Genomic DNA, 72,089 nt, shown 5'->3' on the forward strand with positions numbered 1-72,089 from the left:
AAATAATTTTGAAATCATGGTTTGTGATTACGGAAACTGACAGGCAACCAATGTAAGGACTATAAAATACATGTTCTCTCCTTCTGGTCCTAGTCAGCACTGCAGAGTTCTGAATCAGTTGTAACTGATTTATACTTTTTTGGGTAGACCAGATAGGAGAGCATTACAATAGTCTAGCCTGCTGGATATAAAAGAGCATATTAGTCTCTCTGTGTTGCTCAGAGACAGAAATGGCCACACTCTAGCTTTATTTTTGAGATGATACAAAGCAAATTTGGTGACATTATCCCACATGAGTCTTAAAGTTTAGTTCTAAGTTTAGTCAAAGTCGACACCAAGATTTCTTGCCTACTGGCTGAGAATTTATTTTTGTGGCCAGTTTCTTTCTCTGAACCTTACAACCTATAACTAATATTTAAGTTTTATCCTGATTTAGCTGTAAAATGTTTTGTGACATCCAGGCACTGATATCTAAAATACATTTAAAAAGGTCATCAATTGGTCCTATATCGTCAGGAAACACAGCCACATGAAGTTGTGTGTCAGCAGCATAGCTATGGAAAGAGATACCGTGTCTCCTGATGACACCTCCAAGGGGTAACATATATAGATTAAAAAGTAGTTGCTCTAAAATCAATCCTCGATTAACCCCACAAGTTAGAAAAAGGTAAGCCTGGGCTTACTTCAGGCACACTCGCACTGAGCCAAGGATGTAATTAAAATGCCTTTAATTAGTTTAGGGTATATCAAAGTAAAAATCACAAAAAGTAGAATGCCCACCGGTTTCGACACACACTGGGTCTTCCTCGGGCATGGCTTGAAAGAGGAGTCAACCTGAGTGGAAAGTCGTGAGAGAGATTATATGCAACACTAACAAAAAATGATGGATGGTGACCTTTGGGGACCATTGACCCCCCCACTTCCTGCCCCTCCAAGTCCCAGCCAATGAGAGAATAGGGGGTAGAGTTAGTCCTGGCCAATGAGAGAATAGAAGGTGGAGTTAGCATGAGCCAATGAGAGAAGAGAAGGTGGAGTTAGCATGAGCCAATAAATTTTGATGATGATCATGATCATCATCATGATTTGATGAATGGATTCGATGAATCCCTGTGTCACAGTTGTTCAGGGTCTGGTCTTGTTAATGAATCCAGCACTGCAATGTAATGTTAATGTAATGTTAATGGTAGACTTGGTAGAAGGGGGTGAGGGGGTCGGGGAGAAGAAAGCACAATGCAAAGTCCACCTGGAATAATAAAAATATAATAACGTAATGGTAGGGGTAATATTAATAAAGTAATAATAATAATAATAATAATAGGAATGATAGTCAAAGGAATAATAATTACAATAATAGTAACAAGGCCAATAACAACAACTGTAGTAGCAGTTGTCGATGGAACACCGGGGCAGCAGGTGGCTCACAATCACAGATTGTAGTAACCCTGCATTCTGGGAGTGCAGTATTATAATGAGCTAATAAGGTAGCTCTTTAAGATATGATGGTGCCTGACCATTAAGAGCTTTGTAGGTGAGAAGAAGGATTTTAAATTCTATTCTGGATTTGGCAGGGAACCAGTGGAGAGAAGCTGATATTGGAGAAATGTGATCTCTTTTCCTAGTTCTTGTCAGTACACATGCCGCAGCATTCTGGATCAACTGGAGAGTCTTAAGGGATTCATTTGGACAGCCTGATAATAAGGAATTGCAATAGTCCAGCCTAGAAGTAACAAATGCATGGGCTAGTTTTTCGGCATAATTTTAGACAGGATGTGCCTGATTTTTGCAATGTTATGTAGGTGAAAGAAGGCAGTCCTTGAAGTTTGTTTCATGTGGGAGTTAAAGGATAAATCCTCAAATTTAACTCAGAGGTTCCTTACGGTGCTGCGGGAGGTGTTTCCTAATAATATTGCCTAAAGGAAGCATATATATGTTACGGACAGAGCAGGCCGGAGACACCAAGATGAGACAAGAGGTATTTATTGTACACGATATTACAGGCAAAGTGGGAATGTTACTGATACCGTCCTTTAGCTAGCCGAACTGGCGATCTGGGGCTGCGGAGACACACATGGGAGACTGTAGATCTGGGACAGTGGAGACACACACGGGAGACTGGAGATCTGAGGCAGTGGAGACACACGGGAGACTGGAGATCCACGGAACCGGGATTGGGAGCTCGGGAACTGAGAAGACGTTTGATGAAGCGAGGTAGGAGTCCGTAACGTTGCTTTGGCTGGATACTGAGATCTGTCCTATCGCAAACGAGACCGTACCCTGACTAAGGTGTTGGATGTGGCTTTATACTGAGTGTGATTGGGGCTGATTGAGGGCAGGAGTGTAATTTGGAGCAGGTGTGAGTGATTACAGGTTGGTGAGGACATGACAGGCTGTGACAATATAAGGTGAATAGAATCGGTCCAAGCACAGAACTTTGTGGAACTCCATGACTAACTTTGGCGTGCACGGAGGACTCACTGTTAACATGTACAAACTGAGATCTATGTGATAGATAGGATTTAAACCAGCCTGGTACAGTTCCTTTTCCTGTCCCTTTCGTTACAGCTGCTCACTATCACATTAATGAACACAGGAATAGAAGTACTAATAGAATAGAAATAATAATAAAATAAGTCCACAATGAGACAATTATTCTAGTAAGAAATAAGAGATGTGCAAATCAAAATATAATACACTATAATACAGCTAAGATAAATTAAGTACAAAAGTGATATAAAGTATAAAAGCTAAAATAAGTGTAAAGTACAAAAGTGGATTTACAGGTTGGAAGGTTAGAAATATAGTGGTGATCTAAACTTAAAAAAATAATAGTTAATAGTATAACAAATAACATTTTGCATAGATATTAGAAGAAAGTTAAAAAATCAAAAGATAATGTCGTGCTGGTTTTGTTTGGACATTTCTTTAAGACAAATGTGGAACACTGAGAAACTATACTCTTGTGAAAACAATTATCTGCACACTGAATAGTTTTAAAGGCCCCCTAGGATATGTCATTCATTTGCGATCTCTAGGTCTAGTGGGTATTGCACAGGTATTGTGAGACCAATACTGTATAGTGAGGTAAAAGAAAAAAAAACATGGCTGATCAAATGCACCTATTTGCCACAGATCAGCTGATTATGTTTCTTTTTGCCTCACTTGCCTGAGTCAGGCAAGTGTCACAAATAAATGATACCTCCTAGGGGGATTCATAACTTCTCAGTGTGCAGGTAAGTCAGATTAAAATGTGAAATCTAACTTTCAGTCAGTAATAAAGACAAAAGGAATATAAATAGAATTTATTCAAATGTGAACCATTTTTTTATATAAAAGGACAAAACACAAAAAGGTGAAAAATATTTAAAACTATAAATGTAAAAGTAAAGACATTTATTAAAATAAAATCAACAGACTGGGCCTGTGCAAGAGGTAACAGCTATGCCCAAAGAGCTGCAGAGTCCATGGGGTGGTAGGGGGAAAAGGGGATAAAGTGTGGGATAGTAGGGATGAGGAAGAGCAGAGGTGGTAACAGTGTTATGGCTACAGATGTTGTAAACAACCATAATGAATATAAAAAATAAACTCAACATTAGCAATGACGGTCAGGGCTATGTATAGGTGTAAGAAAACAGGTCCTAAAGGTCAAATTCAAAAGCAGTGACACTGCCAATTGTACGTAAGCAATTCACTGCATTTGGAGGTGGTCTATTGTACTTCAAAACATATCATTTCCATCTTTCAAAAATAGCCCAGGACTGTCATGTCTAATATGAGGGTGCTCAATCATAACACCATTTCAGCTATGAACAAATGTAGCTATAACACTGTTGACAAATTTCCTGGCCTTGTCGAGCTTCACCAGATTGGCACAAGCCTTCCACCGGCACCTTTTGGGTCACAGACAAAAACATGATGTTCATGCCAGGGTGCTGGAGTTGAAGCTGGTGCAGGTCCTCCTTCATCATGTTGACCAGCTTGATGCTGCTGACCTCCCCCATGTCGTTGCCACCACAGGGGATGATGAGAACATCCGATTCTGCTCTTCCTCGCAGAGACTGGGAAAAGAAGGGGAGAAGGCCTTTCCACCGCAGTCCACCCCAGCCAAACCAACAGACATGGATGTCCAGCATGCTGAGGTTGCATCCCAAGCTCTCTGCTGCTCTCTCACCAATGATCCACACTGTGATTATGGGAAGAAAATAAATGAGTGTAATAAATGCTTCAAGTAATGAAAAATATAAAGTTAACTATAAAGGGTGGCTCAGTTTTTCATGTTTACAACACAATTCTTCACATCTGTAGGAGAAAAGGTAGCAACACTTCAAAATATAGATACAGTCTAACATTTTTTGTTGTTGTCGTCCTTTGAAGACAGACAATGTAAAATCAGCTGTCTAAAGTCAAGTAGCCAAGACTGGTACTTAGTGTTTATGCTGTGTGTAGCAGGCGGTGTGGAGGCATCACAGGTGGCCATGACATCAACAAGGACTGAAAGAAAGAAATATCTTGTAACAAATATAAAAATGCCTTTATTTCTCAACAGTCATGTCTCGCAGAGCACTGTTGGTAGCAGTACACAAATCAAAATCAAAATAGCGGTGTGGGGAATTACAATCTATCTGTAAGCCGTTATGCACCAACGCTTCCGCACTGAGGATTGAACTGCAGATTTTCACATTTCTTGTTTGGTATAATTCCTTAATAGGCTAAAAAAACAGCAGCGATAATAATTATGACTATGCAATCACATGTAGCTTATTAACGTTAACTTGTTAAAAGTAACAATCAAGTGACATCCAAATAAATGACTTGCAACTAAAGTTATTTGAAAATCTAAATTCAGGTTAATTTATTTGCTTCAAATTGTTAGACATGTTACACATGTAATTCACAGTAATACTGGCCAAATTTCTGCAAGTTTCGACAAATCTTGTGTTATAAAATTACCATAATTATATATTTAAGTACTAAAAAATCGTATAATCTCAATAACAGATAAATCATTATTTCAAGTATTGTTGTATAGTGTTAATTTACTTCAAGACTAAGCTGGGACGTCGAGTAGGTATCATCCATAGGCCGCCAGCCACATACCACAGTGTTTTAGCCAGCTAGCGATGCAGAGCTATATTGAGATATAGCCTAGCTTCTTAGCCTTAGCTAGCTTGTGAACTTTGAGCTAGGTGGGCGTGTTTCAGCAACCAGGCACCTCAACTCCACTCATGCGCCACCTCTTTGCCCATTTTTGGTTATCTGGGAGTTGGGCCGAGTGACGCGCTGCCAAGATGAAAACGGCTGGCGCCGCCCACTTTGAGCTTCAAAACGGCTCTTCAGAAACCTATGGGTGACGTCATGGACACAATGAGGCAGATTCATCGCACCGACAAAGTTCCACAATGACTGAATAACCCGAGTCTGAGAGCGGTGAGTACATTTTTTAATCAGTTTGTATTCAGGTTGTAAACCCCATCAAATCTTTTCTCCATGATTTTACAGAATTTTTTAAAGCTTTGGAACAGTACATCCAGTCTGAAAGAACACTTCAGAATCAAAGAGCTCCAGTACCACTGGCTCCAGGAAACTCCAGGAAACTGACGGACCTCAGACGGGAATTCCCTTAACTTAGAGAGGACCGGTTTTAAGAAATCCCCCAGGTTGCAGGACAAAAACGACTCCGGAGAAGTCAAGGTGAACCCCAGTTGTGACAGAGACCGTCCAGCAGCAGCAGCAGTTCAGAGTCTTCTTCAGAGAGTTCACACCTGCGCCATACTTCAGCTACATGCAGTCTTTAAAAATGTTTAACCCAGCCATGCACTAAGAAGAGCAAAAATAGTGCATCAACACTTGTTTTTTTACCCGTTGTTCAATACACACTCTTTTTAAAAAAAGAACTCTTTAAGTAAAAACTTGTGTTTACACTCATTCAGGCAGTAGATTTTCTATTCATATGGTTTTTATGCAAGTGGAGAGATATTTGTACGTCATTGATTGTATGGGTGAATCATTCAGATGATTGTGATTTTTTTTTAACATTTGAGATAGAAGATGCTATTTAAGTTGTCTTTTTGACTTGAGTTTTTATGGGATTTTTTTTTATTGGGATTGAAATCAACAAACTAAACAGTTTGTCACATATCGAGTGTGTACGCAGAATGATTCAGACACCCTTAGCACTATAGGCAGGTTTGGTTATTAGCAGAAATATCAAAGATATTTATGAGTATTAATACAATTATTAATATTAATAATAATAATATTTACAGGGCACCACCCTGGGATCAGGGACCAATAACCAAATGTGAAAAACTGTTTCAAGGGTGGCTGTCCACCTGAAAATGTTGATATTTAAGGCACTATCTTACATTAAAAGGGGTATTATCACAACATGTACACCCAATAACTACAGGCTGATGCCGAGCGGCATGACGCCCAGGACAACCAATGTCCCCACTGAGATCTGGAGGAGGACACACCGAGGATGCAGAGGTGGAACAAAGCGGCGAGGGAAGAGAGAGGGGTCCAGACAAAAGAGACTTAAGAACAGGAGATTTAAGCCGTGTCTGCCTTCTCTCGTCATGGGCAACGTGAGATCACTGGTGAATAAAATGGATGAGGTAACAGTGTTAGCCTGGAGTCAGACGGAGTTCTGTGAGTGTAGTTTGATGTGCTTCTCAGAGACATGGCTACACCAGGATATCCCGGACCATAACGTTTCCATCGACGGCTTTCACACTGTTCAGGCCAACAGGGATCACACCAGGAGCGGTAAGCGGAAAGGCGGCGGGCTTGGTCTTCTGGTCAACAACAGATGGTGTAACCCTGGTCACGTTACTATCAAGCAGAGTATCTGTAGCCCGGACATTGAACTGTTAGCTGTGGGACTCTGGCCACATTATTTACCGTCCCAGTGGCTCCAAGGACTACAGACCGGTGGCACTGACCTCCCACATAACGAAGACCCTGGAGAGACTGGTGCTGGAACAGCTGCGGCCCATGGTCAGACCCCTCCTGGACCCCCTCCAGTTCGCCTACTAGCCCCGGCTGGGAGTTGAGGACGCCATCATCTTCCTGCTGAACTGCATCTACACCCACCTGGACAAGCCGGCAAGCATGGTAAGGATCATGTTTTTTGACATCTCCAGTGCTTTCAACACCATCCGGCCAGCACTGCTGGGTGAGAAGCTGGCAGTGATGCAGGTGGATGCCCCCCTTGTGTTCTGGATTGTTGACTACCTGACTGGCAGACCACAGCATGTGCGTCTGCAGCACTGTGTGTCGGACAGCGTGGTCAGCAACGCTGGGGCCCCTCAGGGGACTGTCCTCTCTCCCTTCCTCTTCACCATCTACACCACAGACTTCAGCTACCACACAGAGTCCTGCCACCTTCAGAAGTTTTCTGATGACTGCTGTGGTGGGATGTATCAGCGGTGGTGATGAGACTGAGTACAAGGCTGTGGTGGGTAACTTTGTCTCATGGTGTGAGCGGAACCATCTGCAGCTCAATGCGACAAAGTCTAAGGAGCTGGTGGTAGATCTACAAAGGGCCAAGGCACCAGTGACCCCGGTTTCCATCCAGGGGGTCAGTGTGGATATTGTACAGGATATGGGTTCTAACAATAGCAAAACTTCTGAGAATGAAAAATCAAATCTGCTATCACTGCTGGACATCTTGGTAAGAGAATTTGGGTTTCCATCAACCGGCAGCTTTTCTTTCAGACAGATAGAAATATTAAGAGACAAATTAGAAGAGAAAGAACAAGGCACTCAAAAGAAAAGAAATAAGCAATTTAAAGCAGACTGGAAGGCTTATGCTTGTTGGCAACAAGAAGCACATATCAGGGATAAAAAAAAAAAATAAGGCAGGGACAGATCCACCAAACACCTCTGTGTCTCAGTATGTCCCACAGTGTGCCAAGCTGGATCTGGACCTGGACTGCCCCCGTCAAAGGAAGTCAGCCTCAACAACGAGCAGAAGCAGCTACAGCAGCAGCACCAGCAGAGGCACAGCCTCAGCCAAAAAGTGTGGCCTCAAACCCGGATGAGGCAAGGGGAGGATCATTCATTCCTGCATTTCCAACACACAAAAAGGCCTACAAATTACATTGGGGTGGCCCAATCACCCACGATCGTCTGTCCAGCCCTCATCGCACTCAAAGCAACAAAGAATTCCAGCCCAGATCAAACTCCTGCACCTCCTTGAAAGTGATTGCACTGATGATGGAGATGGCAGCAGGAGATGGGACCTCACAACTGATTTTCAGACCATGGACATGCTGACCTGAAAGAAGCTGCACAATTTCTCCCCTCTGTTCGGGATGGGGGGGAGGCATTCGCCACACAGTTACTGGCCTTCTGTCAGAAGTTCAGACCCACAACCATCGAGCTACAGAGACTGTTAGGAACTCAGATGGGCAAAAACCTGGCTGAGCGTGGCGGGGAGTTTTCCTACAGCGGATATAAGGCTGAAACAGACAGAGTGGGACCATGGTGATAACACACCGTATAAGCAGGCCATCACTGACCTCTTGATTTGGGAAAGATAACAGCCTGCAAACAAAAAGATGTTGAGACTGTAGTAGAGTATTTGGCCAGGCTCACAGAGATCCATAATACACACAGTGGACTGAAAAAGCCTGAAGCTATGGGGGGTAATAATACAATCACCTCCTGGGAAGTACATCTACGTGACCGTTTCATCAATGGCATCTACCCTGAGATCGCGGACATTGTGTGATCTGGGAGTATGGTAACCTGGAGACCATAGAGAGACACTATCCATGCAGAAAAATTCCTCAAAGATGAGCAAAAGAGGAAATGTACGCAGCTGGCAGACAGATTACACATGGCACAGCTGATGGCGTACGAGGATCAGAACAGAGGTTGAGGCCAAGGCCGACGAGGACATGGAGGAAGGGGGAGAAGACGAGGAAAGAGTGATGCTTGTTTCAAATGTGGCAAAATGGTACATTGGGCAAAAGATTGCCCTGAGAATCATGGTCAGGCTGACTGACTAGACGGGGTGTCGATGCCAGGTTGGGAAGGGGCCGGCTTGAACACTGAACTGAAGACAGAGTATTCTTTACATCAGCTACGTAAGAGCACCCACACTGACACGAAAGAGCATGTGAACACACGACACACAGACAGCTTGCATGAGACACACACGGATATACACACTCCTGCACAAGCATGTGAGACACAGCCACACACACACACACACACACAGACATTGATAAGTGAGGCTATCTCTCACCTTGAGCACACACAAGCCACTGATGACAAAGCCCCAGCAGAGATATACACCGAATAGACACATGATGCATACAAACACACCTGAACACACAATCAATGTTGCTGGAAAAGATATTGTTTTTCTTGTGGTTTCTGGTGCGACTGATTCTGTCATCAGAGAGTCAGAGTTTGCAGTCCTTCCAAAAGTAAGCGGCAGATTTGTGAGGACAGTAGAACAGGCCCTGGTGGAAAGGTACACCACGCCATTGCCATGCAGTGAAGAAATTGAGAAACACTTTAAACATTGATTTTTGTTATCTAAACGATGCTTGATCAATATTATCGGAAGAAATATGATGATAAGATTAGGAATTATCCTGATTTCCACTCCCGAAGGCATCGTTGTAGCCAGAATTTCTGACACTGCATCACAGTTTGTGAAACACAGTAGCAGGGAGCTAATGTACTCTTATCAATGGAAGCTACCTCACACAGCTGCTGGCTCTGTAAATAACACTCTGATCACTGAGGTCAAAGCTCTCTTTCCAGACAACTATACACGAATAGACATCAAGTCACCACAAGAGTTACACTGCACATCACATGTAGATCTTGGGGTTGATAAAAATTTCGAGGACACATGATTCAGGCAAGACAAAGAGAAAAATATATTAAATCTTACCTGGTTGTACTGGAATGATAAAAGATGCACAGTCTCAGTAGCTTTCATTGATCCACTTTGTAAAGCTTTGTTTCAAGTCCCTAACACATATCCTCATGTCCCCCTGGTCAAAGCAAAGCAGAATACATCTAAATGCTTGGGCCCTTGGACCAGACGTTGTGAGGAAGCTGCTGGTTGGGCAAGACATCAGACTCAGGTATGGATTTTCACAACCGACTGCAGGTATTCTGGAAAAGATTTTCAGCTATAGCAACAGGGGTAAGAAGCATTGAGCTCATTCCAGATTCAGAGTTTTTGATGGCCAGTTTGATAACATCAGATGATGAAATAAGTCATGACAAAAACATTTTTGTGAAAGACGTCTCAGAAATTCCTGAGTTAAATCAGGTACCATCCTGCTTGTGGGCACAACACAAGTATGATGGAGGATTAATCAAAGATGCTGAGCCTGTAGTAATCACACCCAAATCCTCATTCAGGCCGTGTCAGAACCAATAGCCTTTGAAGAAGGAAGCTTTTGAAGGTATTACACTAGTGTTTGATTCTCGTTTGAAAGCAGGAGTTATTCCATGTGCAAAATTTCCAGTCTGGACACCTATTTTCCCTGTATGAAAACTCCGGGACGCCGGAGAGCCACAACATTGGAGGTTTGTGCATGTCTGGCTCTGTAAGAGGGAGGAGAGAAGCTCAGGGTTTGTTGAAGAAAACCTGCCAGCAAGCAGGCTAGATTCACAGATCCAGAGTTTCCCTCAGAGTTTTCACAAAACCTGCTTTTTGAAACAAGGCCCCATCTAAATGATCTAACATGAGCTAGCTTGTACACCACTGCCACAGATAGCTAACACTAATATTAGCAAACTGTAGGTAACGCCAGTAAGTAAGCAAGCGCAGCACACTCACCTGGAGATGACATTGATGAACCCGATCCTGAATCACATGCCTTTGGGTTAAATAAATATGCTCCACCCTGTCTTTCACCTCCTGGTAGAAGCCAGCATGTTTGTTCCTGTTGTACAATGTCTCTTGTTTAGCCTTCTTCCAGTAGCTTACACACTGTAGTACTGTCAGGTCATGCAAGGGAATCTCATCACCTGCTGGTGTAGCTAATAACTGCACCTCAATTTACAGATTCTGTAAAAAATTAAATAAAATAAATTAATTAAAAAAATAATTTTTTACACTTTTTTTTTTTTTTTTTTTTACAAATCTGCTGCGCTATGAATTGGACAAAATTCCACAAATAAATAGGAGGGAAGTCACAAATGTCATGTGGCCCACAAGCTGACAGGAAGCAATCTACAAATGTGCAAAACCCATTTTACATGTAAAAATGGCTCCAGAAATGCTTAATTATCACAATACATGTATTTATGTGGTGAAACTATTTACATTTGTAAACGTAAAATGTAAATTTTTTTACAGAGTAAGCTATGCATATTTGCAAATTTGCAAATATGCCTTGCTTACTCTGTAAAAAAAATTTACATTTTAAAACAGAAGATGCTGGGAGAGTGTCATTTGGAAATGAACATATTCATCCACTAAAAAAAAATAAAACTTTCAATATTCTCAATTCACAAACACTCTTAATGTAACAATGGGGGGGGGGGGGGGGGTTGTCTTTCACAGTATATCAGATTTGTTCTATATATGTATTTAAAACCTTTTTAAAAAGTAATTAATATGTCGGTAACAGGGTTGACCAAACACACACATTTATGTTGGTTATATGAAAAAAATTATAAAAAATAAGATAGCCTGAGATGGCACGGCACATTTCCCAGAGAGGTAAGGATCTACTTCATCCAAAAAGGGGCTTAAAGATTTTCAAAACAGTACTTTGAAAATCAAACATTAAAAGTGGGAAATGGCACGTTTTCGTATAATGACCCAAATATCTCTGTATTTTTGTGGCTATGACTTTACACAACACAAATTTAAAAAATACATGTTTGTGGATAATGAGCTATTTGTGTATTATGGTACACCTTTGTGGATCTTTTTCTACAGATTGGACAAAAATCCACAAATGTGCAAAACCCATTTTGTGTGTAAATATGGATCCACAAATGTATGTACATGTATTTGTTGTGGTGAAACGATTTACATTTGTAAAATCTATAACATTTTTATGTAAAATTAAAATACATTTTTACAGAGTAAGTTATGCGGCTTTCCAGAAAGATCTCACCACGGATCCTCCGCTGCTCCAGCTCAGCCCGCTGTCTTCGCCCAGTCCACCGGCTCACAGCGATTACTTCCACACACCTGGTTACTCCTTGTGTTTTACAAATAAACCGAAACTAACTACTTCAACTCCCTCTATGCTAGTCGTGCTTTTTGGTCCAGCCTCTGTGTACAATAACAGTATTTTTTGGATATGACTTTACACGCACTTAATTTTACGGTACATTAATAAGATGTAATAAGCCGTACTTTGTATCAAATTAGACCAAAACTAGAAATAATATGTTCTTTATTAGACAGTAAACGAACACAGTTATACCCTAATTCGACACCATACACCTAAATTATACTGTAATTAGAAACCGCATATAATGCCGTATTAGACCCAAAATAGACTAAACTTAGACACTATTATAACAAATTATACTCTAATTAGAAACCAGATAAGAGATCAGAATTTGACACCATTTTACAAGCTCATAGTCTAATTAAATCAAATACAATACCATGTCAGATTCAAAATATGCAACAGTTAGACGCTATTCTACCCTCACTACCAAATTATGCTATATTTGACACCACATTTAATGCTGTCATCATGAGCCTATAGCTTAATTAGACACCACAGGCTGTTTAGACAAATTTAATGCCATATTATATCGGACATAGCCTTTATAATAGTGGCAGTGGGGAGTTCGGTTGTACTGTATATATGAATGTATTTATTTATTATATATGATACTTACTGATATTTATTAGGTTTATATTTTAACTCCCCTCTACTTCCTGCTCTGTTGTTATCCTCCCTGAAGTCGGTGTGTGTGAGCCCCCAGGCAATTATTTTGCCCGAACACCCTGGGAAAAGGAGAACAGGCAGCAGTAAGTTTGTGCGTGACTCAGACAGATTTCAATTTACTATTACAATTAGCTTAGCATAAGTCTTACATTATACTCCTCAATTAACAATTTTTTTTTATAGAGTCATAAATCAATGCACATTATTTGCTAGTTCACAGGCAAACAAGGAGTTGATTGATTGACTTAAATGATCAATAATCTTTTTCTCATGTAAGATGCTTCATGGTTCCAGCCTCATAGATAAAGGGATTTGTTGTTTTCCCTTTGAATCATTTCATCAGCTTTATGAATTTGTCAGCGCGTTTGTTTATTTGCAAAAAAAAAGTCTGGAGAGAAGCTATTCCTTAATTTGGCATTTATTAAAGCATTGGAAGATCAAAAGCATCTTGTACAAGGATCTTTTCTATTCAGAAAACCACAGTCAGCAAGCTGTTAATCTGTAGCCATCATCCTAAAAATGAATGCTATTGTTAACATTATACAGAGTTTTAAATGAGAATGTACAACTATCTGATAGGTTTCTACAGAGGTGGGGAGGAGCTGTGGTTTAGACTTAGCTCTCCCTTCGGTGGTGCACAGGCTGGTCCCAGCCTCTTGGCACACGATTTCACCCTTCGTGTGGAGACAGCGCCCTAGTGGAGGAATCCTACACTTCCTCTGTTTGTAAGTTGCTAAAGTCTCTGCTTCGTTCCCTAAAACTGATACTTTTCCTCTCATGGTCATGGACAATACATACTGTCCTCAGTACATGATGTTCTTTCTGATATCCCTGTTTCTTTGTATAAATGTAAGCCTGTTTGCAACAGCTAATCAACTTTTCCCTGCAGTCAGCAAGTCTGCAGGACAACACTTTGAATTGTTAAGCCTCATGCCCTGCGTGTGTGTATGTGTGTACAAAAGTTTCAACATGGTATTAATATAATAGGCAAGCAACCTTCATTTAAATTATTAATTCTTACATAGTGTTAATAGCTTCAAGGTTTGGACTGTTTGGGAAAAATAAGCATTGTGAAGGAGTCACTTTGAGCTCTGGGTGATCGTGGCGGCATTTCTAACTATTTTCATATTTCATACAAATTAAATAATCAATTGATGAATAGAGAAGATAATCAGTAGATCGATCCGTAGTGAAGGCAATCATTAGCTGCAGTTAGATACAAAAGTTCAGAATAAGCCAACTACAACAGTAAAATCCTGCTTTTATATTAATGGAGAATAATGGTAATCAACTTATATAAAATGTAACATATGTATAGCAGGTACTGGGGGATATCCTTTTGCTTTGAATGCTTTCTTTTTTAAATTTTTGTGCATTATGATTTTATTGTGTGCATTCTGATTTTACTGTGTACTGTTGCATAGGTGGCATCTTCATAACAGTGTGTTTTGCTCGTATTGGTGTGTTTTTGCTGTGTGGTATCGATGCCTTTGTTGAGCAGAACATTTGAGTACTTTGTTTATCGTTGTATATAGCACCAGAGATTTAGTGGAGCGCATTGCTTCAGTGTGTAGTAACCACGAAAAGAGATTGATTATGGTTTGGAAATTTAAAGTGAAGCTGAGAGGAAAACAAAGAGCTGTGTGCAGTCATCTAAATACCTCAGGAGTTGAAAGTTACAGGATTATAAATAAATCCATTTACATCATTTAAATAAAACTATTTTGTATTTATGAAATTTGACTGTTGCAATTATAGCATTTAAATAAAACTATTTGGAATTTTACAGCATTTCAATAAAACTACTTCGCATTTATGAAATGCATTTACAGGATTATCATAGATCAAGATTACAAGTAAGAATATTTAAGAAGAATTAAACCTGCATATAGATAAAAATTGGAAGAGCGTTAAAATAATTGATAAAAGAAACCAGAATCTGATAATAATAATATTAAGTAAAAAAGTTAAAGTGCAAGAGGTCATCGTTTTTAATCTAAAGTTTTTTTTAATTCAAGGAATAATGTCAACTTCAAGAACAATGCTGTGTGGCGGATATCTGCTCCCTGAAGCAAAAATAAAGGGGAAAAAAAACAAGTGGTAACAGCAGGTGAGAGCGGGTGGGCAGATGGAGAGCAGGTGGGTAACAGCAGGTGAGTAGCAGGTGTGTCAGTTCTGGATTGGAGGTTCCTCGGAGGCCACACACACACACACACACAGACATATACACACAGACAAACACAAGAGGAGATCCAACAGGGGACAAACAAACAGAGAATTAGGAATGGTACAGCTGTACCATGACAGACATCAATAACAACCATTGCTAACCCATAGGTAATAATATTACCTGAGACTCAGCAACAAGTGGTGATCACCAAAGAAAACAATAAGCTAATGGATAAAATGCTAAAGTCCCTCCACAGTTATGACATAACATTGATGTAAATTTGATTATCACAACTCAATCTATTGAAATGATATTACATGCATTATGATAAATCCTAAATGGACTTTACATGTATAGCCTTTTGAGTCTCCCGACTACTTAAAGCGCTTCACACCACATATCACATTCACCCAATTCACAGGGTGGCAGGTACCAACTACTCATCAGTTGAAAGAAACTAACCAAGCATTCACACACACTCACACACTGAAGGCACAGCCCTCAGGAACAATTTGGGGTTCAATGTTTTGCCCAAGATGATAAGCCGTTTAGTCTGTTTGTCTCTTACAGACAGAATTACGCCATTGGTGTTTTGACGCAAACCACAGGAGTGGGAATGAAAAAGGAAAAAAAATTGATTGCCTATTACTGCTTTGTTAACTGCAGGGGTTGCCTCCCTGTTATCGGGGCTTGGTTGCAGCTCATGTGACGTATGAAAAGTAATACTGTAAACTTTTGCACATTCCCATGTAAATATTTTGCACATTGCACAAACTGTAAAATAAATAACATATTGCACATGTTCTTTATTTTCTTACATTTTTTTATATTCTTTGATAGCTTATTGTCAGTTTTATATTTTATATTTGTGATTCTTGACCTGCAGTACTTACTTTATCTTTCTTTATATTTCTACTTTGTTTATTATTTTGTACTAAAATACCAAAGCACATTTCTTGCATGTGTAAATCTACTTGGCAATAAAGCTGAGTCTGATTCTGAAAAGGCACCTGCCATAACGATGGGTTATGATGGTTGGCCTGCGTTCCAAATTGCATACTTTTTTCTTTCCACTTGTAGTACATACTGCATCAGCCCTTAAAAGTGCATACTTTTGCATGCAGTATGCATACAACTGGGACATACTACTTCGTCATAACATTGCGCCTTGAACTTTGACCCTCTTGCTCATACATCCGTCGCAGGCTTCATTACTTAATGTTAGCTTAACTTCATTTTATTTGTAGTGTAACGTAGGCCTGCTTGCCAATTCTGTTGTGTAACCATATACATTTCTGCAAAAATGTATATGTGTATATAATCAGACCATTGCAGTCCTAATATGTAGTGTCTTTGTATCTTAAATTGTAAATAAACGATGTATAAAATGAAGTGTGGCTGCTCTAACACCACCCTAACAGCACCCTAACAGTGTTGGCAGGATTGAGAATAGTTATGAAATATAAAACAGTTGTACAAATACTAAGACTAATATTTTAGGAACAAAGGGGTTAAGTCATTAATACAATCCTTTAAAACCAGATAATTTGGCTTCGTCACATGTAATGGAAGACTATCTGATGTTAGTCATTGTGCTGTTAATGTCCAAACAACAAACAAAACAATCTATGCAAATTAAAAGGTATGTCAGAAATGAGTCCATCGTCAATTGGGTTACTACGTATGTACATTATGGGAAAGATCGGTTTACAGGGCTAGAATTGATTTTAGGAAGATAGAGGAAGCCCTAGTAAAAATAATAGTAGCAGCTCTAACATGCATCATTATAATGGGAGTTATCTTTTGCTGTTGTATTCCAATATTCCTATCTTTTGTTAACTCCAAAATCAACTCCCAGATGATGAAGTCACTCCATCAGAGACCTGAGGGAGATGGAGACTTTTCTGATCTTTTTCAAATGCCAGAATGGGCCCTCGATAAGCCTCACGGTGATGACTCAGATTCTAGTAGCACGGACAAGGGCTGTGACGATAAGGATAATGAACACAATTATTCCCAAAAACTGTGGACACTTTGAGATATTTTGCGCACCAGGATCAGATCCCACAAGAGACTAACAATTACAACCAAAAGATTACCACTGAAAACAAGGACTCACTGTTGGAAAAACCCTTGTTGTTTCATACTTTCCAGAAGGAGCCCAACTTCAAAGTGAAGGTAATACCTAAAATAATGATGATAATGTTTTTGAAGGATCTTAAGGAAGAGACTGATGGACATTTTTTTCATGTTACTCATATTTTTGTATCTTGTTTCATTTTATTCATAATGATCCATTTGATTGCAATAGCTTCATTTGCAAAGTTATTACATGATATTGCTTTAGCTTACACCATGAAGGATATTGTGGTATACTGTGATAGTACTTTGTAACGGGATCAAATGTTTCATTACTCATATTACTCATATCATGAAGTTTGAGTAATGAGTGAGACTCAAATGGGAGGACATGTGGAGGTTTCATGTATAGCCTATAGTCATATTTTCATAATCATATCATAATCTCACTTTCTAATACCTTTGTTTTAAATGCTATGCTCTACTTTTACTGTGCTTATAATGAACTGTGTTTCATTTAGGGAAAACAAGTTACATAAGCTAATGATGACTTGTGTAACACAGAATGGTTGGATTGGATAGACCTTCCTGCCACAAGAGATTCACACTGAGAATACCTGAACCTCATCACATAAATGACAGAGATGTTTACAAAGATGAATGTTTAATGTGAAAGCATCAAGGATTCTCCTACACAAATGATCAGTAACCTCGATAATGCTAGTCATACAGGGATATTAAAAACCAGGTAATGTTCTGTATGATTAATACCAGGATAAGACATAATAGGGACTAGTGTGTATGTAAATATACTAATTTACAGATGTTGATGACATGATACAGAAAAGAAGTTGAGTGAAGCTGTATGTAGCACATTTAAAATAATAAAGTATTATAAAATTACTATAAATTATATAGTATATAATATATATAATTACTATAACTGCTGTCATACCCTCCTCCTGGCTGCATCTCACTGCCTCACTGATCTCTCTCCGAGAACTCTGTGTCTTTTGCTTCTTTGATTTCTTGATGCAATGAATCATACAAATGGAGATAACTGCACAATTTCAGAAAGTCTCTCATGGTGTTGCACTCGGTTGTACACACAGAAAGTGCCCCCACTTACCTTCACACCTCCACACACTTGACCAAACACTACGTAAAGCGCGTGTGATTGTGGGAGTGCTTGTTGGAAAAGTAAAAAAAATATTTTTTAAAAATCCCAATGCCTCAGTGCAGTGATGTTGACGCTGTGCTGTAGGAGATGCCGTCCTTCAGATGAGACATTAAACCGAGGTCCTGACTCACTGTAGTCATTAAAGATCCCATGGTACTTATTGCAAATAGGAGGGGGTTCCCCATTGTCCTGGCAAAATTCCCATCCTGGCTCTCTCCATCTGGCCACCTAATCATCCCCTATTGTAATTGGCTCTATGTTGCCCTCCCTCTCCACCTCAAGCTGATGTGTGGTGAGTGTTCTGGCGCAAAATGGCTGCCATGGATCATCCAGGTGGGTGCTACACATTGGTAGTGGTTAAGGTGAGTTTACTCTGTAGTGCTTTGAGTATCACGATAAAGCGCTATATGAATCCATTTTTAAAATATAAATCCATTATTATTATTATTATTTCCACTCGTTCCCCTACAGCTGAAGCCTAAACTTTTGCTGTCATTACCTGCAGATTAACATTTGGATTATTATTTTAGAATGGCAAACAACCGCCTCTATTAGAGGTATCCATATATACTGATGCAAGAAATTAATTGATCAAGAATTCTCAGAGGTCATGAGTGTAATGGTTAGGTTCTGTGAATTGGTATTTACAAGGACATTTATATATAAGTACAATTATTGCTTTTTAAGTCTACTACAAGAAAAATTATTAATCAAATTTCAAAAGTAATTTTGGGGCGTCTTGTAGCCTGGTGATTCCCATACTTGAACGTTTTTGGATGTGGGGGCTGGACTGTGGAGCAGACATTGTTTCTTTATATATGTGGGGAGTAATACTGACAAGTTGGCTTCGATAAAGATGTGCTTGACGCTGGCACAGCCCCATCCGGCTCAGCAACATCAGGATGTCTCTGTGAAATGCTTTTGTCAGGATAGCATAAAAAAATGGGTGTGCACAAGAGTTGAGAGGATAGAAAAGCACCAGCAGCACCTGTGGAGAAAAACATAGATAAGCCTTTATTCTAAACAGAAAAAAATGTGGATTAAAGATCAAGAGAAAGTCACACCTTGGAATCTGTGACAGTCATCAATGGTTGGTGGAGAGCTGCAGACAAGCCAAAGAAGCAAATGGGAGCCAGACACAGAAAGTTGGTGAATATGAGAATAGCCATGCGTTTGGCCATGCTGGTATCACATCTGCTGGACTGGTGCCGGGGATTGTGCACCATACAGTAGATGTGGAGGTAACATAAACATACCACCATAAAAGCAATGACATTAGCCATCAGGACAGAGACCACATAGACCTGAGCAGCAGTTGTCTCAGTGTCCATGGGTAAGCAGATGCTCACTTTCTGGTAACTGCTCACACCAACCACTGGCAGCAGTGCTAGGATCATACACAGCAACCAGCCGACAAGCATCAGCACAGCTGCATGGCGTAACCTAATTTTTCTGTCTGGCCTCATTGCGTAGAAGATGGCATGCCAGCGCTGAAAACTGATTAAAGTTAATGTGTACACAGATAGCTTGCTGGCAAACACTGATAATGTCCCTGCTAGATTGCAGCCACTTCCTGTTTGCCAGGCAATAGCATAATGGTAATAATGGGCACGTGTGTAGAGGTCGACAGATGCAATGAGCAGTAAGTACATCCCCATACAAAAGTCTGCAAATGCCAGGTGACCAATGAGGAAACGGGTAACTGACAACCTCTGTCGGCTGGTCAGCAGGATGAACATAACCAGGAGGTTGGCTGAAATGGCTAACAGACTGACCACCCAGACCAACACCCTCAGGAAGCCTTGACTCATCACATCTTCACAGGGGTTCAGTGCATCAGGCAGGGGGGTGCACAAGAGTCCATGATTATCTGTGTGAAGTTCATTACATAGTGCAAAGTCAAAACCTTCATTGAGATGCTCTGTAGGTAACTCCACATAAAACAAACCCTCATTTTGAGACTGTTCAGTTGGGCAAATGGGGCTGTTGTAGTAATGATTGTGATTTGTGCTGCCAGCAGTTGGTAGACCAAAGCTGTCTTTTAGATGTTGGTAGATTTTATGTCCTAGATACCTCTGAGAGAGAGCTGCAGAGGATTCCTGCAGCTTTCCCAAAGCAGTCCGGGTCAGGTTGCAAATAACTGCCTCAGAGTGTCTTGAACACAGATAATAAGAATCATTAATCAGAGAATGAAATACAACATTATAGATGCATGCAAATGTTGAACAAAGTGCACACACATAAAAAAGCATACTGTCGATTACTTGTAGTCACTTTGTTAATGATATGTCAGTCCTCAGACCTTCATCAGACAAAAATATAGACAGCAACCACACCATATACTCATAAAAAAATCTAAAGTAGTATATAGAAATAACACCTGCAGCAATTCTTTGGCAAACAAATTAAGGTCAATGAGCTCTTCTAATTGTTAACAAGCATAGTACATTTGCAAATCTCAAAAGATTCAATTCAATTTTATTTATATGGCACTACAAGAGATCAACACTGCACATGATTTTTTTTCCCCACAGTAACATGTTTAAATCTAAAATCATTAAAATGCTGAAAAAACTAACTTTGTTTTCAATTATTTGAAATCATTCACACACAGAGACTGGCCCAGCTTTTGTGAGTACCCCAATACACACACTATACTGTGGGCCTGAGGGTAATTTGGTATGTAAATGACAAATACATGAGGAAAAGAAACCACAGTGGGAAAAATGTTCACAACACTTTCAATTCTCTTACTTACCCTCTCCATCTTTTCAACATTTTGAGACCACAGCAATGGCTTGGGAAGGTCAATTCAGCACTCTGTAAATGAAAAAAGGCTCGAAAGGGGGGCAGTGCTTTGAGGGCCCAAGTGTTTTTAGCTTGGAGCTTTTCAATGGTCTCCATACCTATTGAAGGCAAAGAGCTAACTTTGGTTTCTGAAAGGTCTCTGGAAAGACAGACAAAGAGTTAATATTAATTCATTTCGACACAAAGCTGAAGCTGTTCTTGTATCCAACCTCAGCATGTGCTGCAGTTGCAAAATAAAGATTTGATGTGAGAATATTATTTGATGTAAGAAAAATTTGATGTAATGTTATTTTCTCAAGAAGAACACTAATTTCTTGTCTAGCAAATTCTATACATTTCAGTCACTCACAAGTGAGTTGGGCCGCGAATCACACCATAAAATGCTAATTCATCTATACGCTCCAAATCCACATTCCTGTGAAGATACCTGAAGAATGGAAAACAAATGAGGAGCAAAGTAATGTGGACAAAGTTAATCTGTTTTTTTATTGGTCATAATCTGCCTCTACTTAATATACACAAAATCCCATATAACTTTATTACTTTATCAAAACATTTGAATAATGCAATAGTAATTCAACCTGCCAGCCAACCAGGCTGTTAAAGCTCACACATTAATACATTAATAAACACATTAATAAAGAGACCAAATAAAAACACAGAAGTTGTATGTAATTAAAATATTTGTGAGTTCCATCCTGTTTTATCATGTTGAGCTTTTTTGTTTCACTGCAATAAATCAAAATGACATACACTTCCTCCAGGCTGCTCCCATTGAAGGCATAGCGCTGGATTTCTTTCACACCATTGCTATTCAGCATGCTAAAAAAGGAAAAATCCTGTGAACGTTCAATTCACTACATTTTTACATTTTTCAATTAGTTCCATATATATACTTGTGAAATTGTGGAACACGTGCTTTGTGTAGTTAAAACAAACAATTACCATAATGTCTCCTAATGTTCTAACTTTACAGTACTAAAGAGACATACTTCAGAGTATTGTGTCCTGTTGTAAATATTTTCCTCATAATTAAAAAAGTGAATGCTAGAGTTTAGTCACATGACAAAACAACCAGATGTTGTTTTTACTGTAGCTGGTGATTTTAATCAAACAGATCTCAGAACTATTATACCTAAATTCAACCAGCATGTCCACATCCCCACCAGGGGAACAAATACCCTGAACCATGTGTGCACAAACATTTCTGGCAGCTACAAAGCCGTCCCTCGCCCCCACTTTGGTCAATCAGACCATATTTCCCTGCTTCTCCTGCTACTTACTTACACACCGCTCATAAAAAGGGTCAAACCATCGGTAAAAACAGTTAAAGTGTGGAAAGATGAAGCTACAGCAGCTCTACAGGACTGTTTTGAGTGCACAGACTGTCTCATGTTCAGAGATGCCGCCACCCAGAAGAACCACATCAACCTTGAAGAATACAGCATCAGTGACATCATACTGTCAGCAAATGTGCTGATGATGCAGCGATCACAAAGACACTAAAATCATTCCCCAACCAGAAAGCCTGGATGAATGTGCAATGATGAGGGCTCTACTCAGAGCCAAAAATGCTGCTTTTCGGTCAGGAGACAAGGAAGCTTACAACACTGCCAGAGCAAGACTGAAAGCTGATTGTTGATTTTAGGAAAAAGGAGGCAAAGACACACTCCCGTATTTACATCAGTGGAGCTGTGGAGCAGGTGAATAGTTTTAGGTTCCTGGGAATCACCTGACATAGTCCTTTCACATCTCCACCCTCGTCAAGAAAGCTCAGAAACGGCTGTATTTCTTAAGGAAACTTATGAAGGTTAAATTCCTGTGCCAAGTTCTTATTAACGTTTACAGAGGAGCAATAGAAAGCATCCTGACTGAAAACATCACAAACTGGCATGGGACCAAAGGGCTCTGCAGCAGGTGATTAAAACCACTCAGAAAGGTACCAACCTACCGAGCATCAGTGATATCGGTGAGGTGAGGTGCCTGCGCAGAGCCCAGAGGACAATACCCACCCCAGCCTACCCTGTTCACCCCTGTCTGGCAAGAGATATAGAGGTATATCAGCTAGTATATCAGATTTATGAGTAACAATAACTCCCAGCAACTCCAGCCAAACTTGTGTTCGACAATGTTACGTTTGACAAACTCACTTTGAAATGAATTAGATCGGCTGGAGACGAAGTTTCAACCAACTCATGGAGTTTTAGTGTTAGCATTAGCTTACGCTAAGCTAAGCTACAGCAGATAAGATCTGCTATTTCAGCCAACAAAATACATGCTTGCCAGCTAGAAATGAGAAGCTGCTTTTACTGCATTTACTTCTGTGTGATAATCAAAGGATCCATTATTTCACAAATTAAATTGGATAAATTTTTCATCTGAATATGTGCAATGCTGACACCTTGACAGATGTAGCAACAGTCCTTTCCTATCAGCCTTAAACTGGGCCAGCGTGGCTTCTATCCCGGCTCTTTCCTCTCTTCCTGATGATCACATCACCCGATGAATGTGGGTTTTCTGTGCACTGCATCCAAACCCTGGCTAATTTTCCGATGATTCATGTATTTCAATAAATTTGTGATTCAGCAATAAAGCCGTAGAAAAGAAAATAAAGTAAAAATAACAGATAAAAAAACAAGAATGTAGCTAGTGGAGCATCAGCCATTCACAACCGTTGCCATAATCAAAATCTCCTATTTCAGTCGATTTGAACAATTTTAGTTTAGCTTTACAAAAAAATCCAATCAGACATCATTCAATGATGTTTCAGCAACAAAGAAGAAAAAAATAACAGGTTAAACCAAAAAATGTAGCGAACTTCAAAGGAGCCGGTAGGCTGCTGCATCTACATGCGCAGCCGTTGCCATAGCACACAACAAAAACAATGTTTAGAAAGAGATACGATTTGTGGTACATCAGATGTTCAACAGGGTTTAACAGGGATTGTTTTGTGCCCCCCAGGGGGGCTGGGGGGCTCTTGCTGAAGTCCACTGTCATCTCCACAGTTTTGACAGTGTTCAGCCCATGTTGTTGTGACTGCACCAGCTGTTCAATCACCTGTCTGTATGCAGACTCATCACCGTCCTCACATGAGGTCGATGACTCTTGTGTCACCTGCAAACTTAAGGAGTTTGGAAGGACAAGAGCAGGAGGGAGAGCATACATCCCTGGGGTGCGCCAATGTTGACTGTCTGGGTGATGGATGTGATTTTACCCACCTCACATGCAGTCACACATGCCTTTAATTCCAGCTTTGCCTCATTGGGCCATCTGCTCATAGTCTTGACCACATGCTTTCATTTCTGCCTGTAAGTTGCAAAATATGCTGTTTATATTTTGGCAGTTCATGGCTAAGGTATGGTTTATTAAAATCCCAAGTATAACGAGAAGGGAGTGTGGATGTTTATGCTCCATGGAACACCGACCAGAATAAAGGAGGAAAAGTCTCACTGTGAGTAAAACAATTTTGTTGAAGTTGATGAAAAGAGTCTAAGTGAGGAGTGCATATTTTTGATGTGTCATACACCAACCTTCATTTATCTAGAAGCAGATGCCGCCTTCCCTTGTTTTCCCTGATAACCCACTGCACTGTGAATTTGGAAGCCCGGCAGACGAAGCGTACAGTCCGGATGGATTAACCAAGCCAGGTATCAGTGAAGCCGAGGGCAACATATCTTATGTTTGCTCTGGTGAGGAGCAGCAGTTTCCCAATTTTGTTGGGACACAAATTTGCCTGATGTATTGATGGAAGCGGTGATCAAAATCCCCACTGTCGCAATTTAACCACTGCTCTAGTGCCCTTCGTCTCCTGCAAGTCCCATAGAGAACCGCTTCTTCTCCAGCTAAAATCTTTTAAAAAGTTTCAATCAGCTTTGCTCCCAACCCAAAGTTGGCAGTCCACCTATTTTGGGCAGAGTACAATGACCTCCGACGTGGAGTTGCTGAACCCCAGAAAAGAAAAAAAAACATCACCTTCTTCACTCCTTGAGATCAGAGATCAGAACAGAATAGGTGACAAGGCACAGTCTTGGCAGAGTCCAACACCAACCAAGAAGGCTCTTGACTTAGGACAAGGAATACAGACACAGTGCTCAGTCTGATTTTACAACTGCCACATGACTCATAGTAACAGCCTTATATTAACGCAACATCATCATCAATCATAAGCCTTCTCAAAGTCCACAGAGCCTTAATGGGCAAACTTGACCCTCCAGTATTCTTGCAAGATTAAGGAGCACTTTTTCATGACCAAGAGTGAGTCTGTATTGCTCCTCTGATATTTTGTTAATAAGAGCACATCTTCTGGTTCACTTTTTAGCCATGCTGGTGGCATGGCTCCAGGGATGGCAATGTCAGTCTGTGTCGGTCTGTTGGCCAGTCAGTCCAGCACTTTGGTCCAGGCTGAAATCTCTGTACTATCCAAACAATAGGATGGATTGCCATGAGATTTTGTACACACATTCAGGCCCCCAAATGATGAATCCTACTAACTGTGATGATCTCCCTGACTTTTCCTGTAGCACCACCAGAAGGTCAAAGTTCTCACCTGTAAAGTATCTCAACATCTACTTGATGGATATGTACAGACATTCATGGTTCCTAGGCAATGTATCTTAATTTTGGTGATACCCTGAATTTTCCTCTAGTGCCACCATGAGGTTGATATTTGTGGTTATGGGTGAAATGTCTTAAAAACTATTTGATGGATTGCCATGAAATTTGGTGCAAACATTCATCTCACCCACAGAATAAACTGTAATAAATTTGGTGATCCCTTCACTTTTCATTTAATGCCATCATCAGGTCAAAATTTTAATTTGTTCAATACTTTGGTTTATAATCAAATACCTGCAAAAATAATGACATTTTAGAATATCTTTGTGTTTAGTACTAATTAACAAATGTTAGCATGCTAACATGCTAAACTAAGATGATGAACATGGTAAACATTATACCTGTTAAACATCAGCATGTTGGCGCTGTCATTGTTAGCATATTGCCATGCTAGCATTAGCATTTAGCTTTAAAGTACTGCTGTAAAAAACAGCCTCACAGAGCGCATGGCTGTAGATTCATAATCTTGTTTAAAAATAGGAACCACAAACGATGTGTTTGACAAAATAATCTTAATTCAAGGTCCACTTAACTAGTTTTCGACCACATCTCATGGTCTTAATCAGCAATCAGTGTTTGCTCAGATGCCATGGAGAGGCCTCAGTTGTTATCACGTGACTTAAGTATGATAGGTGATTCGGGGAGATGGTAATCCCTGTCTTTGTTCAAAGAAACAACCCGGACCCTGGACAAGAGACTGAATGAACACTGGAAACAGACATCAGCTGTCTGCGAACACCAGACCAAAACCATTCACAGCATTGATTGAGAAGGGGTCACAGATCATCAACCAGGAGACAGTGGAAAGATTCCTGCGCCACAGACCATCTTTGAACAGAGACAGGGTTTACCATCTCCTCCTCATGTACAACTACCTATTAGTATGTGACCGAATTTTTATACTAAGGTCACATGATGAAAACTGAACCTGAAGGTTGCAAGATGCTGTAACTAATGGCCCTTGTCTTGAGATTCTTTGGTCACATTTTTGGTCACTTAGCTTCTGCAGAAATATAATTGTACAGGCATGAGATTGGGGCCAATGCCCACATAATTTTCTTTCTTTCTTTTGTTTTTGCAAATTTGAACTTTAGTCTACATCGTTTTCATTCTTTATTATTTCATACTTTATTATTTGTCACAGCAAACTTTTAAATAGCTAATTCTGGTCTGACAGTGCCTTGACTAAAAGTATGTGCTGTTATCCTATCTGACATGGCTAAAGCTAAAATGCAAAACAAGGGGAAAAAATGAAAATCAGAACTAGATTTTACCCAGGTATGATTTGAAATTGACATAACTTAACATTGGTTTCAAATTTTACAAAGTAATAGTAAATGCAATCATTTTACTAGAGATCAAATCATTCTGGTGTAAAGCTGTAAGAGAAATTGAGCAAAAAACCTAAAACCACCAATTGTCATTTCAGTGTCTGTGACATTTGAGCCATTGTTCAACTAAAGCCTACTTACATGGTCAGAGCATTCACAGATATTCCAGTGAAAGAATTAGCAGGTATAACTTGTATGAAGACATTCTCCACTATCTCCCTGTCAAAAAGGTATGAACATGAAATATTTTAGACCACTTAAAAAGTCATACATTTTAGCAAAAATAAAGGCATTGCAATTAGGTATATTTGAATTCTACATACAAAATAAAATCCTCTTGGCTGGACTGAATATATTGTAGACCAGGAAAGGAGATGAGGCCTGTGTTGGTGATCCCACTGTATTGAAACAAAACTCAATCAGCAACCAGTTAATGCTTGACAGGGAACAGCATTGCATCAGATATGTCAGCTACTATTTATAGAACTTTTACATTGTTTTCTTGTGAAATGTGATATGCTATGATACACTAAGACTATAAATAAGCAAATGAAAATTTACTTACAGGTACTTTAAATTAGGCAGATCCTTAAATGCCTCTTGGTCAATGTATGACAGTGTTTTGATACCAGTTAGTTGTCTATTGGACACACACACACACACACACATACTTTAATATCTCATAATACTGACTCAGTAATTCACAATTTTGACTTAATGTGAGTATTTCTGTTTTTATCATGCATTTTTGTCTTTACCTTGCAGAAAATGTTTACAATTGTTTAACTGACTGTAGTTTGGCCACTACATATAATGTTCCAACCAGTTATCTGTACTGTAAAATGTCCAACTTTTTGTACATGTGTTGAGCAGTATATGGGAGCTACAAGGGCTTTTCACTGATATGAGACTTCTACATTTCTCAATACTGAGTTCACTTTTTCAAAGCTCTTCACACAGTCAGCACAACAGAAGTCAATGTGGACTAAACCATGGATCACTTTTCATTGCTTTGATACAAAATGCAAAATTCATGAACTGTTTTCTCACTGAAACTCAATCACCACCAAAACTCTGTGTATTTACAGTCCATTTTGCATGTTTACATACTATTGTAAAAACTGTTAAAGATGACCTCTATGAAAATCTTGTTCCAGGTGAGGAAAGGAAGTTAAAATGTTTTCTAATTGTATGTCACCTTTCCTTCCACCTTACTCTACATTACTCAACCCCATAGAGGAAATATTTTCCTCATGGAGGTAGAAAGTTTATGACCACCAGCCACATGATCAGATTTCCCTCTTGGATGCACTGAATCCTGGATGTCTGGACATATCTGCAGAAGATTGCCAGGGATGAATCAGGCATGTAAAAAGATTTTTTTCCAGGTGTATTGCAAGAGAGGATGACGATGAGAAATTGACATCACACCTAAAATGCAGAAGACAGGGTATCCTATACAAGTATGTATAGTGAACATGTATAGTTTTGCATTACTGGAATTACTCTATGCAAAAATGACAAAAGAAATTATTATTATTAATTATTATTATTATTAAGTGTTTTACTACTGGAGTAATATGTCAGTAAACTGGATATGTTCTACAGTAATTTACCCAGCAAAGCTTTTGCAATAAAAATTAACATATGGGTTTTTCTTCTTAAACACAGTGAAGTCCCTTGACACACAATAGACTACATCCAGTTTTTTCAAAAGACACAAAGATGCATGCATATAAATTACATCACCATAGTGTAATACTAACAAAAAAGTACTTTGGACTAATCTTTTTCTAGTAGTAAAAGGAAAACATTTTTGAAATGAAAATAAAAACCTAACTTTGGTCTGACATTTTTTTGGAGGTTATCAACATGGACACCAAAGGTCAACTTGTCATCAAGCCAGATGCCAAGGCTTTATTGTTGTTAAACGTCAGAAGGATGATCAGTGATTACAGTTTTTCATGAGTGGTTACACACTAATAATAAATAATCAGGCCAGCCAGTATAATTATACACACACATTTATTAAAGATAATAAAGAAAAAACACACAATATGAAGACTAACTCTAAATACACTAAACTACAGAACAAAGGCATGTGTATACGTGTGTTTTTGCATTTTTGCTTCAACATGGCTGCTTGGATGTAAAATGGTATCAAGCAAAAGAATGGGTGGATATTTCTTAGTTCTGCCTCTGTATGTCTCGTGTGCATGAGCACATGTTACATTACCATCTGTCGGGAGGGAAAGAGAGGTTGCTTTGGGCGTTGCTGCTCCGTTAGCTGGCGGTCCATTGTCATCGCCAGGCAGGGAGAATGGTGGTTCCGTTGAAGAAGAGTCTTTTGCTGTGCAGTGTCCTTCTGTAGAGATTGGATGAAGCCGGTCGCTCGTCTTTGTTGTCTTCACAGAGTTAACAGCTTGGTGTTAACTTGCTTCGTGCTACTTAATGTTAGCTGGCAGGCTTTGCGCAGCCGTTGGTGCTAAACTTTATTGCAGAGATCTAACAGGCCTTCGCAGCGCTGCTGTAGATCCGGAGAGTTCGGGTCTGATGTGTGTTTCTGCTCTGAGCAGATTCCATGGCAGTGGGAGGAAAGAGACAGAACAAATCATCGCTGACCTTTTTATTGACCTGGTGACATCCGGGTCACAGGTCACACTGGCCAATGCTGCGTTCAATGGCTCTCAGGATTGTGGGACAAAAGATAATGCAGTCTCTTAACAAAAGTTCAGTTAACAATCACCCAAATGAATGAATTCATCTGTGGAGTCCCAACAACAATGAGCAGAGAGTATTTCAGACAAAATCCCTGCATAACATTGTTGGACTACGGCAATGCCCTGCCTGTCATGTACAGTGTACTAATACTGTAAACTTTTCCCATGTAAATATTTTGCACATTGCACATCCCTGTACAAACTATCATTTAAATTACAGTCATATTGTACATATTGTTGGCTGTGACAGGTATTTGTGTGTTCAGACGCCAAACCATGACGTCTTAAGGCGTAGAAAATCTACCCGACGTGTTAACGTGTCAATTTTTATTGCGTTAACACGTAGATATATAGCATGTTAACATGTAGAATTTGGTCGTGTTAACATGCTATATTTCATTTTAATGTAGTCCTAACAAGAAATATCTAAGACCTTACTTGTGCAAATGGTCTTCCATATATCAAGTGTAGCCCACACAACTTAAATTTCATGCAGATCAGATGATGTTTGTTACATGTGGCTTGCTTCCTGTAAGACTCTTTGAGGCTGATCAGTTGAAACGTTGCTGAGTTATTCCCACTTCCTGTTTGGCATGGCATCACTCACTGCCATGGCAACCATGTTTGACATATCAACAGATGTTGCTATCGAGTGTAGACCACACAGTGTAAATTTCATGTAGATCAGATGATGTTTGTCACACATGGCTTGCTTCCTGTTGCCAGTAGTGCTTCCTTTAGGTGGCGCTATGACTATGACTCAATGCTGACATGTAGATGTTCTCAGGCTGGGACTCTTATCAAACATGTGAAATTTTGGCCAGATCGGACAATGTACACTCAAGTTACAACAACTTCCTGTTTCATGGCAAATAATGAGCCACCATGGCTACGGCTTTTGATGAAAACTCACAAGCTTGTGACTATTAAGTATCATCAAGGTTAACCATTCCAGGTTTCATTAAAAACTGATTTTTTTTTCTCTATATATTAAAATGTGTTCTGTAAGTAGGTTGACCCAGTGAGTGATATGAGAAAGTGCTTTAGACTTCCAGTATTAGCGATAGTTAGAGAAATGAGCCCCTACTCTGAATAAATTCTACCTATCTGCACAGGTTTGAAAAAGTGAACTCAGTATAGTGTGTCACCAACTGTATAAAACTGTAATCACAATCAAGTTGGCTCAAAGGTTACATACATGTGGGTTATCCTGGACAGGTTGTGGAAAGAATGCCTCTCAAGATATCTTAAAGTATCATCATCAGAGATGGATCTGAAAAAACACACAAACAAAATACAACAAAAATACAATCTAGAGAATAACACTATACTTGGATTTGAGGTGGTTTGCACTCACTGGGCGACATGCAAGAACAATGAACAGATTTGTGGATTTAAGAGCTTTTTTCTCATATTCTCCTAGACATGAATGGAATTCATGAATGATCCAGGCCTGCCGTATGAGTCCAAAACAGAGTCTGTCTTACTCCACAGTTTGACAAAATTCATTCAGATTAAGGCATTATCATTCTTATGAGTTCAAAATAGTTTGCCAATTTACTGAGCGGTATGACACCAGACTTTCCTTTTTAGATTTTAGTGGCATGAGAATTTGGGCATTTTGGGTGTGGATTACGCTAATAATCAAATCTTATGATGCACAGTTATTCACGAACAGGTGGTATTCATAAAGTTGAAAGGAGCAATTTTTGACAAGTTTGTGTGCAGTTGTGTAGCTGAATCAGACTCAAACAATTGTATGAGTGTCACTGAAAAAAGTAAGAGAGGTTTAGATAAGAATACAAAAATGTTCTTGCATGAGGCCCATTGTGGTTTTCAGTAAATAGTGAATAAAGAAAACCACTCCTGTACATTGTTACACTGGAATAATGAATAGTTTGATATTATTTGTGAATAGTTACCAAGAAATCCAGTTTATATACAAATATATCAGGTTTAGTAACTAACTAACAGATGGAACTACTGTATAATAAAAATGTTCTTAATTGATGTTCTACTGCAAACAGTCCCTAACTGTACAGTGGAAGCGGCTCTTTGACACAAATGCAGCCGTGCATGCTGGGAGTTTGTTTACAACCTGTCTGATCATCTGACTGCTTGTGTTTGTTGGACTTATTTTAGATATACCGCAAAATAGCACAATCCATGCAATAAAGAAATTACCTTATTTTTGTTGTAATGGAATCATGGTTTATGCTAAATAAATAAATAAAATATACTCTTACAAAGACAATAGTGACACTAACTGTAATGCTACCTGCTCTTTGTGATTTTTATGGTCAATATATAATGAGTGACACTGTTACTATTGCCAGACAAATGATGTCAGTGTTCGGGTACACAAATTGATCCTCAGATGTGTATGAAGTGTTTTGGTTGCATTAGTGCATTTTGGATGTGAGATGAACCATTGTGCTGAGCTGCATGTTGGTAAAGAGAACTGTGTGAAGAGTTTTGAAAAAGTGAACTCGTATGGTTCAGTAACAATTGCCTCTCCCAACCGAGGGCCCCTCGGCTGCCAGCTGACAGGGAACCAGTTTCCAGCCAACTCCCAGCCATTGAGAGTCCCCCCCCCCCTCATGTTTCCTGACAGGGTATGTCTAGATTCCACTGTAAACATGGGTGTTTACATTGTTTTCTGACAGGGTGTCACCATGAGATGGCTCTTCCTTCACAAAAACTCATTCACACATATACAAATGTTTGATGACCCACAGTACACTGCAGAGTCATGTTTCTGTGTTTAGGCCATAGTTTGTAGTATGTTTCCCAGATATACAGTAGTTTCTGGAACTTCAACGATGTTTACTGCCCCCATCCTGTTCTTAATAGTTATAATATTCACATATTTTAACAGCATAAGCCTTGATTTTTACCCTCACATTTCCATTTCCTTAATGACTTTGAAGTTCAGTGCATCATTTTAGACACCCAAAATTAACAATATTATTATAATCATCACTGTTATATCCAACTACCAGTATTTATTTATTGAGTGAAGATCAAAATTTTTGTTGTATTCATTTTTATTGTATTAACAACAGTTGTGAATATTATTATGTTTGGGGATTTAGATTTTAGAAGGTAATGTTTTGATGTGCTGTTGAAGTCAGGTGACAAGAAAGACAGCAAGAAAGTTCCTCTTACAAATGAGGTCTGGGTCGAGAGATTGATCAAACCCAGGACTATCACCTACGAAACTGCTGTTCAATTCCTGTGTAATGCCAATTGTTAACATTGGCTTCTTTTTAACTTTATTTTAACTCAAACCATGATCTTCTCCTAAACATGACCAAGTAGTTTTGGTTCCTAAACCTAACCAAACTTCGTTCGTTTCACAGCGTTAACCACGTGAGCTCAGCAGCAGATATTTCATGTCACTGTATTGGGACACTAAACAATATTTTCATCACTACAAAATCTGCTGTTCTCTACCACCCCACCTCTCCTTCTGTGTTGTCTTGTAACAAGAACTGATTATCAGTGTATTCAGTGAAGCAGTGCTATTTCAAACCCTCAGCTAACCTTGATTTGGTGGTGGATTACACCTGCAGCAGTTCCTAATTGGGGTGTCACTATTAAGATCTTTTCAACAACAACAATAATTTTAACCTTACTGTGCTCCCCTTTGGCAGAATGGATTAAGCATGTGTCCCATAACCACATGATGTGGGGTTCAACTTCACCACTATACTTTAAAAAAAAAAAAAAGTTTTCCAAACTTGAGTTGTTTCAGATCCCACATGCAGTAACACATGGTAGATTGGATGTTTGATTACACATGCAGCAGTGTCCCCCCTCTCTCAAAACCTCTCTCTCTCTCTCAAAATGTAACACGCCGCCCACCATTGAGTCTGGTTCTGCCCGAGGTTTCTGCCTGTTAAAAGGAAGTTTTTTCTTGCCACTGTTGCCATGGTGGCTAGATGAGATGAACAAGAAATAAATAAGTTGGTGCATACAGCCAGAGTTCTAGCTAATCAAAAGGCACATACCAACCAATTGTTATCCCTCAAGCAAGAAGTAACTCAGGCTGAAAGCTCAACTGGATGAGGAAATCAAGAAAAGGACAGAAGAAGAGGAGGAAATCATGAAATGGACAGAAGAGGAGGAGGAACTCATCTTGGGCAGAGGTAGAGAAACTCAAAATGGCCATGACAGAACAGCAAACCGATCGGCCAAAGAGGATCTAGCAGAAAGGCTCTCAACAGCTGAGATTCTCTTACAGAGAGCAACAAACGGGTTCTAAGACAAGAATAGTTGCATCACAGCTCAAGAGATCTATTTGCAGGAAGCAAGAAACAAGGTAGTCGATCTGAGCTAGGAACTCAGGTCCACTGAAAGCCAACTCCACGACCTCCAACAGGAGCACGAAAGCAACAAGGAGGAGTGAAGAGAGAACTGAAGCAATCTTGCAAGATGAACTTGAAATTCCCAAAGCCTCAGTACCAGGTGAAAGCATCACCATCCAGTCAGGCAGCATCCCATGGCCAGGGAAAAGGGCTTGATGCCAAAACTGAAGGCCCCCCCCCCATTGCAACGTGCCACCAAGTTGGTACCAAGAGAGTCTTCGGTATGTATACTTAATTAGGGTAACCTCCAGCCTTGAAGTCCGCAACTTCCTGGATCGTCAACCAGGAAATGTCAAGAATCGAATCTCAAAACGAACCAGAGATGAAAGAAGACTTAAACTTTAAAGAAGGGGACCATCCACCCATGACAACCAGAGGTCACAATGAGGATTGGAGACCTATGCACCCTATCCACGACTATGCGTTTCTGACCCATGAACATTCCAGTCACCACACTGATCGGTGGGAAAATCCATTCTACTCCGACAAGCCAAGGCCAAAGCCTCAACAGAACACTTGTTGGGTGTCCAAAGGTTATTGATCGCCAGCCGCCGCTACAGGCTCATCGAGCCCCCCAAGTTTGAGACAAAAACAACCTCAACACTTCAAAGGCTAAAAGAGTTGTTATGACCCAAACGTGACTGTCCAACCCGTCTGTCAGAAAAGGAACTCCTACAGATGCTGAAAGATGTCTTGGAGCATGACTCCCCAAACAAACCCAAAGAGTATATTAAGAAGAAACCCTTATGATTATATGAAAGGGCAGAGGACGAAGAGCACTCCCTGGTAAACCACCCGATTTCTGCAATGAACCAACCCCAGCAGTCTCCAGTCTCCAGACCCTGCTGTACTGAGACAAGCTGCTGCCTGTCTGCCAAAAAAGCCGTCAAGGAAGCTGAGGTACCCGAAGGAACAATCCTGGTTGTCCATCAGCAGGCCCGTAGATGACTGTACCCTCCAAGTTCCAGTCCATACCCCGATGCCTCAACTTCTAGGTGACATCAAAGAAAGGGGAGTAGCAAGGCTAATTCTACCTGACAACCAAACAACTTCAAGCTTACTCACCTTTGGGCACACGGAAACACAGTCCCCTGTCCTGAACACCAACCTCCAGGTCATGGAACTCCAAGAGGACATAGAGCTACAAGAACTATGCCACAAGCCTGGGAAACAGCAGATCATACAGCCTTCCTGTGCAGCTTCGAACCAGCACCTGAGGAAGGAGATCCTACCAGCCTAAGATAAACAGTGGCATAAAGCTACAGGAGGTAACCATGAAAGATGCAGTGTTGGCCATGTGGGTGGAAAAGTCTGCCATTAGCCAAGAGGCGTTCAACACCCTACAGTAAGCCAACCCTGGAATACCATATGTCCATAAATCAACAAGATTCCCTATGGGCACAGATCCTGAAACAACGATTTCAGCCAAGGGTATCTGCTCTATGGATCAAGCGATGGATGAGACACTACTTCCTGGTCATCCCACAACTCCCACATGGAATGTACATTGGAGCAGACCTATTAGTCAGACTGGCTGCACAAATAGACACCATCCACAATGTTATCTGGGCAGCACCGGCAGGACAGGAGATACTACTTGAGACGGACCTCAAGAACTAGTGCTCAGGTCAGACCATCCCAGAGGCCTGTGCAATGGTTAATGAACAGGAAGTTGTCCTCCCAGAATCACAGTACGCCTCGTCATGAAGCCAGGAAAAAACCTGAAGGCTTGGCATACTTCCAACTTTCCCAGCATTCAGCCGAACTGGGCTAAACACTAGAAGCTATATCGTCCTGGAAGTCACCTCCTGAGTCGTGCACCTTCTGTTCAACAACTGCATGGCGGCCAACATGGTCATCCCAAAAATGACACACCTTGGATGGCTAATCAGCCACAATTTCCATGATTTTGAACTTACGCTACCAGTAATAAGACCAATCAATCCAGCTCTGTTACAACCCAACTCAACAGAAACACACTCTTCACAGCCCTGTCACAAGCATTGCCATCATTCTTATGGTGTCAGAAACCAAAGAGACCACGTGTAGAGTTGAGATCACAGGGGACATCTAATGGTACACGCCATTACAACAGACAAACCAGCCTGATCCGTACGCGTCAGAATATGGCTCTCCAGAAGAACCCTATGCTGGATTTGAGGCTCAGATCCAACAGATCTTGAAGGGATGCCCTGGAAAATGATTCAGACTGCCAAAATCTGTGACAAGTCCTCTACAAATACAAAGACTCATTTGCCAAAGATTCACTGGATTGTAGACTCACTAACATCCACACGGTACGACTCAACATGTGGCTCAGAGCACCGTCCACGTACGACAGTATAAAATTCCCATAGCATTGTATGAGTCATTCCAAGAAATCATCAACTTGACACCTACTCAGCCGCCATCTGGCGTTTTCTCAAACCAAATGGAAAATGGCAACCCACCATAAACTATAGGAAACTCAACCAACAGGTTCCGCTGTCTCTGTGGTCAGGGGTGCCAAGTTCTTCTCCGCGCTTGATGTGGCATCTAGATTCAGGACCATCCCAGTTCACCCAGATGACTAATCTTTGCAAACAAACAATACCCCTTCACCAGGAGTCCCACTGGATATGCCAACTCCCCATTGGAGTTCAACATATTCCTGAACAAGGCTGCCAGAGCAAAAGGCAATCTCATTTATGTCAATGACATTCTGATGAGCAGCATGACCCTTGAGGCTCAGTTTGAAGAGACACACTACGTCTTGGGCTAATTGACAGCAGTCGGTGTCAAGATAGCCCTCCATAAAGGACAATGGTGCAGAACCAAAGTCAACTATGTTGGCATCCTCATTGGACCAGAAGGCACTGACCCTCACTCTAACTGCATTCAGGTCATCCAGAACATCAAAGCACCCGCAAATGTCTCAGAACTGCAGTTTCCTCAGGGTGTGCAACAACTCACGACAGTTCATCGAAAACTACTCAAAAAGGAAGTCCCATTCCAATGGTGAGTGGAACAAGAAGAGGCAATGCAGCAACTGAAATGGCGCCTAATTTGGGCCTATCCAAACCCAGACAAAGAATTCCATCTGGAAGCAGGTTTCTCAGGCCACTGCCTAAGTGCTGGACTATTCCAGAAATATGACCAAGATAAGGGAGTGCATGCCTACACCAGCAAAACCATCCTTCCCTGTAGAGTGCAAATACTCAGACTGCGAAAAAGCACTGATATGCACTGTTTGGGCCATCAAGCACTTCTCCATGTACAGAACCACAAACTGCCGTTGGGCACTGGCCTAGCCAACTGCCAACTGTAAGTGAACCAACCAGCATCAGAAAATCACCACTATTTTGAGGAAAACATTTGCTAAGGCATGGGCACTGCCTATGTGGACCGATGCTCATATAACCATCAAGGCGTCCTCAAAATGGGCGTAGGTATTGTGTGGCTCAATGACAACCCATATCTGCCCCAAAAGGTCAACTTGGGATCGCAGTATGTGAAGATAGTAGCAATGCTCATCACTCTCCAGACAGCTGTCAAACACTGCATTGAGAACGTGTTCATCTGCACTGACTCCAACTACCTGCCAACTCCCATGCTGGTAACCTAATGGTTTAAGACATCAAGCAACAAGCTGGTCAAATATCCAAATATATATATCCAAACATTTCATGACACTTGTCACGCTGAAAAGGTCAGGGGTCACTCTCGGGATCCAAGGCCTGACAAATACTATAAATGGACTCACTGGCCAAAACAGGAGCCCTACACAGTGGGAATTTCAACCCACCAAACCCACCCTGGCTTTCCACATGGTCACCCACAGCCGGGCAGGCACACGTGCTGTCCTTCCTGCATCTGACCTACTGTCTCCAAAATTTACTGCCTCAGATAATGTGGCTCTCCAGAAAAGCCATACTTCCATTCAGAAAATCGCACTACAGACCCACCCACAAATGCTATCTCAGATGCTGACCTTGGACTGCCAACTGCATGAACTTCAGCACTTGTTATGCCTCCTGGACAACATACTCTATGCCCCTGATGACCACACGTCACCACTGCTCGTGGTCTCTCAGAGCCAAAGGGGGGTGATGCTAATGTATGTCCATGACACACCATGTGCTGGCCACCATGGCACCAAGGCTACCTACGAAGCCCTCAGCCAAGTAGCATACTGGCAGGACATGGCAGAATATGTCATGGGATGCCTGGTCTGCTGTCAGCTTCAATCAGCAAATCTGAACCACAGGACCCCATGGTTAGACCTGCAAAATAATTGGGTTGGACCCCTACCTCAATCATCACATGCAAGCAAGAAATTCCTCACCATGGTGTGCGAAATCACCAAATGGGTAGAATGCCTGCCAGCACCAAATGATCAAACCACGGCATACCTACTCATGAACCATGTCTTCTCAAGATTTGGCCTGCCGATGAAAGTCAACTCATACTCATACCTCATGCGAGGTACGCAATTTACAGCACAGGTCATGCAAGAAGGCTGGAAACTCCTGGGCAATAAAGCAAAACTCCACATCAGTCACCACCCAATCTCTTCTGGCCAAGTGAAATGCACCAACCAGGCAGTAGTAAACATGCTGAAGAAGTATGGCTCCTCAAATCAGAAAGATTGGGGCATCAAATTGCCCCTTGCATGTGGAAGGAAGGAAAACCTTTTATGACCACAAGGCATTCCAGGAAGGACTCCAAGTGAGGGACAAGATCTGGTACTACAGCTTTGCACAACCAACCAACATGACAAAAGGTATTTACCACGTTTCTACAGGAAATTCCTGCCTCATTGGTCAGGACCCCATGAAGTGATGGACAAACGCTCCCCTGTGGCATATCGGATCAAGATAACCAGGTGATCCTATGAACTGATTTTCAAGTGGGTCCATCGAAACCAAATGAAGAGGCACTTAACTCCAAGCCCTGCCCGGAACGTTACGGTAAGCATAACCCTCATCCATCTGGAACCAGAGTACCTTAACGCATCAGGAACATAATTGTTACCACCTACACAGTTCTCACATATCTCACTTCACTATTCCAAACTTGCCTGATGAGATAAGTGGTGGCAATGGGCATGCCCTGCCAATTTACTATGCTTTTGCTGTATTATTTTAATTACTTATTTTTGGTGAGGACCTGGGGTGGCTAATGCGTCCCTGGGGAATCACTGAAGACAGACAGATGAAGATAGAAAGAGAACAGTTCATCAGTTAGGAAAGGCAGTTCTGGTAATTTTTCAAGGCATGACACCATATACTCAGGTTGAAATTAAAATGCCAACCTTTTAATGCCAATCCAAATGTCAAATCATAAGATCAATAGGCTGCTTTGACCAGATACCAAACCAAGACCGGTGTTTATATTTTAGACAATCAAAGCCCTCTTAGAAGATGCAGAATACGGGACAGGATTAACAACTGACTGCTAATGGCCCTGCTTGACCATGTTTGAGATTACCCAGGTCTTCCTAATGGCAGGGCAGCTGAACCCTGGTGTGCCTGGTATTTTGCTTTTAAGACCTTCCCTCAATCTACAAAAAACTACGGTGGAATAGTCCTCAAGAAAGGATTAAAAGAAAAACTAGAACCAAGGATGGAACTGCCAGATTAAATTATGTGTCTGAACACATAACTGCACAGCCACTAGTCCCTCACCCTGGGATGCTCCCCTGGACATTCAAACCCCTCTCCTTCTGATTGCCTCTCCTCTCCTCTTTTTCAAACAAAGAAACACTTTTCAAAGAAACGTTTGCTCTTAAAAGGCCACAATGATATAAATTTGTACTTTTCTCATTGTTTGAATGTGTATGTTTGTAGTTTTAACTATTAGAAATTTGCTACAACTTTCTTACTAAATTGAAAAAGTTTTATGTATGTTAGCTCAAGTATTAATATCTCAATAACCATTAGGGATAAACAGGTGATTTTTGGCATCATTGTAATCCCCTGGGCATCACAACTCCAGAGCTCTATTCATGGTAGTTATTTATTAAGAAATTAAATGTAAGTAAAAAATCATTTGGTCTCTGACCTCATTACGTATCCATTCCTTGTTTTACCTCTTGCTACCTGAGTTCAGGCTCATTCCCAAAACTAATTTGTGTGTTATAGGCACTGTTGGAAGATTACTAAGAGGAACGTTTATCATTGCTTGTTGTGTGGACTCTGAAATTTTATCACTGGATGAATAGTATTAGGAAGTAGTTCCACTTAATAATTCTGATTAAACGCTGTAATTGAGCAAAGCTTTTAATTACATATTGTGGTAGAGAATTCTTGAAACTATTGCTGTTTCCCAAACACGTAGATTCCCTACAGCTCCAAGAAAGAATAAGACTTCCCCTAAAAACCTGACTGATTTTTTTGATCAAAAATGCATGGGCTCCACAGTATGAATGGGATGTGGAAGACTTTAGGGTATCAGGATACTTGTTAACCAAGAATCAGTCTTTGTACAAGAGAAGCAAATGAAATGTTTCTTCATGGAACTACACCACACATTTGGGTTTTTTTTGCCAGATACTGGTATCATTTGAGAAACAGAATTTGTAAAGAACTAAGTAATGCGAAAGGTAGGTACACAGCACAATGGGATGGATCTGTGTCTGGACAGATCTACAGTGTAGAAATAGACAATCTGAATCCTACATCTTTTTCAGACATTGCATGGATAACTCTGTTATTCAAAAAGCGTGGAGGGGCACCCCGATGAAGAAAAACTCTAGCCCATAACATCTAAAGAATGGGAAACATGGTTTACAACTGGTGTTGTAGTCCAGTGGAGTGACTGAGGGAGAACCGCTGATGTTTTCTCACGTATTGATACATTATTCAGATGGTAGAAGACCTACAAGTGCTACAAAGGTCTCAAAAGAAAACTTTTTGACACTTCAGAGAATGATCAGGAGAATAAACCGTAGCAGGCGGACCTCGTCATATATCCCTCTGTGCCAAGACCAGAACCGCATGATCATCTCAAATATCTCCAGTCTCTTCCGTTTATAACATTGTTCTAAACATTTATGCAAGAAAGATACGCAAAAAAGATTGAATAGTTCTATTGTTCCTAATTTTAGCAAAAGTTTTGAACAGGTGTGAGGCCTTATGACTGGTGTGATGTACCTCCAAATTACGACAGGCCTTATTGTTTTGCAAAATCCCAGAATGCTAGCAACAATAACTCCTGGGTGGATGATATTGATAAAGAGTTGGGGAAAAGAAATTTGACGTCTTTCTCCTGAAGAAAGACCAGGAGACGATAACTGCAGAGAAACACAGTTGAATGCCAATTGTTTGGACACTATTGATTACTTTGATCGTGATACCCCATCTGATCCTGCTGTTCACAACATTATAAAGTTTACAATAGCCTATATTTACACAGAATTCTAATTATCTGGATGAACTATACAGAAGACAATCTTACTCATGCATTGGCACACTTCCCAAGAGGGGAGAACACTGTAGAATAATGGGGAACGTATCTAGTCTGCTAAGCTATGTCAAAAAGAAATATGTCATGTACAAAATGAGGACTTTGCTGTGTGATGCTGTTTATAACGCGTTTATAACGTGACACTGCTATGTTGTCCAAAGCCCTCCTCTAAAATGAAGGGAGCGGCTGTATGATGTTCTTTCTTGTGCATAGCTTTAACATGTGATATCAAGGTAATCACTGTGTCAAGGCAGTTCATGTTGTCTGCACAAATGTTTAAATATGATCCCCATTCTTTGTTATATGTGTACAAGTGGCAAATAATAAAAAGAGCAAGCAGTCACATTCTGCTCGAGTGAGCACAGACACACACGAGCAAGGGAGGAGACTCCAGTAAATGTACTCCCAACACTTTATACATACTCACAAACACAAATCTGCCATAACACCCAGTAGAGTGTCAGGTTATGAAGTACTGTTGACAAAATCTAATCCGCTGTTTTTCTTCATGCAGATGGCACACCAATTAAACATACATCTCAACTATACGATCTTTTGTCCACCATTCAATGGCCTGCTAGCCTGGCTATTGCGAGATGTGCTGCTCACACAAAAGGCTCTGATTTGACCTCTAGAGGTAACAATGTATAACAATGACATTGTGGACTGCTTCAATCTCCACTGATCCCGCTATGTCTGTCATGCACAGGTCTGCTGAATCTATTGGTGTTACAGATTTTAATCTTACTAACTTGTTGACTGTACAGAAAACATTACAGAGTACTGAAGATACGTGCTTAGCAGCGGGATTTATTTAGGCAGTTAGGAACTGGCAAGGTTATGGCTCCTGTTTAATTTTTACCTGCACTGTGCAGAGCGGTGCATGGCATTTGTCACTCTGCAAGAGGGAGATGATCAAAGATTAAATTTCAGATGATTAAAGCAATTTTAGTTACTGGTTTTGCCCATGTTTGACTGTATATGTTTTTTTTAAATCCATGCACAATTTGCAAGACACAACATCTAATTATTGATTTTACTGATATGACTACGACTGAACAACTGGTGGAACCAGGCAAGTGAGTCTATCCACAGACAAAAAGGACTATTCCAAGTCATCCTGAGCATGCCTACAACGGTAAAACAGGGTGGATTCACCTAAACCAGTATCGGACCCAGCAGATAGTGAAGACCGTGGTCCCAAGGGGGGAGCTTTAAAGTGTTCTTCTACAAAGAATTCCTTTTCAAACCTACTCCACTTTGAAATGCTACTAGTTCTGCCTACATTCAGCTATAGTCGTCATGTAAATTTTAAATTGGTCACAAGACTTTCAACTATTACGCCTTGTTTCCGCTTTTTTAAAATATTCAAATCAGTTTTTGAATTATCACAGTTTAAGTTTTTCTGAGTGTATAATGGGTGTGTATTGGGTGGAATGTTCAGAGCTAGAGTGGGTGGCATCATCATCATTTCCTCTTAAATTTACTCTCATGCCTTCATACCATTCCACATTCCACAACAATTAGTAGACAAACTTGTCTACTGCTACTACTAAGTATTATTATTACAATCTTTACTAATACAGGCTTTTCTTCTACCACCACTGCCACTACTACTACAGTCTTTACTACTACCACTAGCTTCTTTACTACTACTACAATCTGTAGTGTTGTTCTTTGCTTGCAGCATAAGGGCTTTGTAGGAACCTTCTCCTACAAATCTCTCTGTCACTCTCCCTGCCTATCTAACCCAATCTGACCATGAAATGATGCCTTTGAACTGCGGGTGGGCATTTACCACATTTTTTAGCCATCCACTCTTTGAAAAGTCATTATGTCTAGTTTTTCAAGCTTAGTGACTTGGATGCAGAATTTACAGTTCGCATTCCAGCTGTGACAGTATTACAGTTTAGCTTCCAGCTTTTTTAGCAACGTATTTCAGCTCTTAGTCTATTTAGTGAATGTGGTTCTGCTTCCACATTGTTAAGCAGTATAATGCAATGCGATTTTCTATAGGAAATACAATTTTTCTAGTTCTATTATTCTTCATCTTCCGTGTTGATATTTGTCCTGCTACTGGCTTTGGTGAGCCTGAGAGTACCAGCATCTGCTCCACTGACTTCGGAATTAAAGAAACCAGAAATCTGTGGAGAAAAAGATTTGCTCTAGCTCTCACATTGTTGAGAGTACATGCACAAATTTTACACAAAGACGTTCAGTTGGTTTTCCTACCTTTTACAATAGAGACATTTGGGTATGATCCTATTTTTTCCTATTAAATTAATTGTCTGAGCTGCTGTCCCCCGTCTCCTCTCACTCAAGGGGTGTGTGTGCACCCCTACCCCTCCTTTCTAACTGGGTGTGTGTGTTCAGAAGTGTGTTCAGTTACAGATGAGAGGATCTTTTAAATTGTGACAGCTCCTACATTTTAAAGACTGTATATTATACCATATATATATTATATATCAGAGTCTTCAGTGGAGCCTCGTGCCGCTGAAAGTGGAAAAAGGGTTTCGATATGTAGTAGTTTAGCTTAAAGACTATTTTCAATGATAAGTGCCACAAATACTATCACCCGTACTGCAAATTTAAAGTATAAATTATCACCAGATGATGTGTATAAGAAGTTCTACCCTCATTTTGTGAATTTATGGCATGTAGATCTTAGTTATCTGAAATAAGTCAGGTGATGAGGTGGAAGCAGGAAAAGAGAGAAAGAGCTGGGGAGAGATCGGGAGAGAAAAAATAATTGCATCCGTTTGTTATTTAACGAGGGCTGTTTCGTGCTCTCCTGGTGTGATGCGTTAAAATTGTGGCTTTGCACAGACTTTATGGCGGCTCTGCACAGACACTGCCGTCAAAGGAGAAAGAATATGGTAGGCCTCTGTGCGTTTCCAACAACACTTTCAACCATAGAGCGCACTGAAACACTTTTCAGCCAGTTATTCCTTAATGTCACCTTCTGTTTATTTATAACATATAATGGGTTAATCTGTGACAGCAGTGTTGTTTGTCCATATATGTGCCACTTTATAAAATGGATTTAGCATTTCAGAACAGAATTTTCATAATATGTGTCTGTGGCAGGTGTGATTAAACTGCACTATGTAGGGGAAACACAGATAGTCGCAGATATATATATTACGGTAACTGGGCATTTCACAAGTTGTAACGTTTGTGGATTTCGTCAAGTTAGATTATTATGATCCAGTGTTTTTTTCTGTAGCATACAAAAAATGGATTCCAAGAGGTAACAAGTCCACTAGAGAGAATATAGAAGGCTTTTTGTCTTTGTACAGTAATTGTAATTTTTGTCTGTCAAGACTTCGGCTATATTGATTAACATGTTGTAAACATTTTCTATTATACAATAAACGCAATGGATTGTGCAGCCTTGGAGGAGGTTTCTGAGTACTTTCTCTGCTAGTTTTAATATTTTTTGTAACATTATTAGTGACATTCTCTGTTCTTGCCAATTATGCTGGTTTGAAAGATTTATTTTTTAGTGTTGGTGGAAAAACATCAGTCTTACATGTGAGAAATGTTGGCCAAGTTGGCAAAGGCATTCTGAGGAATAGAAGACAGTTTTGCCCTCACAAGCCACCTAAAACAGAAATAAACAGTCTTGGGACTTTTCAGTCTTAATACAATGACGAGTCAAAAGCTGAATTGAAAGAATGTTGTTACTTACACCTCCTGTGTGCTGGAATGGAAAATAGGCATGACCTCAGCTCCATAACATGATACACTATGGATGTCCCAGTCACAACGGCAATGAGTGGGACAATATTCCAGAGGGAGAGTGACCTTAACAGTACTCAAAATGAAAAAAAGGAGATTCAAATCAGGCTTCATTGTAAGAGTGGCGATTCAGTGTGTGACTCTCATGTAATGCTGCACAGTGAGAGAGGTTTAGAAAGAGGCTGGGCTGTCCTGCATTTTGGAAGTCTAGCAAACTGAAACTTCTGGTAAAGACCTTCAAAATAAAAACCTAATTGATAAACATGAGTTTTATTATCTCCTAGTGTAATGCAAATTATGTCAGCAAAAATGAAGACTCACATGGAATCCCCCATGGACTTTTCTGCCATTGCAATTTATACATCACTGATGGTCAGACAGATCAACATACGCTGTTACACATGGGAACTATGTGTCATAATATGTTGATATCCACAAAGCATATCAGCGTATGATATTATATGCTTTGTGCCACTCATAAATGGCTTGTCACACATGGTCCACTGGCACTGGAATGCTGTTTTGCTTGCAAAGTTCACATGAAAACGGTATTCCAATGGTGTTCCAGTTGGTGTTGCCATATTCAAGTATAATGGCAGGAACATACTACTAGTGTAAGTGGCATACCACTAAAGAGTAAAAGTAGCACAAAATTGGTATTTACTGGTGGACAGAGGTATCTGCATCTACTGTTCGTAAGTGCCATAAAGCATTTCATATCCCGAAAGTTTATTAGTGGACCTAAACCATGACAACCCAGAGTTGATATCAGGAGGACGCCCCTCTGCATCTCAAATAGGTACCCTTGAGCGTCTGTATGAGAAACACTGGGCTTTCAATTAACTCCAATGTAAAACCATCCACAGCAATATTAGATGCTCAGAGCAACTACTCAAGTCCCCACCATCCACGCCAATTTTAATCTTACCGCGGCTATATAAGACGCTGTGAGCATCTGTCCCATTGGAGAACTGAGAACCCACATTCCGGAAGTATTTTCCTCATTGTTATGTTGAGGTTTTCTTTGAGTGAGATCCTCAACATATCTCAAAACTAAAACACAAACGTGTCCTTGATAATTCAACATTACATTAGCAATCAATTTCGATTATTAAAGTATAATCTAAAGAATAAATAACGTCTTTCTTTTCTTTTGGCAGACCATACCCTGCTTATTAATGTAAATAGCGATAATCAAATCATTCCATAAAAAAATATTTTTCCCCGGAAACATCTGCCTTACCATTAGCATGATTTGGTATTTGTCTCTAGGGTTTTTAAACAAAATAAGATCATTTCTGTTTTGATTAATTTTCCTGCTGACTTTACAACGAAAAAAAAATTTTGGACTAAATATAAGCAACTAAAATTTCTATGATGCACATGAGCTGCTTTTAAACCAAAAGAACCAGGAACTTTTATCTGCAGGAACTACTTCTCAAGAAACTAAAAAGTTCCTTCAGTTCCCATTTATGTGTGCGTTTCCACCGCAATCTATAGACCAGGGAAGATTAGGATAATTACATTCAGGTTACACCCATCACACAGCTGTATAACTCTATTGTTTTAACTTGTTAAAAATATCACGTGCAATTCAGCATGCACTTTGACCTGTTTTAAATACTGAGTTTACCGGTTTATACTGGTCAAATTAAGAGCCACGCTCTCCTCAGAGCGTTGGATTGTTAGAATATGGTAACACAAGCAAAACCATGTCTTTTACATATGTAAAGTATAGTATATGCTTATTGCAGTAAATGCTTTGTTTTCAGTCATGGTTGTGGGTTTGTGATCTGTTATTTCATGTGTTATTTTGAAATAGCCTCATTCCCTCAAGTGTGTTTTAATTTAGCTTCCCCTCTTTGTTTTCATCTGTGTCTTAAACAGTCTCAACTCTGACTCGTTGTCTCCCTCCGTTGTCGCGCTTAAAAGGCGACAACGATATTAATTTGTTACTTTTCTCATTGTTTGAATGTGTATGTTTGTAGTTTTAACAATATTAGAAATTTGCCACAACTTTCTTACAAAATTGAAAAAGTTTTATGTTTGGTAGCTCAGGTATTAATATCTCAATAACCATTAGGGGTAATCAGGTGATGTTTGGCATCATTGTAATCCCCTGGGCATCACAACACCAGGGCTCTATTTATTGGTAGTTATTTAGTAAGAAGGTACGTTTATTCCAGAAATTAAACGTAAGAAAAAAATCATTTGGTGCCAAAGGGAATCAGTGAGTTCCAGTCAGATGGTATTCTGTAACTTACACTCTGTCACTTTACGTATTCGTTCCATGTTTTACCTCTTGCTTCCTGAGTTCAGTCTAACTCCAAAAGTTAATTTGTGTATTATAGACAATCTTAGATGATCACCAGGAGAAAATTATATCATTGCTTGTTGTGTGGACACTGAGATTATATGACTGGATGAATAATTGTTTCCACTGATATAATAATTCTGAATAAACTCTGTAATTGAGCAAAGCTTTTAATTACGTATTAGGGTGGAGAATTATTGAACAGTTTCTGGACTCTGTCATCATCACAGGCTAGAGAAGAGATTGAGTATGTTTGACTTGAAAGTCACAAATGGGAGATATGTGGACAGCGTGACCTTCCCCTTCCTTGTGTTCCTAGTGCATGAATTAGCTCTGTCTTTGGTCCCAAGTAATATGTTTCCTGTTATTTACATTTTAGAACATACTAAAGATTATAATAAGTGTCTACAATTGATACATGAGAGTTGAGAGAAGAAAATGTGCAGGCTCTCTGTACACACGTAATACCAACTGCTGTGGACTTTGATGTCGGAGGGTACTCGTTTATATCAAAGTTGTGATGTGCTCCATTTTAAACAAAGAAATATTGAATTTAATGATCCAGAAACAACACACGGAAGTTTGTATTTCGTGTTTTCCCAACAAACCGCCAGGACGAGCATGTTTTGAAAATATATGTGAATGCACGTCAATGTGATTAATAGACATGATAATATGTAATACTGAAGTTTTCATAATTAAACAGGACCTGGTGAGGACCTCTGGCCCAGCTGAAGAGTTTTCAGTTTTACTTGTACTTTGTTTTTAAATCAAGCTCACTCATTACATTTGTTTAAAATAAATGATCTAAAGATAATGCCCTAGTGGGGAAATGTTTTTAACCATGCACTATTCTGAAAATAATATACAAAAAATATGGTCATGATTGTTAACACATGAGATAATTCTACTGATATGCTAAGAGTCACATAAATCACTATTACTTTACTTTGCTAAGCAACTATCTCAGAATATGAAATTAATGAATCATGTAAACTTCTTAGAACTACAGATATCGTTGTCTAGATAAATCTAAAATACTAATATTACGTAAGGCATTGCAACTAATAGTGACTCAAGTAAAATTAAGATAGGACCTCAGTGAGGAGGACCTCCTGGCCCAGCTGAAGGTTTTCTCCCACAGCACAATTCAATCAAACTCACTCATTACATTTGTTTAAAATAAATGGCGATCCTAAAGATAATGCCTAGTGGGAAATATTTTAACCATGCCACTATTCTGGAAAATAATACAAGAAATATGGTCACCAGTCATTGCACTTTGTATGACCATTTCACCATGTTGTTCCCGTGGGACCACCTGTTTGACCCATTAGGAACCTTCACAATTCAAATGTAATAAATTCATGACATTTCCTTGTACTAAAAAAGCCTGGTATGCCTGCTATTCATTTCAGTCAATATATGGACTATCAATAATGTAAACAAATCATACAAAATCAACTCACTGTAAATTAAAACAGGACAAGTAATTACAGTTAAAAGCTTTAATGGACTCTATTCGACTCAATAGAATAGATTAAGTGTGTGGAAGAGTGTCTAGAGGACATGGCCCAGCTGAGAGTTTTTCTCCTAAGAATGACAACACAATTCAATCAAACTCACTCATTACATTTGTTTTAAAATAAATGGCGATCTAAAGATAATGCCTGGTAAATGTTTTTAACCATGCGCTATTCTGGAAAATATTACAAGAAATATGGTCATGATCGTTTTGCTTTATGACCTACCCATTTTCTTCCACCTATTTGACCATTGGGAACCTTCACGCTTCAAAATGTAATGAGAATTCACCCGACATTTCCTACTAAAAAAACCTGGTACATACGCCTCTTTATTCATTTCATCAATATATGGACGTCAATAAAAACAATCACTCCTAAATCCAACAACTGTAAAAAACAGGACAAATGTCAGAGAGGAATAGAATGAACAGTGTGTGAAAAGTGTCCTTGATCCCCAATCACTGAAATAAGAAAACAACTGAGATCAAAACGTGTATTTATTCTAAAAGGCATGGACAAACAATTATGTCATTTAACTTAATTTTCACGTTTGGGTACTAAAAAACCACAATTATACGCCTGCTATTCATTTCATCCAATATATGGACATCAATAAAACAAAAATTCCACAAAATCAACAACTTTTACACTTAATGTCCAGGAAGAATAAAAGCTGTGTGAAATGAAGCCCGTTTCAAATAAATTGTGCTACATTGTGCTGAAGGTTTTTCTCCTAGCACAATGTTTAAAATAAATGGCGATCTAAAAGATAATGCCTGTTTTGAGTAAAAGAATTTGAAAAGAACTAAGTAATGCGAAAGGTATGTACACAGCACAATGGGATGGATCTGTGTCTGGACAGATCTACAGTGTAGAAATAGACAATCTGAGTCCTACATCTTTTTCAGACATTGCATGGATAACTCTGTTATTCAAATGGCGTGGAGGGCACCCCTGACGAAGAAAAACTCTACCCCATTACATCTAAAGAATGGGAAACATGGTTTACAACTGGTGTTGTAGTCCAGTGGAGTGACTGAGGGGGAACCCCTGATGTTTTCTCACATACATTAGTCTGCTAAGCTATGTCAAAAAGAAATTTGTCATGTACAAAATGAGGACTTTGCTGTGTGATGCTGTTTATAACACAATACGTGACACTGCTATGTTGTCCAAAGCCCTCCTCCAAAATGAAGTGGTAGGCTGTATGATGTTCTTTCTTGTGCGTAGCTTTAACATGTGATATCGAGGGAATCACTGTGTCAAGGCAGTTCACGTTGTCTTCACAAATGCTTAAATATGATCCCCCTTCTTTGTTATATGTGTACAAGTGGCAAATAATACAAAGAGCAAGCAGTCACATTCTGCTCGAGCGAGCGCAGACACACTTCAGTAAATGTACTCCCAGCACTATATACATACTCACAAACACAAATCTGCCATAACACCCAGTAGATTGTCAGGTTATGAATTACCGTTGACAAAATCTAATCCGCTGTTTTTCTTCATGCAGATGGCACACCAATTAAACATACATCTCTGCTAGACATGTGCTTTGACAATTTAAGTTTTACTCGCTAGAGGTATATCAGATTGTACGAATGTGATAACAGACCTCCATCAGGATGAGAAGCCATAATTTGATGGTCATCCACAAGACTTAGGGTCACAAGACACTGAGTTAAGTTGCTCAGGCCAACAGAATTTTCATAATATGTGTCTGTCGCAGGTGTGATTAAACTGCCCTATGTAGGGGAAACACAGATATTCATATTACGGTAACTGGGCGTTTACTTTTTTCTTCATGCAGATGGCACACCAATTAAACGTACATCTCAACTATACGATCATTTGTCCGTCATTCAGTGACCTGCTAGCCTGGCTATTGCGAGATGTGCTGCTCACATGAAAGGCTGTGATTTGACCTCTAGAGGTAACAATGTATAACAATGACATTGTGGACTGCTTCAATCTCCACTGATCCCGCTATCTCTGTCCTCGAACGAATAAGACTTCCCCTAAAAACCTGATTGATTTTCTGGATCGAAAATGCATGGGCTCCACAGTATGAATGGGATGTGGAAGACTTTAGGGTATCAGGATACTTGTTAACCAAGAATCAGTCTTTGTACAAGAGAAGCCAATGAAATGTTTCTTCATGGAACTACACCACACATTTGTTTTTGTTTTTTTGCCAGATACTGGTATCATTTGAGTAAAAGAATTTGAAAAGAACTAAGTAATGCGAAAGGTATGTACACAGCACAATGGGATGGATCTGTGTCTGGACAGATCTACAGTGTAGAAATAGACAATCTGAGTCCTACATCTTTTTCAGACATTGCATGGATAACTCTGTTATTCAAATGGCGTGGAGGGGCACCCCTGACGAAGAAAAACTCTACCCCATTACATCTAAAGAATGGGAAACATGGTTTACAACTGGTGTTGTAGTCCAGTGGAGTGACTGAGGGGGAACCCCTGATGTTTTCTCACATACATTAGTCTGCTAAGCTATGTCAAAAAGAAATTTGTCATGTACAAAATGAGGACTTTGCTGTGTGATGCTGTTTATAACACAATACGTGACACTGCTATGTTGTCCAAAGCCCTCCTCCAAAATGAAGTGGTAGGCTGTATGATGTTCTTTCTTGTGCGTAGCTTTAACATGTGATATCGAGGGAATCACTGTGTCAAGGCAGTTCACGTTGTCTTCACAAATGGTTAAATATCATCCCCATTCTTTGTCATATGTGTACAAGTGGCAAATAATAAGAGCAAGCAGTCACATTCTGCTCGAGCGAGCGCAGACACACTTCAGTAAATGTACTCCCAGCACTATATACATACTCACAAACACAAATCTGCCATAACACCCAGTAGATTGTCAGGTTATGAATTACCGTTGACAAAATCTAATCCGCTGTTTTTCTTCATGCAGATGGCACACCAATTAAACATACATCTCTGCTAGACATGTGCTTTGACAATTTAGGTTTTACTCGCTAGAGGTATATCAGATTGTACGAATGTGATAACAGACCTCCGTCAGGATGAGAAGCCATAATTTGATGGTCATCCACAAGACACTGAGTTAAGTTGCTCAGGCCAAGATGGACTCTGTCATCATCACAGGCTAGAGAAGACATTGAGTATGTTTGACTTGAAAGTCACAAATGGTAGATATGGACAGTGTGACCTTCCCTTTCCTTGTGTTCTTAGTGCATGAATTAGCGCTGTCTTTGGTCCCAAGTAATATGTTTCCTGTTTATTACATTTTAGAACATACTTAAGATTATAATAAGTGTCTACAAATCATACATGAGAGTTGAGAGAAGAAAATGTGCAGGCTCTCTTATACACACGTAATACCAACTGCTGTGGACTTTGATGTCGGAGGGTACTCGTTTATATCAAAGTTGTGATGTGCTCCATTTTAAACATAGAAATCTTGAATTTAATGATCCAGAAACAACACACGGAAGTTTGTATTTCGTGTTTTCCCAACAACCCGCCAGGACGAGCATGTTTTGAAAATATAAGTGAATGCACAACTCAGTTTTACTCGTACTTTGTTTTTGATATTACAGTAAAAGCTATAATGTATTGGACTCTATTCGACTCAAGTGAATTAAACAGGACCTGGTGAGAGGACCTCTGGCCCAGCTGAAGGTTTTTTTCTCCCACAACACAATTCAATCAGACTCACTCATTACATTTGTTTAAAATAAATGGCGATCTAAAGATAATGCCTAGTGGGAAATGTTTTAACCATGCCGCTATTCTGGGAAAATAATACAAGAAATATGGTCGCAGTCGTTGCACTTTATGACCTACCGCTTTTCTACCACCTGTTTGACCCTTGGGAAGCTTCACGCTTCAAAGTTTAATAAATTCATGATATTTCCTACAAAAAAACCCTGGTTTACAGCTCTCTATTAATTTCATCCAATATATGGACAATATCAAAAATATAAAACAAAATCACTCCTAAAATCCAACAACTGTAAAAACAGGACAAATATCCGGGAAAGGAATAGGAATGAACGAAGTGTGTGAAAGGAAGTGTCGCCACGTTTCACAACACTGATATAGAAAACGCTGAGATCAGAAAACATGTGTTGTTCTAAAGGGCATGGACAACCAACGTATTATTGTCATTTAACTTAATTTCCACGTTCGGAGTTAGCTCTGAGCTCTCGGATCTTCTTTCTTTTTTACACTTAGAAAATATCAAAAACACCATGAGCGGTTCTACAGCACAATAGCACAACATATTTTACTTTAATACTTACTTATTTTTGTCAATTTATTTAATGCCTCCAATTGTTTAACTTCTCACCTTGCTGCAGTATGATTGATTTAGCATTTCAGAACAGAATTTTCATAATATGTGTCTGTCGCAGGTGTGATTAAACTGCCCTATGTAGGGAAACACAGATATTCATATTACGGTAACTGGGCGTTTAATTTTTTCTTCATGCAGATGGCACACCAATTAAACGTACATCTCAACTATACGATCATTTGTCCGTCATTCAGTGACCTGCTAGCCTGGCTATTGCGAGATGTGCTGCTCACACGAAAGGCTGTGATTTGACCTCTAGAGGTAACAATGTATAACAATGACATTGTGGACTGCTTCAATCTCCACTGATCCCGCTATCTCTGTCCTCGAAAGAATAAGACTTCCCCTAAAAACCTGATTGATTTTCTGGATCAAAAATGCATGGGCTCCACAGTATGAATGGGATGTGGAAGACTTTAGGGTATCAGGATACTTGTTAACCAAGAATCAGTCTTTGTACAAGAGAAGCCAATGAAATGTTTCTTCATGGAACTACACCACACATTTGTTTTTGTTTTTTTTGCCAGATACTGGTATCATTTGAGAAACAGAATTTGTAAAGAACTAAGTAATGCGAAAGGTATGTACACAGCACAATGGGATGGATCTGTGTCTGGACAGATCTACAGTGTAGAAATAGACAATCTGAATCCTACATCTTTTTCAGACATTGCATGGATAACTCTGTTATTCAAATGGCGTGGAGGGGCACCCCTGACGAAGAAAAACTCTACCCCATTACATCTAAAGAATGGGAAACATGGTTTACAACTGGTGTTGTAGTCCAGTGGAGTGACTGAGGGGGAACCCCTGATGTTTTCTCACATACATTAGTCTGCTAAGCTATGTCAAAAAGAAATATGTCATGTACGAAATGAGGACTTTGCTGTGTGATGCTGTTTATAACACAATACGTGACACAGCTATGTTGTCCAAAGCCCTCCTCCAAAATGAAGTGGGATGATGTTCTTTCTTGTGCGTAGCTTTAACATGTGATATCAAGGGAATCACTGTGTCAAGGCAGTTCACGTTGTCTGCACAAATGGTTAAATATGACCCCCATTCTTTGTTATATGTGTACAAGTGGCAAATAATAAAAAGAGCAAGCAGTCACATTCTACTCGAGCGAGCACAGACAATAGCAAGGGAGGAGACTCCAGATTTCATTAAATGTACTCCCAGCACTATATAAATACTCACAAACACAAATCTGCCATAACACCCAGTAGATTGTCAGGTTATGAATTACCGTTGACAAAATCTAATCCGCTGTTTTTCTTCATGCAGATGGCACACCAATTAAACATACATCTCTGCTAGACATGTGCTTTGACAATTTGGTTTTTACTCGTTAGAGGTTTATCAGATTGGACGAATGTGATAACAGACCTCCGTCAGGATGAGAAGCCATAATTTGATGGTCATCCACAAGACTTAGGGTCACAAGACACTGAGTTAAGTTGCTCAGGCCAAGATGGACTCTGTCATCATCAAAGGCTAGAGAAGACATTGAGTATGTTTGACTTGAAAGTCACAAATGGTTCAGATATGGCACATGGACAGTGTGACCTTCCCTTTCCTTGTGTCCTTAGTGCATGAATTAGCGCTGTCTTTGGTCCCAAGTAATATGTTTCCTGTTTATTACATTTTAGAACATACTTAAGATTATAATAAGTGTCTACAAATCATACATGATTCAATCTCCACTGATCCCGCTATCTCTGTCCTCGAACGAATAAGACTTCCCCTAAAAACCTGATTGATTTTCTGTTGAGAGAAGAAAATGTGCAGGCTCTCTTATACACACGTAATACCAACTGCTGTGGACTTTGATGTCGGAGGGTACTCGTTTATATCAAAGTTGTGATGTGCTCCATTTTAAACACATAGAAATCTTGAATTTAATGATCCAGAAACAACACACGGAAGTTTGTATTTCGTGTTTTCCCAACAACCCGCCAGGACGAGCATGTTTTGAAAATATAAGTGAATGCACAACTCAGTTTTACTCGTACTTTGTTTTTGATATTACAGTAAAAGCTATAATGTATTGGACTCTATTCGACTCAAGTGAATTAAACAGGACCTGGTGAGAGGACCTCTGGCCCAGCTGAAGGTTTTTTCTCCCACAACACAATTCAATCAGACTCACTCATTACATTTGTTTAAAATAAATGGCGATCTAAAGATAATGCCTAGTGGGAAATGTTTTAACCATGCCGCTATTCTGGGAAAATAATACAAGAAATATGGTCGCAGTCGTTGCACACCGCTTTTCTACCACCTGTTTGACCCTTGGGAAGCTTCACGCTTCAAAATTTAATAAATTCATGATATTTCCTACAAAAAAACCCTGGTTTACAGCTCTCTATTAATTTCATCCAATATATGGACAATTTTAAAACAAAATCAAAATATGTGTCTGTCCGGGAGGTGTGATTAAACTGCCCTTTCACAACACTGATATAGAAAACGCTGAGAAAAAACACAGATATTCATATTACGGTAACTGTTCGGCGTTAGCTCTGACTTTTTCTTCTTTTTTACACAGATGGCACAAACACCAATTAAACGTACATCTCAACTATTTTACTTTATCATTATTTTTGTCCGTCATTCAGTGACCTTGCTAGCCTGGCTACCTTGCTGCAGATGATTGATGCATTTCAGAACAGAATTTTCAAATATGGTCTGTGATTTGACCTCCCTAGAGGTAAACACAGATGTATAACAACTGACATTTATGCAGATGGCTGCTTAAACAACATCTCACTGATCATTTGTCCGTCATTCAGTGACCTCTGTCCTCTGAACGAAAGGCTAAGACTTCCTCTAAAAACCAATGACATTGATTTTCTGGATCAAATAATGCATGATTGATTTTCTGGATCAAAATGCATGGGCTCCACAGTATGAATGGGATGTGGAAGACTTTAGGGTATCAGGATACTTGTTAACCAAGAATCAGTCTTTGTACAAGAGAAGCCAATGAAATGTTTCTTCATGGAACTACACCACACATTTGTTTTTGTTTTTTTGCCAGATACTGGTATCATTTGAGAAACAGAATTTGTAAAGAACTAAGTAATGCGAAAGGTATGTACACAGCACAATGGGATGGATCTGTGTCTGGACAGATCTACAGTGTAGAAATAGACAATCTGAGTCCTACATCTTTTTCAGACATTGCATGGATAACTCTGTTATTCAAATGGCGTGGAGGGGCACCCCTGACGAAGAAAAACTCTACCCCATTACATCTAAAGAATGGGAAACATGGTTTACAACTGGTGTTGTAGTCCAGTGGAGTGACTGAGGGGGAACCCCTGATGTTTTCTCACATACATTAGTCTGCTAAGCTATGTCAAAAAGAAATTTGTCATGTACAAAATGAGGACTTTGCTGTGTGATGCTGTTTATAACACAATACGTGACACTGCTATGTTGTCCAAAGCCCTCCTCCAAAATGAAGTGGTAGGCTGTATGATGTTCTTTCTTGTGCGTAGCTTTAACATGTGATATCGAGGGAATCACTGTGTCAAGGCAGTTCACGTTGTCTTCACAAATGCTTAAATATGATCCCCCTTCTTTGTTATATGTGTACAAGTGGCAAATAATACAAAGAGCAAGCAGTCACATTCTGCTCGAGCGAGCGAGCACATGAGACAGGACTTTTCAGTAAATGTACTCCCAGCACTATATACATACTCACAAACACAAATCTGCCATAACACCCAGTAGATTGTCAGGTTATGAATTACCGTTGACAAAATCTAATCCGCTGTTTTTCTTCATGCAGATGGCACACCAATTAAACATACATCTCTGCTAGACATGTGCTTTGACAATTTAAGTTTTACTCGCTAGAGGTATATCAGATTGTACGAATGTGATAACAGACCTCCGTCAGGATGAGAAGCCATAATTTGATGGTCATCCACAAGACTTAGGGTCACAATGACACTGGCTAGTTAAGTTGCTTGAAAAGTCAGGCAGTGTGAAGCCCAGCTGAAGGTTTTTTTCTCCCACAACACAATTCAATCAGACTCACTCATTACATTTGTTTAAAATAAATGGCGATCTAAAGATAATGCCTAGTGGGAAATGTTTTAACCATGCCGCTATTCTGGGAAAATAATACAAGAAATATGGTCGCAGTCGTTGCACTTTATGACCTACCGCTTTTCTACCACCTGTTTGACCCTTGGGAAGCTTCACGCTTCAAAGTTTAATAAATTCATGATATTTCCTACAAAAAAAACCCTGGTTTACAGCTCTCTATTAATTTCATCCAATATATGGACAATATCAAAAATATAAAACAAAATCACTCCTAAAATCCAACAACTGTAAAAACAGGACAAATATCCGGGAAAGGAATAGGAATGAACGAAGTGTGTGAAAGGAAGTGTCGCCACGTTTCACAACACTGATATAGAAAACGCTGAGATCAGAAAACATGTGTTGTTCTAAAGGGCATGGACAACCAACGTATTATTGTCATTTAACTTAATTTCCACGTTCGGAGTTAGCTCTGAGCTCTCGGATCTTCTTTCTTTTTACACTTAGAAAATATCAAAAACACCATGAGCGGTTCTACAGCACAATAGCACAACATATTTTACTTTTTAATACTTACTTATTTTTGTCAATTTATTTAATGCCTCCAATTGTTTAACTTCTCACCTTGCTGCAGTATGATTGATTTAGCATTTCAGAACAGAATTTTCATAATATGTGTCTGTCGCAGGTGTGATTAAACTGCCCTATGTAGGGGAAACACAGATATTCATATTACGGTAACTGGGCATTTATTTTTCTTCATGCAGATTTCTCACCAATTAAACATACATCTCAACTATACGATCATTTGTCCGTCATTCAGTGACCTGCTAGCCTGGCTATTGCGAGATGTGCTGCTCACACGAAAGGCTGTGATTTGACCTCTAGAGGTAACAATGTATAACAATGACATTGTGGACTGCTTCAATCTCCACTGATCCCGCTAAATCTGTCCTCGAATGAATAAGACTTAAAAACCATTGATTGCTGGATCAAACATGCATGGGCTCCACAGTATGAATGAGATGTGGAAGACTTTAGGGTATCAGGATACTTGTTAACCAAGAATCAGTTTTGTACAAGAGACATTTGTTTTTGTTTTTGCCACTGGTATCATTTGAGAAACAGAATTTGTAAAGAACTAAGTAATGCGAAAGGTATGTACACAGCACAATGGGATGGATCTGTGTCTGGACAGATCTACAGTGTAGAAATAGACAATCTGAATCCTACATCTTTTTCAGACATTGCATGGATGAGTCTGTTATTCAAATGGCGTGGAGGGGCACCCCGACGAAGAAAAAGTCTACCCCATTACATCTAAAGAATGGGAAACATGGTTTACAACTGGTGTTGTAGTCCAGTGGAGTGACTGAGGAGAACCCCTGATGTTTTCTCACATACATTCGTCTGGATAAGCTATGTCAAAAGAAATATGTCATGTACAAAATGAGGACTTTGCTGCGTGATGCTGTTTATAACACAATACGTGACACTGCTATGTTGTCCAAAGCCCTCCTCCAAAATGAAGTGGGAGGCTGTATGATGTTCTTTCTTGTGCGTAGCTTTAATATGTGATATCAAGGGAATCACTGTGTCAAGGCAGTTCACGTTGTCTGAACAAATGCTTAAATATGACCCCCATTCTTTGTTATATGTGTACAAAAGGCAAATAATAAAAAGATCAAGCAGTCACATTCTGCTCGAGCGAGCACAAACAAGAGCAAGGGAGGAGACTCCAGATTTCAGTAAATGTACTCCCAGCACTATATACATACTCACAAACACAAATCTGCCATAACACCCAGTAGATTGTCAGGTTATGAATTACCGTTGACAAAATCTAATCCGCTGTTTTTCTTCATGCAGATGGCACACCAATTAAACATAACGTCTCTGCTAGACATGTGCGTTGACAATTTGGTTTTTACTCGTTAGAGGTTTATTAGATTGGACGAATGTGATAACAGACCTCCGTCAGGATGAGAAGCCATAATTTGATGGTCATCCACAAGACAATGAGGTAAGTTGCTCAGGCCAAGATGGACTCTGTCATCATCACAGGCTAGAGAAGACATTGAGTATGTTTGACTTGAAAGTCACAAATGGTAGATATGGACAGTGTGACCTTCCCTTTCCTTGTGTTCTTAGTGCATGAATTAGCGCTGTCTTTGGTCCCAAGTAATATGTTTCCTGTTTATTACATTTTAGAACATACTTAAGATTATAATAAGTGTCTACAAATCATACATGAGAGTTGAGAGAAGAAAATGTGCAGGCTCTCTTATACACACGTAATACCAACTGCTGTGGACTTTGATGTCGGAGGGTACTCGTTTATATCAAAGTTGTGATGTGCTCCATTTTAAACATAGAAATCTTGAATTTAATGATCCAGAAACAACACACGGAAGTTTGTATTTCGTGTTTTCCCAACAACCCGCCAGGACGAGCATGTTTTGAAAATATAAGTGAATGCACAACTCAGTTTTACTCGTACTTTGTTTTTGATATTACAGTAAAAGCTATAATGTATTGGACTCTATTCGACTCAAGTGAATTAAACAGGACCTGGTGAGAGGACCTCTGGCCCAGCTGAAGGTTTTTTTCTCCCACAACACAATTCAATCAGACTCACTCATTACATTTGTTTAAAATAAATGGCGATCTAAAGATAATGCCTAGTGGGAAATGTTTTAACCATGCCGCTATTCTGGGAAAATAATACAAGAAATATGGTCGCAGTCGTTGCACTTTATGACCTACCGCTTTTCTACCACCTGTTTGACCCTTGGGAAGCTTCTTCACGCTTCAAAGTTTAATAAATTCATGATATTTCCTACAAAAAAACCCTGGTTTACAGCTCTCTATTCATTTCATCCAATATATGGACTTCAATAAAACAAAATCACTCCTAAAATCCAACAACTGTAAAAACAGGACAAATATCCGGGAAAGGAATAGAATGAACGAAGTGTGTGAAAGGAAGTGTCGCCCCGTTTCACAACACTGAAATAGAAAACGCTGAGATCAGAAAACGTGTGTTGTTCTAAAGGGCATGGACAAACAACGAATTATGTCATTTAACTTAATTTCCACGTGTGGAGTTAGCTCTGAATTCTCGGATCTTCTTTCTTTTTTACACTTAGAAAATATCAAAAACACCATGAGCGGTAAAATAAATTGTGCTATTGTGCTGTAGAGCACAATAGCACAATTTATTTTACTTTAATACTTACTTATTTTTGTCAATTTATTTAATGTCTCCAGTTGTTTAACTTCTCACCTTGCTGCAGTATGATTGATTTAGCATTTCAGAACAGAATTTTCACAATATAAGTTTAATCACACCTGTGATTAAACTGCCCTTTGTAGGGGAAACACAGATATTCATATTACGGTAACTGGGCATTTATTTTTTCTTCATGCAGATGGCACACCAATTAAACATACATCTCAGCTATACAATCATTTGTCCGCCATTCAGTGACCTGCTAGCCTGGCTATTGCGAGATGTGCTGCTCACACGAAAGGCTCTGATTTGACCTCTAGGGGTAACAATGTATAACAATGACATTGTGGACTTCTTCAATCTCCACTGATCCCGCTATCTCTGTCCTCGAAAGAATAAGACTTCCCCTAAAAACCTGACTGATTTTCTGGATCAAACATGCATGGGCTCCACAGTATGAATGGGATGTGGAAGACTTTAGGGTATCAGGATACTTGTTAACCAAGAATCAGTCTTTGTACATGAGAAGCCAATGAAATGTTTCTTTTTTCTGTTTTCTTTTTTCACATTTGTTTTTGTTTTTTTGCCAGATACTGGTATCATTTGAGAAACAGAATTTGTAAAGAACTAAGTAATTCGAAAGGTATGTACACAGCACAATGGGATGGATCTGTGTCTGGACAGATCTGCAGTGTAGAAATAGACAATCTGAATCCTACATCTTTTTCAGACATTGCATGGATAACTCTGTTATTCAAAAGGCGTGGAGGGGCACCCCTGACGAAGAAAAACTCTAACCCATTACATCTAAAGAATGGGAAACATGGTTTACAACTGGTGTCGTAGTCCAGAGGAGTGACTGAGGGAGAACCCCTGATGTTTTCTCACATACATTATTCAGATGGTAGAAGACCCAAAAGTGCTCCAAAATGAAGTGGGAGGCTGTATGATGTTCTTTCTTGTGCGTAGCTTTAATATGTGATATCAAGGGAATCACTGTGTCTATGCAGTTCACGTTGTCAGCACAAATGCTTAAATATGACCCCCATTCTTTGTTATATGTGTACAAGCGGCAAATAATAAAAAGAGCAAGCAGTCACATTCTGCTCGAGCGAGCACAGACACACACATGAGCAAGGGAGGAGAGACTCCAGATTTCAGTAAATGTACTCCCAGCACTAAATACATACTCACAAACACAAATCTGCCATAACACCCAGTAGATTGTCAGGTTATGAATTACCGTTGACAAAATCTAATCCGCTGTTTTTCTTCATGCAGATGGCACACCAATTAAACATAACATCTCTGCTAGACATGCATGTGCTCTGACAATTTGGTTTCTACTCGCTAGAGGTTTATCAGATTGTACGAATGCGATAACAGACCTCCGTCAGGATGAGAAGCCATAATTTGATGGTCATCCACAAGACTTAGGGTCACAAGACAATGAGTTAAGTTGCTCAGGCCAAGATGGACTCTGTCATCATCACAGGCTAGAGAAGAGATTGAGTATGTTTGACTTGAAAGTCACAAATGGGAGATATGTGGACAGCGTGACCTTCCCCTTCCTTGTGTCCCTAGTGCATGAATTAGCTCTGTCTTTGGTCCCAAGTAATATGTTTCCTGTTATTTACATTTTAGAACATACTAAAGATTATAATAAGTGTCTACAATTGATACATGAGAGTTGAGAGAAGAAAATGTGCAGGCTCTCTGTACACACGTAATACCAACTGCTGTGGACTTTGATGTCGGAGGGTACTCGTTTATATCAAAGTTGTGATGTGCTCCATTTTAAACAAAGAAATATTGAATTTAATGATCCAGAAACAACACACGGAAGTTTGTATTTCGTGTTTTCCCAACAAACCGCCAGGACGAGCATGTTTTGAAAATATATGTGAATGCACAACTCAGTTTTACTTGTACTTTGTTTTTGATATTACAGTAAAAGCTATAATGTATTGGACTCTATTCGACTCAAGTGAATTAAACAGGACCTGGTGAGAGGACCTCTGGCCCAGCTGAAGGTTTTTTTCTCCCACAACACAATTCAATCAAACTCACTCATTACATTTGTTTAAAATAAATGGCGATCTAAAGATAATGCCTAGTGGGAAATGTTTTAACCATGCCGCTATTCTGGGAAAATAATACAAGAAATATGGTCGCAGTCGTTGCACTTTATGACCTACCCATTTTCTACCACCTGTTTGACCCGTGGGAACCTTCACGCTTCAAAATGTAATAAATTCATGACGTTTCCTACTAAAAAAACCCTGGTATACGCCTCTCTATTCATTTCATCCAATATATGGACTTCAATAAAACAAAATCACTCCTAAAATCCAACAACTGTAAAAACAGGACAAATATCCGGGAAAGGAATAGAATGAACGAAGTGTGTGAAAGGAAGTGTCGCCCCGTTTCACAACACTGAAATAGAAAACGCTGAGATCAGAAAACGTGTGTTGTTCTAAAGGGCATAGACAAACAACGAATTATGTCATTTAACTTAATTTCCACGTGTGGAGTTAGCTCTGAATTCTCGGATCTTCTTTCTTTTTTACACTTAGAAAATATCAAAAACACCATGAGCGGTAAAATAAATTTTAATAAATTTAAATTTTACTTTAATACTTACTTATTTTTGTCAATTTATTTAATGTCTCCAGTTGTTTAACTTCTCACCTTGCTGCAGTATGATTGATTTAGCGTTTCAGAACAGAATTTTCACAATATAAGTTTAATCACACCTGTGATTAAACTGCCCTTTGTAGGGGAAACACAGATATTCATATTACAGTAACTGGGCATTTATTTTTTCTTCATGCAGATGGCACACCAATTAAACATACATCTCAGCCATACAATCATTTGTCCGCCATTCAGTGACCTGCTAGCCTGGCTATTGCGAGATGTGCTGCTCACACGAAAGGCTCTGATTTGACCTCTAGGGGTAACAATGTATAACAATGACATTGTGGACTTCTTCAATCTCCACTGATCCCGCTATCTCTGTCCTCGAAAGAATAAGACTTCCCCTAAAAACCTGACTGATTTTCTGGATCAAACATGCATGGGCTCCACAGTATGAATGGGATGTGGAAGACTTTAGGGTATCAGGATACTTGTTAACCAAGAATCAGTCTTTGTACATGAGAAGCCAATGAAATGTTTCTTTTTTCTGTTTTCTTTTTTCACATTTGTTTTTGTTTTTTTGCCAGATACTGGTATCATTTGAGAAACAGAATTTGTAAAGAACTAAGTAATTCGAAAGGTATGTACACAGCACAATGGGATGGATCTGTGTCTTGCAGAGTCATCAACTGATACCTCAACATCTGAGACCTCATCTGATACTGACTCCCCATCTGTGGTTTCAGATGACGTGGTATTACCCTATGAGTTGCTACATGTTTTTTATTTAATTTTTTAACCTAAAACTTACACAGAATATTTACCAATAACTTTTTTTCTTCTCGTGCTAGATCCGTGGGGCGAATTGGATCAACATTTCCAAGAAGGGCTATCGCCATCATCACAGCCACTGCATGACACAACCGGGGATACCTCAGGCAGTCAAAACGTTAAACATTCTCCAGAGGCTGCCCGGTTAACCGGAGGAGATCCGGGGGATGTGATACCGCATCAAAATCTTGAAGAACAACTGCCATTTCACCAGGAGTCTGTCTCAACCCCTAATCAACCACTGATGGCCAAGGAGAGGTCTAGGCCTCAACCAGCGGACAGAGATCCAGGATTTTCATCGGGTCGCAACCACAGGAGAACCAGTTCCAGTTCCAGTTCTGAGAATCCACACCTGAGATCCCGCGGGGCTTCCAGCAAGGGATTTCCATCAACACACTCTAAGTCTTTTTGCTTTCTTAAATTGTTTTACAGTGCTTTGAGAGACGCTGTACAAATGTAATAATTACCCTTATTTTACATCATAAGCATACACAGAAGGTTTTGTACTTGTGAAATTAAATAGGCTGTGCTTTGAAATGTAATTTCTGCAAAGCCGAGTCTCAAAAGGGATATTTGACTGTGTGTTGTTATAACTATTAACGGTGTTGGTTGAGTTATAGTATTATCTTGGTGTTTTTTAATATACGAATAAGATGCTATAAATATGACATTCTGGTTTTTGCATTTGTTATTCTCATCAGTCTCTCTTAAAGTAATAAAAAATAACTGTTTTTGGTCCTTACCCTTGTCTTTACAACAAGTTGTGACTCACACACAGACTCTCTCACTCACACACACACACACACAGTCTGGCTGTCTGTTTACATACCTTAAGAGGCTGCTGTGTTTATGAGATCTGCCCGTTTATGAAGTTAATGTTTTCTTTTTTTTGTTTCTCTCTTTCTTTTTTGTCTCCAGCAAACAGACCCAGATCCAGACCATCCAGGTGCCCTCAGTGTTGCAGAACTACACGCCAGCAATTGGATCTTATGCCAAGAGCCTTTTGGCTCATCTGTCAGAAGTTAGGTGTACAAAGTGACAATTTGTAAACTGTTTCAGACTGTGATTTTTTATCATCTGTATAAATTGCAATGATGTTGATTTAAGGTTTTTAAAAGCGTTTGATTTTTATTAGGTCATGGATCAACACACAGTAGTAGCTATTGAATTGTTAGAGAGTTTAGCAGACTCAGTAGCACAAAATCTTCAGAATGAGTCGGGTTTTCAAAGCGATTTAACTGAAAATGATTTGAATGAAAACGACACAGCCACTACATCTAACAGCTCCGAATAGCTGGTAGATCCTCTCCTTGCTGTAAATCAAGCTCTCGCCAGCCTTGAGCAGTTAGAGAATGAATCATTAGCAAGCATTAGCATACGTGACTCCTCGAGACGTGGTACAGTTAGAGCTGCGCGGTCAAAATCTCCCTAGTAACGTCTCGGTCGTCTTATCTAATGACGAGCTCCCCATCCTAGCCGACTTTGAAAGGCTCTTACTCCGTGTTGTGCAGTCTAACTGGGCTGTTATGGCCGATGGTCAGCTAGAACTTGTCGTAGAAGTGATCCAGAACCCTAGGGGTGGGGGGAAACAATTCCTTGGGTAAATGCTAGACAGTGAAATCATTAAAAAAAAGACGTTTTCTGTACATCGTCCACAACAGAGAGAATCAACTATGTTTTGCCATCTGTCTGGCTCATCTGTTACATCCCGATATCAGTGATAGAGAAGCCCTCGAACGCGGTAGACAGCTTCAAAATGAAGTAGGGTTAGACCATCAGACCGCTGTAACCTTTAGTGACATCCCAAAATTTGAAACCGCATTGGACTGTAAAATTGTAGTGTTTTACAGAACCAAGGAAGACAGGGCTCTCCGCAAATTCTTGACAGATAGCCCAAGATGGAGTAAAACCCTGATTTTGTTTCTTTTCCAAAATCACTACTACTAAAAATTTCAAAGCCTTTCTAGGTTCGCCTTATGTTTGTGAGCACTGCTTTACAGGTTTTAACACCGTGTTAGGCCATACTTGTGTCGAGGTATGAAAACCTCTCTCCGAGTTGGTTGATGAGAAGGGATCCACACAAGACCTACAATTGTCTTTTAACTAGTATTTATATCCTCACAATTATTACAAACAATCTAACAACACAGACAAATACAGATATATCTGGATACACAGCACAGAAACCTCTCCAGGCGATCTCCCCGCTATGTCTGTAGCAGCAATACAAAAGTAGTTGGTTATATGTCCTGAGCTCCTCCTGGTACACAATGCTATATAAATGCCTAAGTTCACACTTCCCATTCCTCTTGATCTTCACAGGCCGCTGCATTCCATTCTCAGGTGTGATCAGAGCGGCTGGTCAGTGAGGATATGCAAGTCCCCCATGCACTGATCAAACAACCCATATCAACAGGGTGCCTGCCAACACATGTGCATACATTTCTTCCCATTCTTTGTCAACCCAAATCACCTCTGTATGTCACCATGGGATTATCCTATCCACTGTACCTTCCCCCACTTTCTCTTATCTAACTGTTAATTAGTTGCTAAGTCTATGGTGCAGAACAGCTGCTGACCTGAGATGTTACATGAGTTAGACTTGTACAGAGGCAAACATCTTACATACAGGGTGTACGTAGTGCAACCTACCAATCCTAATAACACAGCCCAAGTTTTCATATTGACAATTCCCCCTTTTGATCTCTCCTAAAAGAGATCACTCCTAACACCATTTTTCCAATTCAAAAGTGTCCTCATGGTCCAAATCTGGAGTCCCTAAAAGAGGCATCATACTAATTTGTTTAGGGCCTTCCTGCTTCTCGATTGTGGAGGTGATAACCCTGACACATGGTGCTCTGGCACATGGAATACAACAACAACCACAAGTTATAATAATAGCTGCAAAAGTAGCAAGAGATAGTAAAATAGACATTATCAGTCCATTCCACTGTCCAAACATGGAGGTCATCCATTCTTCTAAGGGATTATCGACACCTGAGTGTTCATGCATAGTTTTGGACAGGGTCCTAAGACCCTCAAGCGTTCTGGTGACTGACCCATCGGGGGCGGTATTATTAGGAATGAAAGTACAGCACAGATCTCCAAACATAGCGCATACGCCTCCTTTCTCAGCTAACAGCATGTCTAGTGCCATCCTATTTTGAACTGCCATCAATGAAGTTGGTCCTATTTGCTCTGCAAGGCCTTCTTATGTTTTTATTGGATGTAACGGGAACGAGCGCGGATAGGATGGGGATATTTTCGAAACCTGCTGCAATTTGGTCTGCCAATTTATACTCGTTAGGTACGCCGCTGGGAACCCCGATAGCGTCAATATAAGTAAGTGAGTCTTTGGTGGGGTCAAATGAGTTAGTGGACCGTTTGGAAAACACTTGACAGCTGCGTCGGGCAGTCAATGTTGTGTTTGAAGTCTGAGTCGGTCTGACAGTGTGATTGCCTATCATAGTGAGTGGAGCTGACAACCTTACCATTGCGCAGGTCCCTATGGTGCCCTTAGGAACGCGTACAAATAGTCTGTGCCCCCCGCAATAATAATAGAGTCCTGATCTCGCCCAAGGTCCAATTAGGGAGTTGTTGGATTGTGTAACATTGCACCAGTCAGCTGGGACCTCTCCACCTTACCTTGTGACTGGGGGTGGTAGACAGTGCCGAATGAATGTTTCAAACCCAGCATCGCTTCTACTCTTTGTAGATCTGTGTTTTTAAAGTGAGTGCCATTATCTGTTCTGATTTTTGCTGGGAAACCATGTCTGGGAATGTAATGATTAATCAAACATTTTGTCACTGTAGTGCTGTCCTCCTTTTTTGCTGGCCACGCCTCTGGCCACCCTGTGAATGTATCAACACACACCAACAAATACCTAAAACCTTTCACCGAATCAATCATATCCGTATAGTCTATCACCACCTCCTGGCCAGGGCAGGTAGTAATAGGGAAATGCCCCATTTCCGGTCTCACCACCGGCTTCGGATTAAAATGTGAACAGACTGTACAACTTTTTACAAAATACTTTGCCATATCTGCTAGGTACGGATGCCACCAATGATACAAGTTCCTATTCATTTGGTTTGCCCCCACATGCCCCAAGCCATGTGCTTCTCTCAGGGCTCTTGCCCTTATACCTGGTGGGAGGACCATTCGTCCGTCCGGCCCCCTCCAGAGTCCATTTTGCTCCGTAGGTCCTCTCTGCATCCATACTGCTTTTTCTTGGGCCCCCGCCCCCTTTTGGTATTCTTTTACTGGCTCTGCAGTGAGTTTGGGTTGTAATTCAGTCTCTTCACTGGTTATCATTTGGTACATTTGCAAATACCCTGCTGCCCTTTTTGCTGCTGTATCTGCTTCCTGGTTTCCTTTAGCTACTGGAGTGCTAGCCTGATCATGTCCTCTACATTTTACCACTGCCACTTTCCTTGGCCTCCATTAACTCTTTCATCTCTCCCTCATGTTTAATGGGTTACCTGTCCCCATCCTGTCTGCCACGTTGATGCCTTCATGTGTGAAAGTCAGATTTGGTGCTTCCAATATTTTACAGAGTCTCTGTTGTCTAAGAGATGTCATGGTGAATGTCTGTGAGTTTACAAATGCTACCACACTGTGTGTTGTTAGTATCGTCAGGGGGTGTCCCATCACTATATGGGCTGTTTTCTGAAGAATGTTTGCCACGCCTGCTGCATGTTGTGTGCATGTAGGATGTCGTTTTTCCATTAAGTCCAGCATAATGCTAACATACATTAACACTTGTCTAGCTCCCCCTTTTTTCTGAAACAGAACACCATTTACCACCCCTTCTGTTTCAGAAACATAGTCTGGTAGAGCAAGTTCCGTCGCTTGTGACAGTTTCTGCTTCAGGTCAATAAAGCATTGTTCCGCCTCAGTGGACCAGTCCAACTGAGCTTTAAGATTTCTCATACCTTGTGCATTTATCATTTTAGTGGTTGTGTGAGGCCTGTATAATTTGCAATGTGGTTTCTGCTGTAACCTGTGAGACCAAGGAATGAAAGCATGTCTTTAACATGTGCCTGGACGGGGATGATGTAAGATGGTTGATCTGTGTGCATGTGACAAGCCTGCCCCCTTCAGTCATATTACCCGCCCCAGGAAAGAAAACTGAGTTCTGATAGCCTGTAGCTTAGATTTACTAGCCTTAAATCCCTTCTCCGCTAACCTGAGCAAAACATTTTTTGTAGCTTTAGCACACAACTGAGGATCTGGAGCTGCAATCAACAAACCATCAACATACTGAACAAGAGTGCAACCTGATGGTAACTCAGAACCACTTAGAGCCTGTTTTAGAACGTGATTAAACAATCCTGGTGACAAAGCAAACCCTTGTGGTACTCTGGTGTACTGCAACTGCTGTCCCTTGTAGGTAAATGATAACATTTCCCTGCACTCCTGAGCTAGGTACACAATAGAATGCATTAGCTAAATCAATACAAGTGAACCATTTCTGTTCTGGTGTGAGGTTGTTGAGTGCAGTGTAAGGGTTTGGTACTGGAATGGTGGGTGTGGCTAAAATGTCATTAATTGCCCTTAAGTCATGTGCCATGTGATATTTACCTGTCCCTTGTTTCTCAATGGGTAGTATGGGAGTGTTCCAGGGTGAGCATGAAGGTTCTAAAACGCCTGACTTCACCAATACATAGAAGCGGGAGGAGTGTGTAGGCATGTTAGATTGCGATTGGTAGGGCGGGGGACCCTCAGGTTTCTCTTGTTTCTTCTTTTATCTACAGCAATGATCTATTCCTTGCCAGATAAGACCCCACTGTAGCCACATCTGTCTCTTCTCCTCTGCCTCCTTACACGTCTTTTTCAACTTACGTCTCACCCACATGCCTCCTTTCTCTTCTGCTGCTCTCGCTTCCTCTACCTGTTTTTTATACTTTTTCTCCTCACTCCACAAATACTTTCCTAAAGGTTCTTCTGCACTCAAATCTACTTCTCTGTCCTCCAACATTTTTCTATTCCATTTTTCGCTGCCTCCTTAGCCTGTTTTTTTTCTTTTTCTAATCCTACATTACCCACAGCTACCAAGACATATGGGATTTGCTCTTTGAGTGGCTTCCAGGGACCATGGTCTCTTGGACCCCAGCCCCCGTTATCCAACTCTCTATCAAATTCTCCGTCCATGTGTCCCTGCTTGTCCACTGAATTGAGCCAGTCAGTTTGTATGGAGTTCTCCCAAGCAACTGACCCAGTCAAATACTACTTCTCACTCAACTTGCTCTTTATCACTTTGTTAATACCGCTAGGTATCCGTGAACAAAGAGGGGAGGCTTTTCATATTTGAGACACTCAATTCAGTCTTTTCCTGGAGAATTAAGACAGGGACTCCAACCCCAGACACAAATAATATCACACAAAAAATTCCTATTGAGGACTCGAACCTCAAACCCAATCAAACAATTTTACCGGGGACTCAAACCCCAAACCCAATGAAACAATTTTACCGGGGACTCAAGCCCCAAACCCAATGAAACAATTTTACTGGGGATTCAAGCCCCAAACCCAATTAAACAATTTTACCGCGGATTCTGAGCGGACTTGGCAAAGAAAATTCCTACTGAGGACTCGAACCTCAAAAACAATGAATACCTTTTACCATTTTCAAAGTCTACCAACTAACAGTGTGGATCTAAGATCTGAACACCGAGAATTCGGGGGACCTCACCTCCCCAGGCCTCTAACCTGGCTCACGTGGGACTCGAACCCCGTGTTTCGTGCCCTCGTCAGAACATGATGTGGTTAGCAAAACTGAGGTCAAGGTATTACTATCATCTCTTTTCTTCCACAAGTCTCTTTTAATCTCAATTTTAATTTACTGGACTTAATCACAATTGTTACCACATGCTCTCAATTTAGTTATTTTCCAATACGCAGAGTTTGATTAAACAGGTTCTGCTTACCTTTTAGTTGCAGCCGGCTGTGAGCCTTGGGTAATCACCGTGATCGGTCCGTCTGTTCAATTCAGAATCTCCTTCTCATCCCGGACGAGCCCCCAAATTGTCGAGGTATGAAAACCTCTCTCCGAGTTGGTTGATGAGAAGGGATCCACACGAGACCTACAATTGTCTTTTAACTAGTATTTATATCCTCACAATTATTACAAACAATCTAACAATACAGACAAATACAGATATATCTGGAGACACAGCACAGAGACCTCTCCAGGCGATCTCCCCACTATGTCTGTAGCAGCAATACAAAAGTAGTTGGTGTCCTGAGCTCCTCCTGGTACACAATGCTATATAAATGCCTAAGTTCACACTTCCCATTCCTCTTGATCTTCACAGGCGCTAATTTTCCAAAAGCGCTTGGTTTCAGTGATAAAATAAAGTGGTACTTTCCTCATGGTTTCAGCTCAGAGGCCTCTTATGGTATTGAGACTATGACAACGGAGCAACTAACAGACTTTTACAGTTGGTACGCGACGGTGCGACACGGTACATTCAACTTCATGAAAGAGGCTCGCCTCTATTGTCAAAATGATGTAGACATTCTCGCTGAGGGTTGCATGCTGTTAAGAAAACAGTATATCGCTGAAACCGCCATTGATCCCTTCAGCCGTGCGACCATCGCGTCGGCATGCATGAAGGTGTTTCTGACAAACTTTCTACCACCGAAAACATTAGCAATCCCCTCTCCGGACAACTACAGGCATCAGTTCAAAACATTTTCAAACGCCGGTATCCAGTGGTTAGAGTGGTTGTCACACACCCACGGCATCCCTATCCAACGTGCTTTAAATAAGGGG

At 40.1% G+C, this 72,089-nt stretch overlaps 1 protein-coding gene and 1 long non-coding RNA gene across 4 annotated transcripts; both read right to left on the reverse strand.

Annotated features, from left to right (window-relative positions):
- Positions 1–3,375: 3,375 nt before the first annotated feature.
- Positions 3,376–12,239, reverse strand: LOC122865707. The gene is made up of 3 exons (XR_006375529.1): positions 12,105–12,239; positions 9,914–11,044; positions 3,376–4,488 (listed from the first exon to the last, which is right to left on the reverse strand). It is a non-coding gene; the product is annotated as an uncharacterized LOC122865707 (long non-coding RNA).
- A 1,595-nt stretch (positions 12,240–13,834) lies between these two features.
- LOC122865907 (thyrotropin receptor-like) lies at positions 13,835–45,488 on the reverse strand. 3 transcript variants are annotated; one of them, XM_044174925.1, is made up of 11 exons: positions 45,306–45,488; positions 45,147–45,218; positions 30,997–31,071; positions 27,644–27,718; positions 27,402–27,476; positions 27,220–27,297; positions 21,887–21,955; positions 21,483–21,560; positions 21,084–21,272; positions 19,390–20,479; positions 13,835–19,313 (listed from the first exon to the last, which is right to left on the reverse strand). In XM_044174925.1, exons 1-11 carry the CDS (start codon positions 45,467–45,469, stop codon positions 19,032–19,034), a joined length of 2,247 nt encoding a protein of 748 aa, XP_044030860.1. In that variant the 5' UTR covers positions 45,470–45,488; the 3' UTR covers positions 13,835–19,031. The 3 variants fall into 3 exon arrangements, with proteins under 3 accessions (XP_044030860.1, XP_044030861.1, XP_044030862.1); XM_044174926.1 differs by lacking the exon at positions 45,147–45,218; XM_044174927.1 differs by having other exon boundaries at positions 19,177–20,479.
- Between the last annotated feature and the right edge of the window lie 26,601 nt (positions 45,489–72,089).

The sequence above is a fragment of the Siniperca chuatsi genome, linkage group LG18 (assembly GCF_020085105.1).
Source record: "Siniperca chuatsi isolate FFG_IHB_CAS linkage group LG18, ASM2008510v1, whole genome shotgun sequence".
NCBI lineage: Eukaryota > Metazoa > Chordata > Actinopteri > Centrarchiformes > Sinipercidae > Siniperca > Siniperca chuatsi.

Bases quoted from the DNA above. Each gene is read 5' to 3' on its own strand.
- LOC122865907 (XM_044174925.1), bottom strand. From the start codon at position 45,469: ATGAAGCCTGATTTGAATCTCCTTTTTTTCATTTTGAGTACTGTTAAG. The intron at 27,298-27,401 runs GTATGTAGAATT...CCTTTTTGACAG, and splicing joins AGCCAAGAGGATTTTATTTT to GGAGATAGTGGAGAATGTCT. The intron at 21,273-21,482 runs GTGAGTGACTGA...CTGTCTTTCCAG, and splicing joins ATTCGCGGCCCAACTCACTT to AGACCTTTCAGAAACCAAAG.